Source organism: Aquarana catesbeiana, linkage group LG11, assembly GCF_042186555.1.
Source record: "Aquarana catesbeiana isolate 2022-GZ linkage group LG11, ASM4218655v1, whole genome shotgun sequence".
Lineage (NCBI taxonomy): Eukaryota > Metazoa > Chordata > Amphibia > Anura > Ranidae > Aquarana > Aquarana catesbeiana.
The window spans coordinates 132,027,824-132,099,912 of NC_133334.1; positions in this window are offsets into that span (position 1 = coordinate 132,027,824).

The window sequence follows — 72,089 nt, forward strand, 5'->3', positions numbered from 1 at the left end:
CAGCGCACTCTCTTCTTCTTTATAATGTGACAAGAATTAAGTAGTTTTGCTGCTCATATTCACACACACTTCTCACAAAGTTTAATTTTTGTTTTTTTATTGGTATTCCCTGAATATATTGTTATTAGTTGTCACATCTGACATAATTTATTTATTTTTTTGGGGGGGATTTTAAGCCTTTTTTTTTTTAATTTAATGTTTGTATTTTTTCAAAGGCTGATCTTTGTTCAATGTTATTTTTATATTTACTCCAGAATATTTGTGTGTGTGTTTTGTGTGTCAAGTTACCCCAACACCATTGATATCTTTTATTATTTAATCTCAAGGAGATTGTTTGTTGTTGGTGTCCCTTGTTCATTTCACATTGCATATTTGAAATGTACCTGAATCCTCACAAAAAAACTGTCATTTCTGAAGTAAAACACATAGGAGAGTATAATTCAAAACAAAAATCCTTTATTAAGGGATCATAACCAAACAAAGAGGAAGGCAACACTGGATCAACATGAGAAATTAGAGAAGGCTGGGACCCCCACGGCAGACATCAATTCTTGAACATCAAAATTGGTGGCCTGAGGAGTCCATATGTAAAGGAGGGCAGTCTGGTCCAGAATTCGCAGAGATCCGGATAGCAGCAGATGACATCTGTGTCCCCAGGCTGTGGTACCACAAGAGGCTGCATTTTTTGGCCGACTAGACTGGATCCAGGGTCCTCACTTTCTGGTCTTCCTTCCACGTTTCCTTCCCGGCTGTGGCTGTGCTGTTGGAGATGTGGCAGGAGGAGGAGTAGGACCTGGAGGAGGACTGGGAGGACCTGGAGGAGAAGGAGGAGGAGGAGGAGGACCTGCAGGAGGAGGAGGAGGACCATCGCAAAGGTGTGTCTGAGCTGTAATTTGGGCCCTCATACCTTTGTTAAGAGCCTCCAATATGAGGGACTCACACATGACTTGTTGGCCCTCCTCTATCCTCTGCATTTTATATGCAATGACGGCAGCAATGTCATCCTCCACAGTCTGTCGTGCTCCCAGGACCTCTGTAGCCCTCCAAAAGAGTCCTCTGGTAGCCTCCTCTAGGGCACTCCTCCTACTGCCACTTTCTCTTTTCAGGGGGGGTGGAGGGACCTGCAGATCAGCCAGCCGGCTCGGCCCGGCCACCTCCTGGCTGCGACTTCCCTGTGTATGAAAAAGGGACATGGTTTTAGTTTTTGCTTCATCAATCACAATCCTAAATTAGTACTCATAACTAACATCTAGTTAACATCATTGATTGGACAACCAGCAATATTTAGAGGAATGTTATACCTGGCTCAATCTGGGCTCCTCCACATGTGGCTTGGAAGGCCCAGGTTGGGCGTCAGAAGCCTCAGCCGGGGGGAAGGAAGCGTGGAAAGAAGACTGGAGAGGGATGACCTGGGTTCAGTCTGGACTGCCAGAAAATGCAGCCTGTCGTAGTACAACATCCTGGGGACATAGATGTCATCTGCTGCTCCGGATGTCTGCGAATCCAGGACTTTCTTGCGCTCCCTTAGATAAGTGCTCCTCAGGCCACCAATTAAGATCTTCAAATATGTGATGTCTGTCATGGGGATCACCTGCTTCACAATTTCACACAATTGCCCCAGTGCTGCCTTCCTCTTTGCTTGGTTCTTGTAATGGGGGTGGTTAATCTCCCACAGACAGGGCAGCTCCCTTAACATATCTACAAATACTGACATGAAGTCATTGTCTTTCAGTAGCATATCCATGTTCACTGCAAGACACAACACAAGACAAAGCCTAATGTCAGACAAAACTCTCCTAATCTTGTTACAATATAGGCCTCAATGTAGAAGCAGTATAGGCACAAGTTTGTCTCTTACCTTCATTCTTACGATCGGCGCGTCCAATGCTCCTTCCTCCGCTCACAGATCGTACGTAATACGCACGCGTGTTATGCTTTATACACACTGCGCATGCGTGTAACTCCGCCCGCCCCTGATGTTCTTTCTAGTCTATTCCCCGCCCCTTTTCGTTTGGCGCAGTGGGGGAAGAGCACATGGCGGAGTCACAGCAGGTGCATCATAATTGCAGGAACGAGGAGGAGGAGGAGGAAAGCCCGGATCCGGACACGTCCCGATCCAGAAGGAGACGATTTAAGGCCACAAATATGTCCTTTGGGGAGATGTTGGAGATGGTCGACATCATGAAGAAGTCCGACTATGACGGAAAGTATGGGCCTTACCCCAACCCCAACATCAGAAAGGCAAAGATCATGGCGAAAGTGGTCAAAAGTCTTCACAAGAATTTCGGGGTACGACGATCAAAAGATCAGCTCAGGAAGCGGTGGTCGGACCTGAAGTTAAGAGAGCCAGAGCAGTACCGAAAGATCTGGAGAGTGCTGCAAAAAAGTAAGTAGTTGTGCTGTGTTCCTATTCTTTCTGTCTTTATTCCGTTCGTGCTGCTCCATATGCTTTTCTTAATTGTAACGTTTAAAAGGGCAACTTTAATGTTCATGGGCCCATTATTCGTTCGTATCAAACATTTTTCTTTCGGCCTCTAAAACACCATTGTTTAGGCCATATGCATTTTCCCACATTTTTTTTGGGCCCACTTGGATGCCAAATATTTGTTTGTGTAGATGGGTTTGTTACTAGAATGAAATGCAAACTAGATTGTGTGTAAGGAGAGGACACTCAGCAGCTGTTTTCACATCTGGACTCTGGAGCACTAGTGTGGGACCCCAGAACACCATTTTTATTAGGGGGGCCACACAGGTGCTCCAGTGTATACTATAGGGGGGTCTCCATCTGTGAAGCTTGTACTAAACAGGTAAAGTATTGCAGCTTGACAAAGGGCAATAAAAAAAAGACATCTTGGAACTCGGCTAAAATTGACAATTGTACCCCACTTCCAAGCAATGTTTCCTATTTATAGTTCTGCCATCAAATATCTGTGTGCTAATTATACCATTTTTGTTTTACATAGGGGAGAAAAGACTCGGAGGACACCCCTCATCCGAGGAGACCACAGACCTCCCACCTATGGAAGAATGTGAAATACCCCCAACCCAAGAAGAGCAGGAGGAAGAAGAAGATGTGGTGGAAACTGACGCTACAACAGGTGAGTGTCTGCGACCACAGACTCAGGTAAGAGATGGATGCCGGCAGATTTTTGATACCTGTTTTTGTTTTGTTTCTCTCTTTTTAGGTGATCGTGATCCAGATCCTTTCACATCAGAAAGTGCCCAGATCCTGATCGGGGAGATCATGGGGTGTAATGTAGAACTGCAAAACATACAGCAAAAAATCAATGATGTGATTAAAAAAAATAATAACATCATTGATGTTTTGGGGCGAATTTAAAACCCCACAAAATCACTTTTTGGATTGTGGTCCAATCTTTTAAATATTTTTGCAATGTTTTGAAAAGCCAAATTTGGAGGATGCACACAGTGTGCCAACATGTGCTATCTGCCATCACGGGAGATCAATGGACGCGTTTTGGGGGTGCAACCCCTTCCTCAATTATAAAGTAGCGGTGAGGAAGGGCTTGCTCCCCCAAAACACGTCCCTTGATCCCCCCTGATGGCAGCTAGCACATGTTGACATTCGTAAATTGGTGTGCATCTTCCAAATTTGGCTTTTCCAGGGGTGATTTCCCCCCATCTGAACGCTATATCAAACCCAGTTTCTAAATACTGATGTCTGATATAGCCTTCAGGTTTTACCTAATGTGAACTTTGTAAGTTCAAGTTTTTTGTCTTTCTTGTTGGTTTTACACAGGCCTGTTTTATCTTAAATAGACATTTCGATTTTTGATAATGCTACTCCAAAAATTGTTATACAACAAACATGTTGGTTTGTTTTAAAAACCTTTGGTAAATGCACATGTGATTGTGCAGGTATAAAAAAGTTGGTTACTCAAGAATGTGTGGATTTTGGGGTGATGTAATTGCTGTTTTCTGCAAAAATGGGCTTTATTTCCTAAAGGCAAATCCTCTTTGCACTACAAGTGCAGTTTCAGTGCAGTTGCAAGTGCACTTGAAATGTGTTTTTGCATTTAGTAAATAACAGCCAACAGTGCTTTGTATAATAAGGTTACACAATCACGACATTTTCTGGACTCAACACATTTCTGTCAGGGTCAGCTAAAACAAACACAAGCAGTAAATGTCCACAAAGAATTTCTTTTTTTTTTTTTTATTATAAAAAGGCTTCACAGATTGTCTGGCATATTGATAGCCCCCCTACCCGCAAAGAACTCCAGGTAGCGTAACCGGACATCACGGGCACTCAGGGAGGGCAAGCCAGGACGGCCACTTTCAAGCGCCGTCAGTGTGGTTTGATGTATCATTCCGGCCTCAGGCCCAACTGAGCCAGCATAGTTGGCTGAATGTTTCCTTAAAAAGTTATGGAGAACACAGCACGCAAGTATAATATGGTTCAGTTTATACTCCGCCATATGGATGGGTGTCATAAATAGGCGGAACCGGCTGGCCAGGATTCCAAATGTGTTCTCCACCACTCTTCGGGCTCTGGCCAGCTGGTAATTAAAAACCCTCTGTTCCGGGGTGAGGGTCCTCATTGGGAATGGCCGCATCAGGTGGTCCCCAGTGCAAACGCTTCATCAGCAATGAACACAAATGGGAGTCCTTCCACATTGTCCTCTAGAGCTGGCAAGTCCAAGCTGCCATTCTGGAGACGCCTGTAGAACTCCGTCTGGGCGAAGACTCCACCATCGGACATCCGGCCATTCTTCCCCACGTCCACATACAAGAAGTCGTAATTAGCCGACACCACCGCCAACATCACTATACTATTGAACCCCTTGTAATTATAATAGTACAACCCCGAGCTGGGTGGTGGGACGATGTGGACGTGTTTCCCATCAATTGCCCCTCCGCAGTTAGGAAAGTCCCACCGCTCGGCAAAGTGGGAGGCCACAGTCTGCCATTCCTGTGGCGTGGAAGGAAACTGTTGAGGAAAAAACAATAAACATTACTATTTTTACTCTGAAACATGGCAAGCAGATTAGGCACAAACATTATGGGGCAACCTCCAGATAGCATTTATTAAGGGGAATTTAACAACGCCAAAGTATAAGGTACACCTATCATATTCCCCCTCCCCCCCCTCTCATGGGCCATTTCTAACATTATAGGGGGTGTGTGGAAATCTTGGACAGGTAACCCTCTTCACTTCATTGAGAGATGAATGCCTAAATAATGGGTATTACTTGGAACAGCCCCTCCTTAGTTACACTATTGGCAGCCCACTGGACAGGTAAGAAGTGTCAGAATACAAAGATAGAAATACACACTGTACACATTTGAGGACATTTGGACATTCTGCTATTACCTATCAAGATAATAATAGGATCCCAAAACTTTAAACAGTACCATTTGAAAGTATACAGGCAGGCCCTTGCACTACATGCTTTGGGAAATTCATCCATAAATCAGAGCACAAAAGAGATGGGTATAGTGTGTATGGGTTTGGCAAAGTCAGCAGATAGATGATTGAGGATAGAGAATTGGGATCAGCTGACTTAGCAGTTGGGGGAGGGAGGGTTACTAAAAATTATTTGGGGACACCACAAAAAAAAGCCTCTGACACTCTGCCTGAATTTAAAGCAAAAATAACATTTCCAAACATTTTAGGGGGTGTTTGGGGTAAAGCACTACTATGGAGCTGATAAAATACATTGTTAAGTGACTACATGAGGTGAATATAGGGCCAGGAGACACCATGCTGGGGAGGTTATTGAAGGGCAAATATGTATGAAGGACCTAAAATAATAATTACATAAAAATCCAGCATGCATGAGAACAAAGGGGACATTCACAGCATATTACAATCATGGTAATTAGGGAATGAGGAAAGAAATACAATATATTAGCAAACATTCATTACAATAAAATGTGATATTAAAGGATAAAAATCTTACCTTCATATACTCCTTCTGCAGGACCTGGATGATGGCAGAACAGGTCTCTGGGATAATGATCCCCAGAGCCTGGGGGGGGGTTCCTGTTGAGAACTTCAAGTCCTGCAGACTTCTCCCTGTCGCCAAATACCGCAGGGTAGCGACGAGCCTCTGCTCCGGAGTGATGGCTTGCCTCATGCAGGTATCCTGTCTGCTGATATAGGGGGTCAGCGAAGCCAACAAACGGTGAAACACGGGGTCCGTCATCCTGAGAAAGTTCCTGAAATCATCAGGATTATTCTCACGGATCTCACGGAGCAAAGGCATATGAGAGAACTGGTCACGCTGAAGCAACCAATTCTTGGTCCATGAGCTCCTCCCCACCCTGTTCATGGACTGGACTTGTGTCAAGGTCAGGACCCCAACACCAAGCCCCCGCACAGCACGAACTCTACGAGGAGTATGCATACGCAACATGGCTAGAAAACGGTCGGCTGCTCAGAATGAAGTAACAGAATGCACTGAAGAACAGCAAGGCCTGTGAAGAGCGACCTGAAAAACAGTAACGAACGAACAAGAATACAATGACTAATTAAAGTCACGCGGAACTTGCTGCACGCTCTGAAGAGCAGATACAAACCCACAAGCACAAACTGAACGGCAGAAAACGATCTGAAAGCCACGAGTCTGAAAAAGCGCAAATCGTCCCTCACCAAACTTTTACTAACACGAGATTAGCAAAAGGAGCCCAAAGGGTGCCGCGCTTGGTTCTGAACTGGCCTTTTCTAGTCTTGTTGTACGTGATGTATGTGACCGCGTGGTTGGCGATCGGAAATTCCGACAACTTTGTGCGACCGTGTGTAGACAAAACAAGTTTGAGCCAACATCCGTGGGAAAAAATCCTAGGATTTTGTTGTCGGAATGTCCAAACAAAGTCCGACCGTGTGTACGCCCTATTAGCCTGACTCTGAGAATAGCCCTTTGAATGCTTAGGGGGTACCTGAAGTTCATAGGACAATTTTGCAGAGAAGGGCATGGAGGTGGCAGAGGAGGAGGAGGAGGTAGAGCTCACAGGTCTGGAATCATCACCACCAGCTGTATGGAGACATGGGGGCACAACAAGCTGCAGCACCAAGCCCTGTCCTGCATCCTTTCGAGTTGCAAGCAGCATTACACAGTGTGCTGTGAACGAAATATATCATCCCTGCCTACGTTTGCTGGGCCACGTGTCAGCAGTAAGGTTGATTTTATGGCTGACTGCCTTGCCCAACAATACCAGAAGATTCCCTTTCACGTGATATTAGAGAGATGGAACGGCCTTACGTGAAATGTTGTAGTGACTGGGAACCTGCCATTGTGGTACAGCACATTGTGCCAATTCACAGAAGGGGCAGAATCCACCAGGCTGAAAGACAAAAGTTGGAGAGCCAACAGCTTTGAGAAGCTTGCATTTAGATGCTGGGCATGCCATCACACACTGTTCTATGCCATCATCCCTGTCAGTCGAGGCTGCTGAGAGGTAATGATTCGGTATAGCAGGGGCAGACTGAAGTAGGTAAGGAGGAGGAGGGACAGATTTGTGCCCCTTTTGTTTGGCTTTTAGGTGCTCTTGCCAACGGGCTGAGTGGTTGGATGTTAAATGCCTTGTTAAGCATGTGGTACCCAAATGGTTGGTGTTTTTGCCACATTTGATGTACCTGAGACACAGTTTGCAGATAGCAACAGTGCAATCTGCTGCAGATGTGCTGAAAAAGGCCCAGACAGCTGAGCTTTTGGAAGTGGGTGGGGAGATAACAGCTGCAGAATGTGATGAAATAGGGTGGACACCTCACCTTCAGTTTCCTTTTCTGCTCTATCTGAACTATATGGCGTAAAACTGAAGTAACGGACACAGAACTATATAGCGTTAAACTGGCAGTAACGCACACAGAAGTAAATGGCATTAAACTAGCAGTAACACACACAAAATGATATGGCAATAAACTGGCAGTAAACTGGCAGTAACGCACACAAAACTATATGGCGTTAAACTGGCATTAACGCACACAGAAGTACATGGCGTTTAACTGGCAGTAATGCACACAAAACGATATGGCATTAAACTGGCAGTAACACACACAGAACTATATGGTGTTACATTGGCAGTAACGCACACAAAACGATATGACGATAAATTGGCAGTAACGCACACAAAACTTTATGGCGTTAAACTGGCAGTAATACAGAATGCACACAGAAGTAAATAGCGTTAAACTGGCAGTTACGCACACAAAAATATATGGCATTAAACTGGCAGTAACACAGAATGCACATAGAAGTAAATGGCGTTAAACTGGCAGTAACGCACACAAAAGGATGTATCATTAAACTAGCAGTATCACACACACAGAACTATATGACATTTAACTGGCAGTGATGCACACAGAACTATATGGCGTTAAACTGGCAGTAACGCACGAAAAACTATATGGTGTTAAAATGGCAGTAACGCACGTAAAACTATATGGCGTTAAACTGGCAGTAACGCACACAAAACGATATGGCATTAAACTAGCGGTAAAGCATACAGAACTATGTGGCGTTAAACTGCAGTAACACACACAGAACTATATGGCGTTAAACTGGCAGTAACACACACAGAAGTAAATGGCATTAAGTTGGCAGTAACACACACAAAACAATATGGCATTAAAATGGCATGAACGCATGCAGAACTATTTGGCATTAAACCGGCAGTAACTATATGGAGTTAAACTGGTATTAACGCACACAGAAGTACATGTCATTAAACTGGCAGTATCGCACACAGAAGTAAATGGCGTTAAACTGGCAGTAACACACACAAGACTATATGGCGTTAAACTGTCAGTAACTAACAGAATTATATGGCATTAAACTGGCAGTAACACACGCAAAACGATATGGCATTAAACTGGCAGTAACGCACACAGAACTATATGGCGTTAAACTGGCAGTAATGCACACAAAACGATATGGCGTTAAACTGGCATTAACGCACGCAGAACTATATGGCGTTAAACTGGCAGTAACGCACACATAACTATATGGCGTTAAACTGGCAGTAACGCACACAGAAGTAATTGACGTTAAACTGGCAGCAACGCACACAAAATGATATGACGTTAAACTGGCAGTAATTCACACAAAACGATATGGCATTAAACTGGCAGTAACGTATGCAGAACTATATGGCATTAAACTGGCAGTAACATACACAGAACTATATGGTGTTAAACTAGCACTAGGGATGAGCTTCGAGTTCGACTGAACTCATGTTCGACTCGAACATCGGCTGTTCGCAAGTTCGCCGAACAGCGAACAATTTGGGGTGTTTGCGGCAAATTCGAATGCAGCGGAACACCCTTTAAAAGTCTATGGGAGAAATCAAAAGTGCTAATTTTAAAGGCTTATATGCATGGTATTGTCATAAAAAGTGTTTGGGGACCTGGGTCCTGCCCCAGGGGACATGGATCAATGCAAAAAAAAGTTTTAAAAACGGACGTTTTTTCGGGAGCAGTGATTTTAATAATGCTTAAAGTGAAACAATAAAAGTATAATATCCCTTTTAAATTTCGTAGCTGGGGGGTGTCTATAGTATGCCTGTAAAGGGGCGCATGTTTCCTGTGTTTAGAACAGTCTGACAGCAAAATGACATTTCAAAGGAAAAAAGTCATTTAAAACTACTCGCGGCTATTAATGCATTGCCGGTCCGACAATACACATAGAAGTTCATTGATAAAAACGGCATGGGAATTCCCCACAGGGGAACCCTGAACCAAGATTAAAAAAATAAAATGACGTGGGGGGTCCCCCTAAATTCCATACCAGGCCCTTCAGGTCTGGTATGGATATTAAGGGGAACCCCAGCCAAAATTTTTAAAAAATGACGTGGCGGTTCCCCTAAATTCCATACCAGGCCCTTCAGGTCTGGTATGGATATTAAGGGGAACCCTGGCCAAAATTTTAAAAAAATGACGTGGGGGGTCCCCCTAAATTCCATACCAGACCCTTCAGGTCTGGTATGGATATTAAGGGGAACCCCACGCCAAAATTTAAAAAAAAACGGCGTGGGGTTCCCCCAAAAATCCATACCAGGCCCTTATCTGAGCACGCAACCTGGCAGGCCGCAGGAAAAGAGGGGGGGATGAGAGAGTGCCCCCCCTGAACCGTACCAGGCCATATGCCCTCAACATTGGGAGGGTGCTTTGGTGTAGCCCCCCAAAACACCTTGTCCCCATGTTGATGAGGACAAGGGCCTCATCCCCACAAACCTGGCCGGTGGCTGTGGGGGTCTGCGGGCGGGGGGCCTTATCAGAATCTGGAAGCCCCCTTTAACAAGGGGACCCCCAGATCCTGGCCCTCCCCCCTGTGTGAAATGGTAAGGGGGTACAAAAGTACCCCTACCATTTCACTAAAAAACTGTCAAAAATGTTAAAAATGACAAGAGACAGTTTTTGACAATTCCTTTATTTAAATGCTTCTTCTTTCTTCTTTCTTCTATCTTCCTTCATCTTCTTCTTCTTCTGGTTCTTCTGGTTCTTCTGGTTCTTCCTCCGGGGGTTCTCCTCCAGCATCTCCTCCGCGGCGTCTTCTTCATCTTCTTCTCTGGGCCGCTCCGTGTCCATGGCATAGAGGAAGGCTCTTGCTGTGTGACACTTCTCCTCTTCTGACGGTTCTTAAATAACGGGGGGCGGGGCAGGGCATTCCCCGTAACGTCACAGGGAAGTTCCATCAAGTCACCATGCGTCAGAGGTGACCCCGACCCCCTCTGACGTACGGTGACTTGACGGGACTTCCCTGTGGCATTCCCCGTGACGTCACGTCAAGTCACCATGCGTCAGAGGGGGGCGGGGTCAGTGGGTGGCCCCACCCTCCGTTATTTAAGAACTGTCAGGAGAGGAGAAGCGTCACACAGCAGGAGCCTCCCTCCATGCCATGGATGCGGAGCGGCCCAGAGAAGAAGATGAAGAAGAGAAGAAGATGAAGAGAAGAGCGGGAGCCTCCCTCCATGCCATGGATGCAGAGCAGCCTGAGGAGAAGAAGGGAAGAAGACGCCACGGAGGAGATGCTGGACGAGAACACCAGAGGAAGAACCAGAAGAGCCAGAAGAAGAAGAAGAAGATGAAGGAATATAGAAGAAAGAAGAAAGAAGAAGCACTTATATAAAGGAATTGTCAAAAACTGTCTCTTGCAATTTTTAACATCTTTGACAGTTTTTTAGTGAAATGGTAGAGGTACTTTTGTACCCCCTTACCATTTCACACAGGGGGGCCGGGATCTTGAGTTCCCCTTGTTAAAGGGGGCTTCCAGATTCCGATAAGCCCCCCACCTGCAGACCCCCACAACCACCAACATGGGGACAAGGTGTTTTGGGGGGCTACCCCAAAGCACCCTCCCAATGTTGAGGGCATGTGGCCTGGTACGGTTCAGGAGGGGGGGCGCTCTCTCGTCCCCCCTCTTTTCCTGTGGCTTGCCAGGTTGCATGCTCGGATAAGGGTCTGGTATGGATTTTTGGGGGACCCCACGCCGTTTTTTTTTTTTTATTTTGGTGCGGAGTTCCCCTTAATATCCATACCAGACCTGAAGGGTCTGGTATGGAATTTAGGGGGACCCCCATGTCATTTTTTTTTAATTTTGGCCAGGGTTCCCCTTAATATCCATATCAGACCTGAAGGGCCTGGTACGGAATTTAGGGGGACCCCCACGTAATTTTTTTTTTTAACTTTGGCTCAGAGTTCCCCTGTGGGGAATTCCCGTGCCGTTTTTATCAATGAACTTCTATGTGTATTGTCGGACCGGCAATGCATTAATAGCCGTGAGTATTTTTAAATGACTTTTTTTCCTGTGAAATGTCATTTTGCTGTCAGACTGTTCTAAACACGGGAAACATGCACCCCTTTACAGGCATACTATAGACACCCCCTAGGTATGAAATTTAAAGGGATATTACACTTTTATTGTTTCACTTTAAGCATTATTAAAATCACTGCTCCCGAAAAAACGGCCATTTTTACAACTTTTTTTTGCATTGATCCATGTCCCCGGGGCAGGACCCAGGTCTCCAAACACTTTTTATGACAATAACTTGCATATAATCCTTTAAAATTAGCACTTTTGCTTATTCATGTTCGTGTCCCATAGACTTTAACGGTGTTCGCGTGTTCGAACAAACTTTTTTCCTGTTCGCATGTTCTGGTGCGAACCGAACAGGGGGGTGTCGGGCTCATGCCAAACTAGCACGAATGCACACAGAACTATATGGCGTTAAACTGGCAGTAACGCACACAAAACTATATGGCGTTAAGTTGGCAGCAAGGCACAAAAAACTATATGGCATTAAACTGGCAGTAATACAGAATGCACACAGAAGTAAATGGTGTTAAACTGGCAGTAACACACACAAAACTATATGGCATTAAATTGACAGTAATGCACACAAAATGATATGGCGTTAAACTGGAAGTAACGCACACTAAAGGGCGTGTCATTAAAGTGGCAGTATCGCACACAGAACTATATGGTGTTTAACTGGCAGTGATGCACACAGAACTATATGGCGTTAAACTGGCAGTAACGCACGTAAAACTATATGGCATTAAAATGGCAGTAATGCACACAGAAGTAAATGGAATTAAACTGGCAGTAACGCACACAAAATGATATGGCATTAAAATGGCAGTAAGGCACGCAGAACTATATGGCGTTAAACTAGGAGTAACGCACACAGAACTACATGGCATTAAAATGGCAGTAACACACACAGAAGTACATGGCGTTAAACTGGCAGTAATGCACACAAAATGACATGGCACTAAACTGGCAGTATCACGCACAGAACTACATGGCGTTAAACTAGCAATAACGCACACAGAACTATATGGTGTTAAACTGACAGTAACACACGCAAAACTATATGGCGTTAAACTGGCAGTAACGCACACAAAACTATATGGCATTAAACTGGCAGTAACAAACACAGAACTATATGGCATTTAACTGGCAGTGACGCACACAGAACTATATGGCGTTAAACTGGCAGTAACGCACACAAAACTATATGGTGTTAAAATGGCAGTAACGCACATAAAACTATATGGCGTTAAACTGGCAGTAATGCACACAAAACAATATGGTGTTAAACTGGCAGTAAAGCACATAGAACTATATAGCGTTAAACTGGCAGTAATGCACACAGAAGTAATTGATGTTAAACTGGCAGTAACGCACACAAAATGATATGACATTAAACTGGCAGTAACTCACACAAAACGATATGTCGTTAAACTGGCAGTAACGCACACAGAACTATATGTCATTAAACTAGCAGTAACACACACAGAACTATATGGCGTTAAGCTGGCAGTAATGCACACTAAATGGTGTGTCATTAAAGTGGCAGTATTGCACACAGAACTATATAGTGAGGATCAGTGAGGGAACGTGATGACCTAACGGGCGTCACGGAGGGAGGGACACAGGTGTGAAGGTCGGGAGGAGGAGCGGGTAGCCTGTCGGCTCCAGCCGTGGCAGTCTCAGATGAAGGGTAGGAGATTAGGAGAAGGAACCGCTCCGAACCCGCTGTAGTCACCTAAGCTGGATGATGCAGAGCCTACCTGCCTATCGCAGCAGCGCCATATGAAGGAGTATGAGAAAGTGGCTAAGGTGGTAGGTGAGCGAGGCGGCGTGCGCGAACATTAAGTGGCGAGCCCACCCCCTCCTCCTCTCCTTCCTCCACCTGGAACCCCCCTGATTCTCTCCCCACAGGAGTCTGAGCCCCAGGCACTCTAGAAACAGCAGATCTCCTGGAGGTGGTCTGTGAAGTGAGGAGCTAGAAGAAGGAGGTATGGGAGTCTTGTGAAACAACACGGTCTGTGGATACAAAGCCTGGATGAGCAGAAGAAGGAGGTACCCCATTGGGGATTTTGCATGTTAAGTGAGAGTCTCTGCCATCCGGTAAATACAGAGTTTGTGAATGTACATCTATGATTTACCCGGTCAAGAGGTAAATAAGAGATTGTATATAAAAGTATCCCACCTTAATTGACACTGATGCAGGCATAACATTGTAGTTTAATGCTGGTAACCTGTGCTCGTCGGACATGTGCAATTTAAATAACAGTCAAAGATTCCTACACCCCTAGAAAGCGTATATTGTACTAGGAGAAAATTCTACACGGTGTGCGGGGACAGTGAGCGCCGAGCGCGCCCCCCTGCCCCCTCTCCTCCGTCCACCTGGCGCTCCCCCTGATTCTCTCCCCACAGGAGTTTGAGCCCCTGGCACTATAGAGACAGCAGATCAACCGGAGGTGGTCTGTGAAGTGTGGAGCCGGAAGAAGGAGGTATGGGAGTCTAGCGAAATAACACGATCTGTGGATACAAAGCCTGGAGGAGCAGAAAAAGGAGGTACCCCCACTGAGGATTTTGCATGTTAAGTGAGAGTCTCTGACATTTGGTAAATATAGAGTTTGTGAATGTACATCTATGAAGTATCCGGTTTAGAGATAAATAAGTGACTGTATTTAAAAGTATACCCCCTTAATTGACATTGATGTAGACATAACGTTGTAGTTTAATGCTGGTAACCCGTGCCTGTCAGACATAAGCAAGCCAAATAACTGTCAAAGAATCCTACACCCCTAGAAAGCGTATATTGTACTGAGAGAATATTTTATAAAGACACAAAAAGCAGCGGAGAGAGTAACATCTATTACATGAGTAAATTGTTGCATCTTAAATTTGAAGCAGCCGAGCATTTATAAAATAAGGATTGACCCAGATGGGGTAAAACGTGTGTGTAATCCCACAGCTAATACCACGAAACTAAGACAAGGTGGCTGATAAAAATACAAACTGGATGTTATGCAAGAGGGGTCTGGACTTGTAAACAGAGGGACTAATCCAAGCAGTGGCGGGATTGCGAAGGAGGGTGGGAGAGAGAGAGGGAAAGGGGAAGTATATCATAGTATATTTTATTCCTGCACCTGGAGAGGGAACACTTGCCCCCCCCTTCCCCCTTCCCCCTTTCCTCCTTTTTTCTCTTCTCCCCCTTCTTTTGCTCCCGTTCCGAGCTCCAATCGGAGTGGGAGGGGGGAATTCGAGAGAACTAAGACTGGGGAGGCAAATTAGAGGGACAAAAAGGAGATGAAATATGAGTAAGGCCGCAACCAAATCAACAAAAGGGGACCCCCTAAAACCCCAAAAGACAAGATTGCAGGGACTACGATCAAACAATATATGTCTCAGGGGGCCAGCCCAAGGAATATAGATCAGGAGGGACAGGGGCCCACTAAGACGGTGAGGAAGGGGGGAGCAGAAGGAAGATAGGAGAAATGCTGGACCACTCGAGGGGCGATTTAACAATTGAAAGTGAGCCGGACATGAGTGGAATGGCCGAAAGGAGAGACAATGCGCAAAGCCCCACAAAAGGAGAAATAATGGAAATGTTCCAGAGACTGGAAAATTTAATAAAATCAGAAAACATCATGTTAAGAGGAGACTTGGGTAATCTGCTGGAGAGAGTAGAAATGACAGAAAAGAAAATGGACGAACAAGAACAGGAGATATGTAACCTTAAAAAGCAAATGAAAATAACACAACAAAATCATAGAAAAATTCTATACAGACTAGAAGACCAAGAGAATAGAAGCAGAAGGCAAAATCTCAGAATTCGATCGGTTCCAGAAACAAAAGGTGAAGATTTAAGGAGTATCATATCTACAATATTCGAGAGCAGGGCTGGGGAGGGTACCCGGTCTACAACCGGCCTACCTCCTCCACTTTTTCCATCAAGTGGAGTAGGGTTGAGTGACACACTTGTAGTCTCACCTTAAGATAAAGAGAGTCAGAGAGGTCTAGGGTTTGCATGGCCCTCAATGACTCATGGGCCAGAACGGGGCCGGAGGGATGGGGGGAGGGAGGAGGAAGGGGGGGTCTAATACCCTGTGTGTTCCATATAAAACATAAAAAACTGTTGCAGATTAGCAGAGCAAGATTAGGATTTAGGATACAGATGATAGAACTAAACTTTATGACATACAATGTAAGGGGACTAAACACACCCACCAAAAGACACAAGATATTAAAAGAACTTAAGGGGTATGGAGCCGAGGTAGTGTTCCTACAAGAGACCTACCTATCTTATACATCAAATATTAAATTGTGGTCTAATAATTTTCCAACCTGGTACTACGGGGATACAATTAAATGGGGTACTATGGGGATACAAAGGCTACTTGACCCTGAGGGAAGATTTCTCTTTTTGAAAGGTATACTGGGGGATATGGAATGTACATTAGCAAATATATATGCCCCTAATAAGAATCCAACAAAATATCTGAACGGGATCCTGGAGAAGGTAATGGACTTTAGAAGTGGGGGACTGATTTTGATGGGCGACCTGAATTTTTGTATGGAACCGAGGGTAGATAGTACGTCCCGGGCACCGGGGACAAACAACGCACAACTAAAAAAGATAAGACAGAAATTACATGCATGTCAACTGGTAGACACTTGGAGGGTAATGAACTCTAGAATTCAAGACTATACATTCTACTCCCCTGTGCACGGGACATACTCAAGATTAAATTTAGTATTGGTGGACCACAGATCTCTAGACAGGATAGTTGAGTCTAAAATAGAGATAACTACCCTGTTGGACCATGCTCCAGTAAGAATGAGGATGCAAGTATCTAAGAATCAAAGACAACCATTTTCTTGGAGATTAAACAAAGAATTTCTTTATGATGAGACAGGAGTAAAGAATATAGAAAGGGAATTGGAATTTTACTTCTCAAAAAACGAAACAGCTGGGATCTCGGGGTCCTCCTTATGGGAGGCCCATAGGGCCTACATCAGGGGGATTCTCATAAAAATGGGAGCAAATGAAAAATCTTACGGAAGAAATCTTTAAACTAGAGCAAGATCATAAAAAACAAAAAGGGCAAAATAAGGAGATATATCAAAAATCAGTTATTAAAAGAGACGAGCTTAAAAACCTCATAGAACTAGAAGCAAAAAAAACACTCTATAGGATAGCTAAAGAAAAGCATCAATGGGGGAACAAAACCAGTAAACATTTAGCTAGAATACTTAGAAAAAAGAAATCTAGAAATTATATTGATAAAATTCAAACAAAAGAAGGGGAATTGGTATATACAACAAAAGAAATTGGGGAAACCTTTAAAAATTATTATAAAGAATTGTACTTGGTAGACCAGAAGGGTGAGCAGATAAGGGAGAAAAGGAAAAATACATGTTTTTAAAAAATGCAAGACTGCCAAAGATCTCCAAAAGTATCAAAGAGACACTAGAGAGTCCTATAACGGAGGAGGAGATAAATAGAGCCCTAGGAGACACAGCCCAGGGGAAGAGTCCTGGACCTGACGGGTTCACAACATCCTATTATAAAAAATTAAAAGACATATTGTTGCCAAAGTTATGTCAATATATGAATGGCCTGGGAAGCGATTTTGAGATGAGTAGAGAGGCCTTGTCAGCCTCAATTACAGTGATACCGAAAGAGGGGAAGGATCATTTGCTGTGTTCCAGCTATAGGCCAATTTCATTGCTAAATGTGAATACTAAGTTATTTGCCAAAGTGTTGGCTAGGCGAATGAAGGAGCAAGAGAGAGGGGAGGGATAACGGGGTTAGAACCCTACTCCTACTTCAAAGAATAAAAGAAAAGGGACCCCCAGGTCTACCCCTGTCGATAGATGCCGAAAAAGCATTTGACAGGGTAGACTGGGGGTTCATGATGCAGACATCAGACACCATGGGACTGGGTCCGAGAATGTTTAGGTGGATCAAAACGCTCTACAACCACCCCATGGCATCTGTAAAAATCAATAGATGTCCGTCTGTCCCCTTTGAAATGAAAAACAGGACCAGGCAGGGCTGCCCCCTATCCCCTTTGCTTTTCATTTTATCATTAGAACCACTGCTTGCAACAATCCGGAGTAATCCGGACATTAGCGGATTTAAGGTAGGGGAAGAGGAACACAAGCTATTGTACTATTTTACATATCAAAGCCTAGGACCACAATGCCCAACCTATTAAAACTTTTGAAACAATACAGGGAGATATCGAACTTTAAAATAAATTTAGCGAAATCGGAAATCTTAAACATAAACCTTAGCAAAATGGAAGTGGGGAAGTTGAAAGAGGAATTCCAATTTGCGTGGAAGAAAGAGATAAAGTACCTGGGAATAAAGTTAGCAAATTCTTTGGAGAAGATCTATAAGATAAATTATATTCCCCTACTAGACGTAATTAAAACTGAGAGTATAAGACTAGTAAATAAACCAGTATCCTGGATCGGCTGCATTAATGCCATAAAGATGGTTCTCCTCCCAAAAATTACATACAAGTTTCATATGTTGCCAGTTGCGCTCCCACAGTTCTATATTAGAAAGCTGAAATCGATACTGATGAACACCATATGGAAGATTAGGAAGCCCAGAATTTCCTTTGTAATATTAAAACAGGGAATAAAAAGAGGGGGGTTGGCAGTCCCAGACATTCAAAACTACTATAAGGCGATAATATTGTCAAGAGTGATAGAATGGGTAAGAGATAATGAGGAGAAAAGATGGGTAAATATTGAAAAAGAGTTTAGTAAAGTACAACTGGGAACAATGATATGGAATCCCCCTAAATATAGAATGCTAGATGAAAACACACATATACTAACACCGGTGGTACTTAGAATTTGGGATACAACATACAAACAGATTACTAAGACATCTAATTCACCTTTAATAGCACTAAAAGAAAATGATTACTTTGCACTGGGAAAAAAGAGCGTTGGGGAAATTGGATTAAAAATGACAGGGCACAATTAAGGGATATTATTAAAAAGGGGAAGATATCGTCATACTCAGAATTAAAACAAAATAAAGAAGCATGGGTGATGGATGAATGGAGATACCTCCAGTTGGGACACTTTGTCAGTAGCATACCCCAGCCAACAAGATCAGGAGAAGATCTAACAGTGCTGGAGAGGTTGTGTTTAGTAGACGACACAAAAAGAAGTATATCAAAGGTATATAAAATGCTGCTGGAGGTGGACGAAGTGGAGGTCCCTCCATATATCAAAAAATGGGAGTGGGAATTGGGCTTACACAAAGATAAAAACACGATAGGGAAAATCTTGGGATTAACCCATAGTTCGGCAGTAGATGTCAATGAAGTTGAAATGAACTATAAATGTTTAACTGGATGGTATGCAACCCCGGACAAAATTAGTAAATTCCAAAGGGGAAAATCAGCGGAATGTTGGCGAGGTTGCAAGGAGGTTGGAACAATGGCTCATCTCTGGTGGGACTGTCCCATAATTACAAGCTACTGGACAAAGATTTTGTTTTATGTAAAGGAAATTACTAAATTAGAAGTGGTGAAAGATCCTTGGGTAGTACTATTTCATGGAACAGATGGTGAAGTTAAACAATATAAAGAAACCTTAGTGCCACATCTGTTAAATGCAGCAAAAAGACTCATCCCCAGGAAATGGCAAGCTGTAGAAAGTCCTTCAATATGGGAATGGATAAACGCAGTGGAAGTAACATACCATATGGAAAGTGGGAGATATAGTAGAGTCGAATTTAGGGGGGAGACAAAAGATAAGTGGGAGTGTTAGAGGGAATTTAAAAAAACATGGAGCTATGCAGAAGAACTGAGAATATAGACTTGCAATAGGGTAAGGTGTTTGAACACACAAGAAGGGAGTGTAGAAGGATGGGTTCTAGTAAATAGTGGGGTGAATAAGTGTCAAGAAAAAAAAAAGAACTATATGGCGTTTAACTGGCAGTGACGCACACAGAACTATATGGTGTTAAAATGGCAGTAATGCACACAAAACAATATGGCGTTAAACTGGCAGTAAAGCACACAAAACTATATAGCGTTAAACTGGCAGTAATGCACACAGAAGTAATTGACGTTAAACTGGCAGTAACGCACACAAAATGATATGACGTTAAACTGGCAGTAACTCACACAAAACAATATGTCATTAAACTGTCAGTAATGCACACAGAACTATGTGGCATTAAACTGGCAGTAATGCACACAGAACTATATGGCGTTAAACTAGCAGTAACACACACAGAACTATATGGCGTTAAGCTGGCAGTAACGCACACAAAACTATATGGCATTAAACTGGCAGTAACATAGAACGCACACAGAAGTAAATGGCGTTAAACTGGTAGTAACACACACAAAACGATATGGCATTAACGCACACAGAAGTAAATGGCGTTAAACTGGCAGTTATACAGAACACACACAGAAGTAAATGGCGTTAAACTGGCAGTAACGCACACAAAAGGATGTGTCATTAAAGTGCCAGTATTGCACACAGAACTATATGGCATTTAACTGGCAGTGACGCTCACGCTACTATATGGCATTAAAATGGTAGTAACGCATGCAAAACTATATGGCGTTAAACTGGCAGTAACGCACACAGAAGTAAATGGAATTAAACTGGCAGTAACGCACACAGAAGTAAATGGAATTAAACTGGCAGTAACGCACACAAAAGGATATGGCATTAAAATTGCAGTAACGCACGCAGAACTATATGGCATTAAACTGACAGTAACGCACACAGAACTATATGGCATTAAACTAGAAGTAATGCACACAGAACTACATGGCATTAAAATGGCAGAAGTGCACACAGAAGTACATGGCGTTAAACTGGCAGTAACGCACACAAAATGATATGGCATTAAACTGGCAGTATCACACACAGAAGTAAATGGCGTTAAACTGCCAGTAACGCACACAAAACTATATGGCGTTAAACTGGCAGTAACGGGGGGCGTGGCCAAGACAGGCACGTGAGAGGAAGCATTTCCCATAGCTCACGGCGTTAATCCGGTACTGATCCTCCCCCAGCCGCCCGATCAAGTATACACCGACTTATGCTGCAAACCGGTACCCCAGAGAGGCGCGTGGAACCGCCACTGGCCCTCTGCACCAGAGGCATGTCCCGCAAAGGACAGGCAGAGATCACCAGTCCAGAGATCCAAGATGGCGTCGCCGAACACTCTGTGAAGGGAACACCACAAGGTCAGGATAAACAAAGTAAGTAAGCTGCCAAAATCCCTTAACAAGGAACCCCTAAGGACATGGTTTACTATACCCAGAAGTTATCTGTGGCCCTGGGGTCGGAGCAGCCATCCCGCTCGGGGGATCCACAGCACAAATAGCCCAACATGCAGGCAGCTCCTGTTCTTGATCACTGGGGAGGGGAAGAGGGGGAGCAAGCAGACACCATGCTGATGGAATCCCAGGCCCCAGACGCACAGGACACAGTACAGCCCACACTGGCAGATATCCTCAAAGCTGTGAATAACTGCACAGCTTCAGTCAACACCTTAAAAGAGCACTTTGGGGGCCTCAGGGAGGATGTGTCACTATTAAGGCAAGACCTGCAGAAAATTTGTGAGCATACCACTGCTGTGGAGAGCAGAGTTAGTGAAATGGAGGACCATCTGCAGCCCATAGCCCAAGACACCTGAGCCACGCTACAGATGGCGCGGGATGCAAACGATTGTGCTGAAGATATGGAAAATCATTTGCGATGAAACAATGTACGCATTGTGGGACTGCCAGAGAAGGAGGAGGGCAGGGATCCTACTGCATATATGGAGAACTGGCTGATCGAAATCTTTGGTAAAAATGCATTTTTGCCCTTCTTCGGGGTGGAGCATGTGCACAGGGTGTAAGAGGCCTACACTCCCCCTTGAAACGTACTATTGTTTTTATGTGCCTGAAGAGGTTCCTCCCCGGGGTAATATGTTTTCAGGAAACGCACTTGACAACAGAGACAGCATGCTTTTTGAGGTACTCTTGGGTGGGGAAGGCTTATCATTCTACACATACCATCTTTTCCAGGGGAGTAAGTGTATTGATTCATGGAGCCCTGGATTACCAGGAATTTGACAGTGTCATAGATACTGAAGGGATATTTGTCTTGTCTCAATGTATTAAGTCTTTGTATTCACTGTAGACTTAATACATTGACATGTGTGTTGGCTTGCATATACATTCCTCCGCCGTTCACGTCGGCGGTACTACGGCTCCCCCTAGCATTTTTGGATGGTAGGCTGGATGTGCCGCTGCTCGTGATTGGGGACTTCAATTGCTGTCTGGATAAGATGGCAGATAGACACCCTAGCCCTAGTCCCTCTGCCCTCTCCCAGAGTACTCTCCTGGCGCGGTTGTTGCAAGAGGTGGGCTGGGTGGATATCTGGCGACATTGCAATCAGGGCTCCAGACAGTTTACATGTTTTTCTAAGACACATGGTTGTCTGTCCAGAATTCACCTGGGTGTTGGAAACTTGAGTATGCTCCCATTTGTAGCAGACATAATACATAGACCCCGTAGTGTATCAGATCACTCTCCCTTGGTGCTCCAAGTCCTGGTGGCACCGCCATCCACATTGCCCAAGGCCCCCTGGAAATTCAATGCCTATTGGCTGAAATTATTCCGCTCACATGAGGTGATAGTGAGGAGCATGCGGGAGTTTTACAACGCCCAGGACCAGGAAGCCTCAAGGGTAAAACAATGGGTTGCCTTTAAAACTTACTTACGGGGAATATTGATAGGTGAAATGAACAAGGTAAAACATGCATCATCCACCCTTAAGGTGGAGGTGGAAGCACAGGTTCAGGCAATGGAACAAGAATACATTGCCAGCCCTTCGGATTCGACCAAGGAGGCATGGCAGGTGGCACTATCTGCCTATCAGCACCTGCTCTCCTCTTCGGCCGAGAAGAAGAGGTGTTTTACAAAGCAGGCATTCTTTGAGGAGGGTGAGAAAACTGGTCGCCTTTTGGCGTGGATTGCGAACTCCCACCAACGGTCGCCTGCAATAGGAGCTATTAGATCTCAAGTGGGGAATTTGGTGTGTCAGCCTGAACTGATCATGCAGGAGCTAACTGGCTTCTATGAGACATTATACAGTCCTGGCATGGCATACACCCAAGAATACTTGGCTCTAAACCTGAGCCATATTGACTTTCCCGTACTGTCTGACTGTCAATGAGCCCAGATGGAGGCCTTACTCACAGTAGAAGAGTTGCAGGTGGCGGTTGGAGTCTTCCCCAACTGTAAGGCCCCGGGGAGGACCGGATACCCATAGAGGTTTATAAACATTACTCTGAGGAGCTGCTGCCACAGCTGTTAAAGGTTTTCAATGAAGCTAGAGAAAGAGCTACCCTCCCCCCTCCATGTCCAAAGCAAACATAATCTTAGTACTCAAACCGGGCAACGACCCAATAGACCCCGGGGCATACCGTCCAATCTCGTTGCTTCAAAGCGACATTAAGATATTAGCAAAAGTACTGGCAATACAGATGAACGGAGTGATAACATCTATTGTGCATGATGACCAAGCTGGCTTCATGCCCAATAAATCTACCACAGTCAACCTAGGAGACTGTTCCTCAATATCCAATCATGGGCAGATAACATGGGCAGTAGAGCATTGCTGTCATTAGACGCCACAAAGGAGTTTGACAACATAGACTGGAACTACCTTTGGTCAATTTTGCTGAGATTTGGGTTCGGTCTAAACTATATCTTCTGGGTAAAGCTCCTATACAGCCAACCGCAGGCAGCCATTAGGAGCTTTGGCTCCTTGTCGTGGAACTTCACGTTGAGGAGGGGAATGAGGCAGGGTTGTCCCCTGTCCCCCCTCCTCTTCGCGCTGGCAATTGAGCCATTGGCAATTGATATCAGGGCAAATCAACACATTACAGGTTTCTGCTATGGCAGCATGCAAGAAAAGGTCATGCTATATGCAGATGACACTCTGCTGCTGCTGGGAGACACGGATACCTCCCTAAGGGAAGCCATGTCGACCATATCCAGATTTGGAGAATTTTCTGGTCTACTTAATAAATGGTCAAAATCTGCTTTACTCCTGCTGGATGGGGACGACACACAGATAATTAATTCCGCCTGCCTCATACCCTTAGCTACGTCCTTTAAATACCTGGGGATTCAAATTACAGCTAAACCAAGGGACTTTCTGCATCTGAATGTCTCCCCCCTGCTACTAAGGTTTAGAGACGAGGTTAAAACTTGGAAATCACTCTCCCTATCAGTTAGGGTGAATCTAATTAAGATGATACTTATGCCCCAACTATTATATTTTCTCCATAACACCCCCATGGTTATCCCACTGAAGACGTTTCGTAATGTTAATGCCATCTTTCGAAACCTCATATGGAAAGATAAAAACCCTAGGATTAAAATGAAACATTTGCAGAGGCCCAAAGACAGTGGGGGCTTGGCACTACCAAACCCATGGTTGTATTACCTGGCAGCTCAGCTACAGCACCTCATTGGCATGTTTCCACTAACAGGGGGGGCAGAGATTAGGTTGCAAAGTTCTTCACAAAAATTACTATAACATACTGTGCATAGGGGACCAGTTGCTATGGCATTGGAGGCATTAGCATTTGGAAAACCTCATAAAAAATACCCAACCTTCAGTTTAATACAGAAGGTATGGAATAAATCTAAATATATTCAGAATGCAGAGGGTTATACAGAGTACAGTCCCATATGGTTGAATGATACATATACTGAACTGGCCAAGCTGCAGTCTGGAGCAAGGTGGAAGCAGTATGGAGTTACACATCTCAAACACATATTCCGCAATGGGGCTCTACGCCCCTTTGTGGATTTGAAGGAAGGCTATGATCTTCCATCTTCAATGTTTTTTCAATATATACAGCTTGGCCATGTGGTGGCATCGCAGAGCCGTTCTTCAGATTGGCACTTATCCCCAACCCCTGTGTTTAGCCTACTGGAGGATGCTGCCTCATCCAAAGGATTTATCTCCCATTGCTATGCTATACTGCTGCAATCCGTGATGAGAAGACATCCTCTGAAGGCGAGGGAAAAGTGGGAAACAGATGCCGGACAATTAGATGGGGAGCAGTGGGAGGAAATTTTTCAGGCAGTGGGTAAGTGCTCACTGAATGTATCCCAAAGACTAACCCAACTATATATTCTGTTGCGAATGTATTATACACCCCATAGGCTCCACTTGATGAACCCATAGCTAGACCCCACATGCACTAGGTGTAAAAGAGAACACGGGAGTCTTATTCATATGCTGTGGCGTTGCCCCAAACTACAAACCTATTGGGCAAGTGTGGTGACCACAATCAACTTGGTATTTAAAATCTCCCTTCCACAGGACCCGAGAGCTTGCCTCTTGGGTGCTCTGGAGGAATATGAGTGGGAAAAACATTGCATAGAGGCCATGCACAGAGTTTTATTCCAGGCAAGAAAACTAATTATGCTACATTGGAGGTGTGAGGCTCCTCCCACTACAAAGGAATGGATTGAGAATATAGGTGTAGTATTAAGAATGGAAAAACTGGTATATCAACATAGGTAGTACACACAAGTTTGAGAAACTGTGGGCGTTGTGGTTAGATGTACCGGGACTGGCCCCGGTGGACCTGGTGGATAGATTTCTGGGAATAAGTTTTGGGTGAGGATTGAGATGTGCAAACTAAAAAGGGGAATGTGTAACATTAGTACTGTAGCTTTACAAGTAGTTGTTTTTTGGTTGGATAAACTACACTGATTCCATTACTGCATTAAAGATTATATTTGTAATGTAATTCAACACAAAAGGCAATGAGAAACATGCATGTAATGTACCTTTGCAAACCAAATAAAATTTTGTTGGATATAAAAAAAAACTGGCAGTAACACACACAGAACTATATGGCGTTAAACTGGCAGTAACACATGCAAAACTATATGGCGTTAAACTGGCAGTAACGCACGTAAAACTATATGGCGTTAAACTGGCAGTAATGCACACAGAACTACATGGCGTTAAACTGGCAGTAACGCACACAGAACTACATGCCGGTAAACTGGCAGTAACGCACACAAAATTATATGGCGTTAAACTGGCAGTAACACATGCAAAACTATATGGCGTTAAACTGGCAGTAACGCACGTAAAACTATATGGCGTTAAACTGGCAGTAATGCACACAGAACTACATGGCGTTAAACTGGCAGTAACGCACACAGAACTACATGCCGGTAAACTGGCAGTAACGCACACAAAATTATATGGCATTAAAGTGGTAGTAACTCACACAAAATTATATGGCGTTAAACTGGCAGTAACACACACAAAACTATATGGCGTTAAACTGGCAGTAATGCACACAGAACTATATGGCGTTAAACTGGCAGTAACGCACACAAAACTATGTGGCGTTAAGTTGGCAGTTACGCACACAAAACTATATGGCATTAAACTGGCAGTAATATAGAACGCACACAGAAGTAAATGGCGTTAAACTGGCAGTAATGCGCAGAAAACTATATGATGTTAAATTGGCAGTAACACACACAAAACGATACAGCATTAAACTGGCAGTAATACAGAATGCACACAGAAGTAAATGGCGTTAAACTGGCAGTAATGCACACAAAAGGATGTGTCATTAAAGTGGCAGTATTGCACACAGAACAATATGGTGTTTAACTGGCAGTGATGCACACAGAACTATATGGCGTTAAATTGGCAGTAGCACATACAAAACGATATGGCATTAAACTGGCAGTAATACAGAATGCACACAGAAGTAAATGGCGTAAAACTGGCAGTAATGCACACAAAAGGATGTGTCATTAAAGTGGCAGTATTGCACACAGAACAATATGGTGTTTAACTGGCAATGATGCACACAGAACTATATGGCATTAAACTGGCAGTAACACACGCAAAACTATATGGCATTAAAATAGCAGTAACGCACGTAAAACTATATGGCGTTAAACTGGAAGTAACGCATACAAAACGATAGGGCATTAAAATGGCAGTAACGCATGCAGAACTATATTGCATTAAACTGGCAGTAACACACACAGAACTATATGGCATTAAACTAGGAGTAACCCACACAGAACTACATGGCGTTAAAATGGCAGTAACGCACACAGAAGTACATAGCATTAAACTGGCAGTAACGCACACAGAAGTAAATGGCATTAAACTGGCAGTAACGCACACAAAACTATATGGCGTTAAACTGGCAGTAGCTCACACAGAACTATATGGCGTTAAATTGGCAGTTACGCACACAAAACTATATAGCATTAAACTGGCAGTAATACAGAACGCACACAGAAGTAAATGGCGTTAAACTGGCAGTAACGCACACAAAAGGATATGTCATTAAACTGGCAGTATTGCACACAGAAGTAAATAGTGTTAAACTGGCAGTAACGCACACAAAACTATATAGAGTTAAACTGGCATTAACACAAACAAAACGATATGGCATTAAACTGGCAGTAAGAGAGAATGCACACTGAAGTAAATAGCATTAAACTGGCAGTAATGCACACAAAAGGATGTGTCATTAAAGTGGCAGTATCCCACACAGAACAATATGGCATTTAACTAGCAGTGACGCACACAGAACTATATGGCGTTAAATTGGCAGTAACGCACACAAAATGATATGGCATTAAAATGGCAGTAAGACACACAGAACTAGATGGCGTTAAAATGGCAGTAACGCACACAGAACTACATAGCGTTAAACTGGCAGTAACGCACACAGAACTACATAGCGTTAAACTGGCAGTAACGCACACAGAAGTAAATGGCGTTAAACTGGCAGTAATGCACACAGAAGTACATGGCATTAAACTGTCAGTAACGTACACAAAATGATATGGCATTAAACTGGCAGTATCGCACACAGAAGTAAATGGCGTTAAACTGGCAGTAATGCACACAAAACTATATGGTGTTAAACTGGCAGTAATGCACACAAAACAATATGGCGGTAAACTGGCAGTAACACACACAGAACTATATGATGTTAAACTGCAGTAATGCACACAGAAATATATGGTGTTAAACTGGCAGTAACAAATACAGAAGTAAATGGCATTAAACTGGCAGTAACGCACACAAAAAGATTTGGCATTAAAATGGCAGTAACGCACACAGAACTATATGGCATTAAACTGGCAGTAATGCACACAGAACTATATGGCGTTAAACTGGCAGTAACGCACACAATATGATATGGCATTAAACTGGCAGTATCGCACACAAAAGTAAATGGCGTTAAACTGGCAGTAACACACACAAAACTATATAGAGTTAAACTGGCATTAACACAAACAAAACGATATGGCATTTAACTGGCAGTAAGAGAGAATGCACACTGAAGTAAATAGCATTAAACTGGCAGTAATGCACACAAAAGGATGTGTCATTAAAGTGGCAGTATCCCACACAGAACAATATGGCATTTAACTAGCAGTGACGCACACAGAACTATATGGCGTTAAATTGGCAGTAACGCACACAAAATGATATGGCATTAAAATGGCAGTAAGACACACAGAACTAGATGGCGTTAAAATGGCAGTAACGCACACAGAACTACATAGCGTTAAACTGGCAGTAACGCACACAGAACTACATAGCGTTAAACTGGCAGTAACGCACACAGAAGTAAATGGCGTTAAACTGGCAGTAATGCACACAGAAGTACATGGCATTAAACTGTCAGTAACGTACACAAAATGATATGGCATTAAACTGGCAGTATCGCACACAGAAGTAAATGGCGTTAAACTGGCAGTAATGCACACAAAACTATATGGTGTTAAACTGGCAGTAATGCACACAAAACAATATGGCGGTAAACTGGCAGTAACACACACAGAACTATATGATGTTAAACTGCAGTAATGCACACAGAAATATATGGTGTTAAACTGGCAGTAACAAATACAGAAGTAAATGGCATTAAACTGGCAGTAACGCACACAAAAAGATTTGGCATTAAAATGGCAGTAACGCACACAGAACTATATGGCATTAAACTGGCAGTAATGCACACAGAACTATATGGCGTTAAACTGGCAGTAACGCACACAATATGATATGGCATTAAACTGGCAGTATCGCACACAAAAGTAAATGGCGTTAAACTGGCAGTAACACACACAAAACTATATGGCGTTAAACTGCAGTAACATACACAAAACTATATGGCGTTAAACTGGTAGTAACGCACACAGAACTATATAGCGTTAAATTGGCAGTAACACACAATACTATATGGCGTTAAACTAGCAGTAATGCACACAAAATGATATGGCATTAAACTGGCAGTAACGTGCACAGAAGTAAATGGCGTTAAACTGCAGTAACGCATGCAAAACTATATGGCGTTAAACTCACAGTAACACACGTAAAACTATATGGCGTTAACCGGGCAGTAACGCACACAGAACAATATGATGTTAAGCTGGCAGTAACGCGCACAGAACTATATGGCATTAAACTGGCAGTAATACATATAAAACTATGTGGTGTTAAACTGGCAGTAAGGCACACAGAAGTAAATGGCGTTAAACTGACAGTAATGCACACAAAATGATATGGCGTTAAACTGGCAGTAACACACACAAAATGATGTGGCGTTAAGCTGGCAGTAACACACACAGAACTATATGGCGTCAAACTGGCAGTAACGCGCAGAACTATATGGCATTAAACTGTCAGTAATGCACACAGAACTATATGACAATAAACTGACAGTAACACACAAAAAAGTACATGACATTAAACTAGCAGTAACGCATACAAAATGATATGGCATTAAGCTGGCAGTATCGCACACAGAAGTAAATGGTATTAAACTGGCAGTAACGCATACAAAACTATATGGTGTTAAACTGGCAGTAACGCACACAGAATATATGGCATTAAATTGACAGTAACACACACAGAACTATATGGCGTTAAACTGGCAGTAACGCACGCAAAACTATATTGCGTTAAACTGGCAGTAACGCACGTAAAACTATATGGTGTTAAACTGGCAGTAACGCACACAAAACAATATGGCGTTAAACTGGCAGTAACACACACAAAATGATATGGCGTTAAACTGGCAGTAATGCACGCAGAACTATATGGCATTAAACTGGCAGTAATGCACATAGAACTATATGGCCTTATACTGGCAGTAACACACACAGAACTATATGATGATAAACTGGCAGTAACGCACACAGAAGTACATGGCTTTAAACTGGCAGTAACACACAAAAGCCTATATGGCCTTATACTGGCAGTAACGCACACAAAATTATATGACGATAAACTGGCAGTAACGCACAAAGAAGTACATGGCATTAATCTGGCAGTAATGCACACAAAGTGATATGGCATTAAGCTGGCAGTATCGCACACAGAAGTAAATGGCATTAAACTGGCAGTAACGCACACAAAACTATATGGTTTTAAACTGGCAGTAACGCACACAGAATATATGGAGTTAAATTGGCAGTAACACACACAGAACTATATGGTGTTAAACTGGCAGTAACACACGCAAAACTATATGGCGTTAAACTGGCAGTAACACACGTAAAACTATATGGCGTTAAACTGGCAGTAAGGCACACAAAGCAATATGGCGTTAAACTGGCAGTAACGCACACAGAACGATATGGCATTAAACTGGCAATAATGCACGCAGAACTATATGGCATTAAACTGTCAGGAATGCACACAGAACTATATGGCCTTATACTGGCAGTAACGCACACAGAACTATATGATGATAAACTGTCAGTAACGCACACAGACGTACATGGATTTAAACTGGCAGTAACACACACAACCTATATGGCATTAAACTGGCAGTAACATACACAAAACGATATGGCGTTAAACTGGCAGTAACGTACACAAAACGATATGGCGTTAAACTGGCAGTAATGCACACAGAACTATATGGCAGTAAACTGGCAGTAACACACACAAAACTATATGGAGTTAAACTGGCAGTAACGCACATAGAAGTAAATGGCGTTAAACTGGCAGTAACGCACACAAAACAATATGCCATTAAACTGGCAGTAACACACACAAAACGATATGGCGTTAAACTGCAGAAACGTACGCAGAAGTAAATGGCGTTAAACTGACAGTAATGCACAGAGAACTATATGGCGTTAAACTGGCAGTAACGCATGCAAAACTATATGGTAGTAAACTAGCAGTAGCGCACGCAAAACTATATGGCATTAAACTGGCAGTAACGCACACAGAAGTAAATGGCTTTAAACTGGCAGTAATGCTTGCAGAAATAAATGGCGTTAAACTGGAAGTAACACACAAAACTATATGGCGTTGAACTGGAAGTAACGCACACTTATGTAAATGGCGTAAACTGGCAGTAACGCAATCTAATAGATGGTGTTTAACTGTCACTACACTACCGCTATCTGAACTGTCCCTACTCTAGCTATACACTAATGTAAAGATTACTGACACTGTCTCACTACACTACACTGAAACCGTATGAGTTGTCCCTACTCTACACTGAATGACATGGTCTCACTACACTACAGTGAAACTATCTGAGCTGTTCATACTCTTGCTGCACACTATGCAAAGCTGAATAATGGTCCTCCTCACTACACTCACACTATCCCTAGACTGACGCTAAAATAATATTCTACACTGACAATTGAAGCAAAATAGCACACCATAGCATACTAACTAACTAATAGCACTGAACAGAGCCTTGTTCTATCTCTCTCCATGCCGAAATCACACTGAAAATGGCTACCATTGAAAGAATACTTTTATACTGTGGGGCGGGAATGAGCCATGATTGGATAAAGTCATGATGACAGTCTCCAATCATAACTCTGACTCTGGCTTCAGCCAATCAGGCTGAATGCTCGGGCCAAACCGTTCACCCATCCCTAGTGGTGGATGCTCATCAATCATGAGCAAGCAAAGACGATTCAAAAATTACAACTGAAAGTAGTGGATCTAGAAGGTAGATCCCACTGCGATAACATCAAATTTAGAAGCATCCCTGAGTCTGTCAAAGCAAAAGACTTGCTACCTTATCTGAAATAACTATTTTTCATGCTACTTCTTGCCCTCAGCCCAAGGAACCTCCTCACTGACCGAGGTCACAGAATTCCAAAGCCAACACATCTGAAAGACACAATCCCTAGGGACAATCTGGCACGCGTTCATTTTTATCATCTCAAAGATGAGTTTCCAAGAGCTGCCAGAAATGCTCACATGCTACCTCCTCCATAGGCAGGTGTAGCTCGCTACTAGGTTCTCTAAGAGGCAACCAGGCAGAGAAGGAAGGAATTTGCACTGATTACTAAGGTTCTGCAAGTCCTTAATTTACCTTATAATGGGGGATTACCGACCAAACTCTTGGTCACATATGAAAACCAGCAAGTTAATCAGCTATTACCTCTCTGAACGAAGAGTTTAAACAGCTTTACAACTGGGGCCTTGTGTCTTTACCTACATCAACTTTTCCTTGTCACAAACCACCACATAAAATTTCAATGCCATCTGATGCCCCAGGACACGGATAACCAGGGGCATCTCCCCCCTAGCTTTGAGGTCCAGCTTTACAGTGGGACATGCTAAGATGTTAATCCACCTCCTTTACTCTCACCCTGGAGACTTGGCTTCTCACTTCTCACACCCCAGTTACAAAGTTTGCTAAGGTCAGGTTTATTACTTAACATTGTTTATCTAACTTTCATTCTTATTTTCCAATTCTGTGACATTATGGTTATCCAGGTATTTTTATATCTGTTATTTATAGTAAACTTTCTCGGTTAGCACAGCGCGATCTCACTGGTCTTTCTCCGACCCTTGCTGGTACTGTCACCTCCTATTCACAATGGCATTCAATAATACTATTAACAATGTGAAAGGTCTTAATAGCCTCTTTAAATGCTCCAGGCTGTGGAGAGAAGCAATTACTCAAAAAACTAACATTCCCTGCATACAAGAAAGACACTTTGCACATACTAAAGCCCCTTCCTGTCAGCATAGGCTATTACTCAAAAATTCATCGCTAATGCACCTTAAAAGGCAAAGTGTGTCATGATTGTTATGTGTAGTTCTGTTGCCTTTCAGCTTCATCAAACAAAAGCTGACCCACTTGGCAGATACCTCATATTGTCTGCATAATTCAAAAATATTCCTCTAGTGATTGCTAACATTTATGCGCCTAATACCCGCCAAAGCCATTTCTATAAAACCGTACTAGTCAAAATGCAATCATTCCCATGAGAACACATTATCTTATGAGGAGATTTTAATGATGTAGCCGATTTATCCCTAGACTATTCCAGCTCTCTTAGAAAACTAACAACAGCTTTATCCTCTCTCATTCAATCAGAAGATTTCTATGATCCATGGTGGTGCCTGCACGGCTTGTAGAAGGACTTTACTTTCTACTCGGCTGCACAAATGTCCTACTCTAGGATTGACCTCTTCCTGTAACACAAATCTGTCCTCCAAATGATCCCACAAGTGACCATATGGCTCATTACTTGGTAGGACCATGCACCTGTCACTATCACACTCTCCTACAACCCTAAAGCTAAACAACAATCACTATGGCAAATGAACACAGCTTTTTTAACATATTCTAAGGATCAGGAGCAGGTCAAGACAGAGATAGAGATTTATTTTGCCCCAATGGTTCAGTTCTCTGGAAAGCACATACATTTTACATTAGAGGCTTTCTCCTTAAGCAGGGTGCCCAAGAGAAATGGAGACGGGTTCAGTGAACATATTCTCTTCTAGAGCAAATTTGAAAATTAGAACAATCCAGAAAACATCATCCCAATGAATCAGACACAACCTTGTTATGTAAACTAAGGGAGGGACTTCATGCTTTTTTACATTCTTCTTTTGAGCACCACATTAAAAAACCCTGCCTTACTTGGAATACACAGTGTAACAAACCTGGCGCATTATTGGCAAAACGGGTCAAATGCAAGGTAGCTTTATCCAGAATCCCCTTTATGCATACCAAGCAAAGTCGTAGGTGAAAGGGTCAGTGGTCAACTGGTCAACTGGTCAAGTGCGCCCCCAAACCTTTTCCTTGCTCGAGCTGAACTCAGACACCAGGAAGGTCATTCAATCGATTGGGTAAACAAGACACCACACAGCGCGTTGGATATCGAGAATACAAATGTATTATATCTTTTCACATGTTATATAGGGCAACAATCCATTATACATCAATTAGGGGCAAACCAAGGGGCGGTCCCTTAGTATCCAATCACAAGAGTACAAGTATCACAAGTTACATGATATATGACATACGTATTTGCATAATATTCTGACGTGCTTAAAAAAGTACCTAACGAAAAGTACCCAAAATGTTCTTTATCTAAATATATTTTCTTAGCTTAAATTCCGAGAAAAATGAATAATATAGAAATAACCTTTTAAGATACTTTCAATAAGGTGCCTTTGGCTTTAGGCCCAGGTGGGATGTTCTAACTTGTTCCCGTACTTATATTCAAGTATTCTCACCGCAGGTACTTTCCTGTTTTTGCAGATAGCTAGCTTAGTAAATTTCCACTTAACATTATAAAAAGCCTTGCGTTAGCATTTCATGTATCTTGTATTAAAAAGTTCAGGCCCCTTATCTAAAGTATATAGTGAACCAAAGTGCAGCCATTTTCCTTACAGTAGGGTCAACAACACTTGGGACATCACCAAATACTTTACTAAATTTTATTCAAAACTTTATAACCTTAGCCAATCCACCACAGAACCCTTACCCAATCTAATTCCAATAAAACAATTTCTAGACCCCATCCGGCTGCCGACTCTTACCCCTGCCCAACAGTCAGAGCTCAACAAACCGTTCTCAGCAGAGGAGGTCCTGGATGCGATTCGCACACTCCCTCTCCATAAAGCTCCCAGACCGGGCGGCTTTTGCAATGAATATTATAAAAATTTCTCCCCACTTCTTAGCCCCCAGCTTTGCAAATTGTTTACCCACTTTGTGGTCACAGGGAAAATTCCTAATGCCCTGTACACACGGTCGGATTTTCCGACGGAAAATGTGTGATAGGACCTTGTTGTCGGAAATTCCGACCATGTGTGGGCTCCATCACACATTTTCCATCGGAATTTCTGACACACAAAGTTTGAAAGCTTGCTATAAAATTTTCCGACAACAAAATTTGTTGTCGGAAATTCCGATCGTGTGTACACAAATCCGACGCACAAAGTGACACGCATACTCAGAATAAATTAAGAGACGAAAGCTATTGGCTACTGCCCCATTTATAATCCTGATGTCCGTGTTTTACATCACTGCATTTAGAACGATCGGATTTTCCGACAACTTTGTGTGACCGTGTGTATGCAAGACAAGTTTGAGCCAACATCCGTCGGAAAAAATCCATGGATTTTGTTGTCGGAATGTCTAATCAATGTCCGACCGTGTACAGTGCATAAGGAATCTTTTGAGGCCGTGGTTGTTACCATCCCAAGCTTGGCAAATCGGGCAAACTGCCAGCAGACCCTGCCAATTATCATTGCTCAACATAGACCTCAAGATTTATGTGAAAATACTTGGCTCCCATCTTTCCCAAAATATCCCCCACTTAGTCCACCCCGATCATGTTGGCTTTGTTCCTAAGAGACAGGCCTTGGATGGCAGCAGGTTTATTGACCTCATTCAATGGGCAAAACAACATTGCACAACTTCTTTGCTCCTTTCTCTGGACACAGAGAAGGCATTCGATAGAGTACACTGACTGTATCTCAAAGAAGTACTGCAGAAATTTGGTTTACAGGGAACCTTTGCTAGGGCTATCTTAGAGCTATACTCCTCCCCTTCAGTCAGGGTACAGACCTCTGGCATAACCTCAACACCCTTTAACATTACTAACGGCACAAGACAAAGGTGCCCACTCTCACCACTAATTTTTTCCCTTGTGATGGAGCTGCTAGCAGAAGCAATTAGGGCACATCCCCTTATATCAGGCATACAGGTAGGAAGTACTGCCCACAAGATAAGACTTTATGCTGATGATGTTACAGTGGCTCAAACACTAATCCAATGCAATCCCTACCAGCCCTCACTAAACACCTTAATATATTTGTACAAGTATCCCTGTACAAAATTAATTGTTCTAAGTCCTGTATGTTGGGCATATACCTTAACTCCTAAATGAAACAGAACATAACTGGCTTGCCTCCTTTTCCTTGCTTTCCAGCCTCTTCATATACATATCTTGGTGTTCAGCTAGTGGGTCCTTCTACTAAATTAGTACACTTGAATTTTGAAAATCTGATTAAGAAACTGCAAGATCTATGCCTCAGTCTCTGCACGATAAAGGTGTCATGTTCCTCATGCCACACATCCTGTACATATAGTATTTTGTACCATCCCCATCACATTCCTGCAAAACCAGCTTGCCATGCTTCAGCAGATCCTCATTGTGTTCATTAGGAACAGCAAACACCCCAGAGTCCAACACTCCATCCTGTATGCTCCCACTACTACAGCTAGTCTGGGAGCCCCAGAGGTCAAACAATACTATACAGCTCTTTTACTGGATTAAATTAAAAGGTGGTGGTCCCCATCACCTCACCACTCATGGTCACAAATCGAAGAAGTAACAATTAGCTGTCCCAACAAACAATTTCTAGCAGCACTATGGCTCCATCTAAGGCTGCCACATACTTATCTAAGTACAGTAAATGCAACCATCAAAGTCTGGAGGTCTATGCTGCAAATGTACAGAGGTCTCTGTAAATCTCTCATATCTCCTCTACCTCTATCTGCCTTGAACTTTTGTGCCAATATTTGTCGATAGAGTTATGGGACTCCACACTATAGGGGACTTATTAAAAAATGATCAGCTCTCCTCTTTCCAAACATTACAAGCCAAAGTGAGCATTAGTCACCAAGGCTTCTATACATACCTATGCATCCATCATACTTTGCAGGCTACCCAGTGGTCGACCTTAAGGTGATACTAAAGTCTCATTTTTTTTGCTTAAAAATAACAAACATGTTATACCTACCTGCCTCATGCAGTGGATTTGCACAGACCAGCCCTGATCCTCCTCTTCACGGGTCCCTCCTCAGTGCTCCAGGCCCCTCCCTCCTGTTGAGTGCCCCCACAGCAAGCAGCTGGCTATGAGGGCACCTGAGCTGAGCTGCAGCTCCCTGTGTCCACTCAGACACAGAGCTGTGGCCCGGCTCCAACCCCTTTCTCTCCTCATTGGCTGACTGACTTTGATTGACACCAGCAGGAGCCAATGGCACCACACTGCTATCTCAGCCAATGAGGAGGGGAGTCCAGGGCATCTGAGACACTTCTACAATATCACTGGATAGAGATGAGGCTCAGGTAAGGGGGCTGCGGGAGGCTGCTGCACACAAAAGGCTTTTTATCTGCATGCATTGAATGCATGCAGATAAAAAAAACCTTCTGCCTTTACAATCACTTTAAGCTTCCTACAAGAACTCATCCATATATATTAACATCCCTACCATTCCCGCAAAAGGATTTCGAGAATTCACAGGATGCTAACCACCAGGTCAATTACATAGACGATACCTATATGATATGGGAACATACCCTGCATTTCTCGGCCGATATACATATGTGGCATTAGGCGATCAAAAACCAGCTCAAATATTCTAAATGCCTAACACATTGGGAATTGGTCCCAAAGATCCTTCATCACTGGTATTACATGCCAGTAAAGCTATCTCAACTATACTCAACTCATTCTACTCTTTGCTGGATAAACTGTGGCTTTGCTGGCACAGCAGCTCATGGCTTCTTTCCTGCTATAGCATGCTTTCTTCCAGGACTGGGAGGGTATAGGCATCACTGGAACTCACCTGCTGGTTTATATAGCACTTATAGTATCAAGGATGTATGAAACAACCCTGTTAAAGTGCCCCAAATTTCCTCCTCTTCACTTCTAGCACCACCAGTCCTCTTCCTCACTACCCACACTCCTACCCTGCTCCTACTCAACACCAGTACCCCAAAACTCTTCATCACTGCCAACACCTCAACCCTCCTCATCCTCTTTACATTGACATGCATACCCTTCTTCTCCTTGTATTTATTTTATTCCTTCTGCTGCTTCATGGAATTCCAGATGTTGATGGAGGGTAGGGATGGTATTCTGTGCACAGCAAAAGCAGCTAGCATATGGCCTTCTGGGCAATATAATGGTAGCTGAGTATAAGGCACTGTGGTGTTGCACAGGCCACAAAAAATACATAAATGGGATATTCTTCAAAGCTGGCATGAAGACGGTGAGCAATAGGGTAATTTGGGAAAATGGTATTCTTTCACTTATGCGACCAGCCTTGGGAATGACAGCCACAGCAAATTCTGCCTACTCCTTACAGACAGTTAGCGGGAGTATTGTGGGATAATGGTAGAGGAGAGAATTGTGCAGGAGCAACACTAGAGAGCCAAGTGGCTGTTCAATATCCTTGTGGAGCAACAAGAAAAGAGCACATTAGCATGCCCACAATAAATGGGTGCTATGCACCCTTGAGGAGAGGGATGTAAAGGGAAAATTTGCAGGCTTGGAAGAAATGGCTGTTATGCTTTATTAGAGAGGTGGAGAAATTTGTGACAAATGCGGGTCAGACCATTGCCCTTTTCACTAACTAGTGACAAATGACTGGTCAACCTCACACCACACTTTCACTGATACGTAAAATTACACTCTCAGTCCCACCCTGCACATAGTCTTTTCAGCTTGCAGGACCACAATTTATGTGTCAATAGACTAAAAGTGATTGTTACTGGCTGTTGTTAACTAAGAAATTAACCCTTTAAACTGCCACCAACTACTTTTATCAAAGAATAGTGAATGTTCACAATATTAGCTATAGCAATTATAATTTTAAATAAATGTCTGTGCACATATTGTCACCACAGACAGGTGTATCCAGAGATTTACTGGGTAGTAGTGTTCTTCAAGAGACAGGGATTCTTTAAGATTTGCATTAGTGTCAATTTAATGTCAAGTCAGGATAGTCAGTTTTCCATAAGAGAAAATGCTAAACATGGTCCCTAGAGGGTGTAAGACTGCAGGATTTAGTCAAGATCCCATTTGCGTGTAAAAAGACAAGTTTGAGTAATGCATACTTTTTTTCTAATGTTAAATATATATGTAAAAATTATAGTTATATCTCTAGTATATGACAAATAATGTTTCATGTATACGTCAAATGTTTTTAGAATATCTACTTATACTTATATATCCTAATTCTTGAATCATGGTACTACCATATATTCAACTTAAATCTATGGCATCACAGTGACTTAGTCGTTAGCACTTCTGCCTAGTAGCACTATGGTCATTAGTTCAAATCCCAACCATGACATCAGAGTCCCACATGTCTTCCAAGTATGCACATGGTGCAAATAGCTGTGTGCCTTCTCACTCACTTCACAGAAGACTCTGACAAACACAGCCATCAGCAGTGTCACCTCCTCTTCAGCTATGATTGCAAAGAGTGAGGCAGAAGTGGTCGTGGGTGTGAATAAATATGCGTGTGCTCATTTAGGCACGCATGTGTGCCAATTAAGCTATACATTGTAGGCATATGGAAATTATTAATTCTCTGTGTTTGGAGCTAGCCAGCATTCCCAGCTATTACTTCCTGTCTTACAAGTTCCTGTTTAGCATTTTGGTAAGGCAAGTTTATGGTGTTGTTACCTAACAGATGTCTCTCAACATTATATGAAACCAAACTCTAGCTTTAACCACATCTCTCTTACCCTAACCTAAATTTCCCCTTCCCCACTTAATTTGCCCAGCCTGTCTCTTTTAATTGTGTATTTTAGCTTGCTCATTTTCAGCTGCCTGCAGATGCTTTAGTGTGCCTTAGCCCAAGCAAATGACCTATGTTCTTATGCGCCAGCATATGACTGGAGTGGCGGGGACTAGGGGCACTGACTGGGGACAATATGTTAAAAATAGAAAAAAAAATGTGTGTACTAAAAAACTTAAAGATTTTTTATTGAAATATATTTTTAATATATGTAACATACTTTCATCCGAGTAGTTTAGTGTCACCATAATAACACTATACTACTCTTGGTGGGGGAGTCCATTTTTTTATGTTGTTAACATTTTGATTTGTGATACAATGAAAATCTTTGTACCAGCAATATTTTGAACTGTCATGCATGAGTTTCATTCATGACAGTAGTGATTACTACTGATCTGTGATTGGCTAAAGCTAATCACATGATACAGGATACTGTGATAGGTACCATGTGATAGCTGTGGGCCAATCACAGCTCAGTAGTATAGAAAGCAAAGCTGTTATAAATGAGATTAATTCATAACAGATTTGTAGACATTGTGATCATGTGATCGCATAGCGATCACTTAAGACCAGGTCCACTCAAAATGGAACAGTACCGTGAGCCACAATCCACTGTGTGGACAGAGCAGTTGCAAGGGGCATGCTTCTCACCCCAGCAACATGCAGCGACCCCTTAGCCCCAGTAGGCACCATGACATGTATGAAAATGTATGCTACATTAATATTGAAGTGCTGACTGTACTGATTTCTAAACCTTCCATCTGTTGCAAATGTATGGAGCTCTTCTCTGAACATTCCCATAAGAGGATGCTATGGAAACACACCAAGAAGAGCTCAATACAGGTGGCTCTATCCCCTGAAGATGCTGTTTGCAGGGAAACATGTTGGTGAGGCCGATAACGCACTGTCAGAAATCCGCCGGTGCTTATCATTTGTTACATGCCTACGATTGTCTTCTTATTGTAAGTACATTATCTTATTAAAAGTCTATGATTTTACAAATACTACACTATGATTGTCCTTTCTTTCTTTTAATACCTCAGTGCTTAGCACATTTACAAATAATCATACCTAGATGGAGTGTTGTATCTGACCATTTGGTGCTGTGGGACAGCAAGGCGCCTAATGATCTCTAAGTGGGATCAGTGTGGGTGGTGTGATTCCTTGGCACTGATTATTCCTGCTGTGCTGAATGCTCTTCGTCTCACACTTTGAATTGAATCTTCTTATCCTTTGAGATTTTCCATCTTGATTTTGGACTGTTCACCAGGATATGTATCCATCTGTACAGACATTATATACACATGTTTTTTTTTTCTTTATGTAAATATATATGCAAATACATATATCTATCTATCTATCTATCTATCTATCTATCTATCTATCTATCTATCTATCTATCTATCTATCTATCTATCTATCTATCTATATATATATGTATATATATATATATATATATATATATATATATATATATATATATATATATATATATATATATATGTGTATGTATATATATATATATATATATATATATATATATATATATATATATATATATATATATATATATATATATATATATATATATATATATATTTTAGGTTGAGGGTGAATTATCATATTATAATATTATAATACATATGCTTTAGGGCTTGAGTGTCTTGGCACTTCCAAAATAGCACTATTGCATCTTTATTGAATATTTTTTTATTTTTCATTTTTTATTTACTTTTCATGTACTGTAGATTGTATGCACTAAATTTACACTATTGGTATCTTCTCATGGTATAATAATAGTGTATGATATAACTGTATCGTATGCACAGTAGCACAATTTCTAAAGGGTTAAAATAGGTGATGGCATGTGGGTGATTTATTCACAATAACGCATGGTATGAAAAATAAAAGAACAGAGCACTTGGTTTTATTCTTAGCATAAGACACTTTGGACTATTTTTTTAAGCACTTTATGTTTTTTTAAGCACTTTATGTTTATGAGAAGAACTTTATGTCATTGATGCACTTTAAAGAATATGTATGTTTATTGATAGTGAAATTTTCATAAATGTATGCATTTTTGATCTAAGCATGCACAGCGCTGTCATTTATGATAGATTTATAGAGTACTCAATTTAGTGTTGAACACAGCAGCTTTACACTTTATATTAGTTGCGGCGCTGTTTTTTTATATATCTAGACTAAAAGATGGCTAGGGCAGAAATTGGTCTAAACGGCATTTGACTTCTGCAAGATTTCCAGTTAAAACAAAACATCTCCTAAAAGTTTTCTGGAATATGGCGAATGTCCTACAGTATCCCATCTCTGTTATGGTCTGATTACAAACTGTAATATGGTAGAGATATAGTTGGAAAATGAAGTTTACAAAAATATGCTTTCATGTTTATGATCTCTAAGTTAACATGCTAACTGCTGACTTCTTCAATAAATATAACATAAATATTTATGACATATAGTTTGTATATTTGAATCAGTGTCCTAAAACCTAGCACTGTACATATTGGTTAGAACATACAACTGAAAAATCCATGATATAAACATTGCTAAATATTTTTCAGACACATAAATAATTGATTACATATATTAAAAGCAAACACATAAAAAATATATTTTTTAACATGCAGAGAACTTGCAAGACCTTTTTACGTTAACAAAGTATTGATGTTGCTGAGTTTATTATTTACTTTAATGCCCTGTACACATGGTCGGACATTGATTGGACATTCCGACAACAAAAGTCATGGATTTTTTCCGACGGATGTTGGCTCAAACTTGTCTTGTATATACACGGTCACACAAAGTTGTCGGAAAATCTGATCATTCTGAACGCGGTGACGTAAAACACGTACCTCAGGACTATAAACGGGGCAATAGCCAATAGCTTTCGTTTCTTAATTTATACTGAGCATGCGTGGCACTTTGTGCGTCGGATTTGTGTACACACGATCAGAATTTCCGACAACGGATTTTGTTGTCGGAAAATTTTATAGCAAGCTCTCAAACTTTGTGTGTCGGAAATTCCTATGGAAAATGTGTGATGGAGCCTACACACGGTCGGAATTTCCGACAAGGTCCTATCACACATTCTCCATTGGAAAATCCTATTGTGTGTACAGGGCATAAGTATTAAAGTATCACGAAAGCCCAGGACCCTAAATTCACTATATCTGGTCTCCCACAGTACACAGAACATGAAAATGCAATTATTTTAGTAAATACAAACTGCTAAATACCTTTTCATCAGCAGTATATAGCAGTTTTGTGACGTTTATCAGTGTCCTGCCAAGCACTGGTTAAAGCTTGTAGGAGGAGTTTTCATTGACTTCTGACTGTCCTATGAGGTTGCATGACCCCTGACTTTCTATCTGGATAGTGTTAATTGGCCCTGTGCTGATCACATGCACCCCCCCCCCCAAAAAAAAAAAAAAACTCTCTTGCAATCTCTTGCAATACGCACCAGACTGAGTATGTGCAGAGTGACTCCAGGGCTGTTCTTTAAACAGATGGATTGGAGACAGTAAAAGAAGAGGAGGAAGATAGGCTCAAACAATCTTTTTACACAATGTGGAGTATTAACCCCTTAGTTTCCAGTAGGTAGGTTTAGGTTCCAGTAGGTTTAGTAGCACTTTAACTGCCATAATTGGTTAAACCATGAAAGAACAACACTCATAACTGAATTATTATAAATATTTGGGAACCCACCATTATACAACATGTTTCACACACTAAGATGTTCTTCTAATTAGTGTTGCCTGCATTGCCATTAGAAATAGATTTCAAACCTAATTTGACTTCCCTTCCGGAGTTTTTCCAAACCATGTCTGGTTTGGGATTTAACCTAGCTAAATTCTCTGCCTTGCCAATTAATATACCCAATAATCTTATGACTACTTTGCAACATCACTTTCCTTTCACATGGTGCACTCAATCTTTTTGCTACCTGGGGATACAACTTACTCCCACTTTTCAAGCCCTATTTTACACTAATTACTACCCCATAGTCTTCCACATTAGATCTCTTTTAAAAATCTGGGCCACTTATCATATTTCCTTTTTGGGCAGAGTTACCACTATAAAAATGTCGATTTTGCCCAAAATACTTTTTTTCTTTAGAGCCCTCCCCATATATGTATTGAAAACTTACATTTGATTCTCTTCAGAGAGATGTCAATAGGTTTATTTGGCACTCAAAAAAAACCAAGATTTCACAGAACTTTATAAACCCCAATCTCTTGGTGGTCTTGGCCTTCCTGATTTATGGCATTACTATCTGGCAGCGAGATTTACCAAAACTACCAAATGGGATGCTCCTATATTAGACATCCCTTGGCTAGCATTTGAAACATATTTGATATATCCGTACCATATCTCTGGCCTATTATGGTCCAGATCCATATGGCCTAGTCATATAGTTCCACTTAATAGCATAATTTATCAGACTCTCTACCTTTGGTCTTTATACAGCAGTAATTTTAAATTGGTTTCCCTGCACACACCTCTATACTCATTTATAGACCACCCAGACTTTCCTCCAGCCTTTACTGAAAGAGACAGCTTCCTTTTATGGAGCTCCATTGGTTTAACTACATTTAAATCCTTTAAACCAGGTTCCCAATTCAAAAACCTTCCCCAACTTCAATTAGAACATAATTTACCTCTCTCTGAGCAATTTAGATATACATTGTCATTTTTTCCATAGTAGTGGCACACTAGTATCCCAATTACATAGCACTCAATTTGAACACATATGTGAGTGTTCATCCAGGGAAAAGAGTATAATCTCAAGGATCTATAAAATATCTTAATGAACTGTTTCTCACAGAGAAAACTAAGCCAATGATCAAATGGGAGACAGATACAGGTTTCACTTTCACACCTCCTGATTGGGAAGAGATGTTGGAGAGCATGTTCAAAAATACAAGATCACTCTGTATTTGTGAGATCGCAATTAAGCTTCACACCAGATGGTATTTGACACCTACAAAGCTTCACTCCATTTACCCTACAGTGTCTCCCCTTTGTTTTCGTGGCTGCCCAGACTTAGGTTCTTTTATCAGTAATTTTTTGGAGTTGTAAGCACCTTAAGCCTATTTGGCAACAAGCAACCACAAAATCTTCTTCCATATCCGGTCACATATAACTTTAACATTGAAAATGTGTCTCTTTTTTTACCTCCATCCCAGATGTTCCCATCCCATGTGCAAGATTGATTCATACACTTTTTGTAGACATTCACTGGGTGACTGCACTAAATTGGCACTCCTCCTCTATTTCCTGGTCACAAGTGTTGGCCAGGATGGAGAGGATCAAATTATCGGAGCAAATTCACCATATTTTGTACGACATCATGCATTGGTTTGACAGGAAGTGGGAACACTAGGATACCCCTTTTTTGTAACCCTTCTTATGATTTCTATGTATTAGGTAATGGATTAGTACTGGGTCTGATGATCTATTTCTCTACAAGCTTTTATTACGATCATGTCCATTATTTATCTCACTTTACACAAGATCACTCTCTATTCATGAGATGGCAATTAAGCTTCACACCAGATGGTATTTGACACCTACAAAGCTCCAGTCCATTTACCCTACAGTGTCTCCCCATTGTTTTTCATGGCTGACCAGACTTTTGGCTCTTTTATCAGTAAAATGTTCTCCCATTCCATTGTTCACTATATTTTTGTAAAGACTACTGTTTTCCCTGCATCCAGTTCAGTATTTTGTAGAACATGTCTGTTTGACCTTTTTTATTTTATTTAATGTCGATAAATCTGTCCAACATAATCTGCATACAACTTGATCTTCCAATAAAAACTTTGTAATAAAAAAATACATGGATTTCGAACACACTTACTATAGCAGGTGTTTTTTTATAATAAGGTTAGATAAAGGTAGATAAAACTTTATATATGAAGTGACTTAAAGTATAATTCCAATCAAAACTATTGTTTATGTTTTAATAATTTATTGCTAGTGTTATAGCTAAAAAAAATCCTTAGGCGTCTATATTTATTGTTCAACTGGATATGACAAGTAGGGAAAAACAAAGCCAACGTTTTTAGGGGCCATACAATCCCCTTTATCGGGGCTGGGTAAAATGGTAAATGGACTTAAAAGTAGTCTTTCGGGCAGAGGATGTCAGAAACAGCAGTGAGTGCTGGTGTGTTTGTTTCTGGAGTTCCCAAGAGATATGAGAAATTAACATGAGACTGTTTTTCCTTTGCTTTGTCTTTCCTCTGCAGGATAGTTACACTAAAGTTTGGTGGTCCCCCATCTAAGTACTCACCAGGCCCAAATCTGCTTAGCTTCTGAAATCAGACAAGTGCAATAATTACTCAGTTAGCAAGCAAGGTAAGTATACAAACCCCAAAATAAAATGTGAAACCAAAAGTGTAGCACCTAAGTGATAAAGAATGAATATAACAATCTTACAATAAAAAAAAAAACAGAGTGTAAATATACATATGACAAAAATGACCAACAACAAAGTTACTTTAAAATGTGCATAGAAAGTCCCAGGAGGAGCTACGTTCTGACGCCATGTCACTGATTCAATTTTTGGGACCGGTGGCCATCTCAGTAAGTGAATGTCCACACATGGTAGATTTACACTCTGCTGGTGAGTGTGCAAAGGTGGTGGTTTGGAGCAACACATGGTGATATATTTGGACTGTTAGATACTACACACGGAAAACTGTTGGAGTTGTTAATTACCACTAAGAAGAGTTACATGTTTATGGGGTTAGTTTACTAAAACTAGATCAAAAGCAAAATCTGGTGCAGCTGTGCATGGTAGCCAATTAGTTTCTAACTTCAGGTTGTTCAGTTTTTGCCCTTCAGCTGGATTTTTGCTGAACTAAGCACTAATTAGTTGTGCCATTCACTGAAACTCCCAAATAACAGACATATTGCCATACACTTTGTATACAGTGGAGAAGTCTTCCTCATATTATTTCCTCTTCTGATTGAATATTTTCAGCCTATAGTGGCAGGCTATTTTCTCTATAGGTTGAATGTTCTGGAACTCATCGCCCAAATGATCTATCTTCTCCAAGGACTGAATGTTAAGAAATGTTACTTTCACCTTGTGGAAAGCAACAAATATAAAAGTGACATTTCACACATTTTTCAAACATTATGGGCATCATTTGTGACATTTGCATGAATTCTGAGACATTCACAAAGCAAATAGTTTGTTTTTTTGCTCATATTGGTTTGTTTGGTTGGTTTATTTTTTTCATATTTACTATAAAATTAGTTATGAAAAAACTCACTACTGAATACTTCAGTGTTTATTCAGGAAAGTGAATAATAAGTAAGTATAAGAGACATAATTACCGATCCTCCACTTGACATCCTTGAGGAAGTCACATGGACTGTGATAAAAAGCATCAAGATAGGGCCAATGACTTCAACACATAAACCGGAAGTGACACAGTACACGGCATTAGAGAGGTGATACCGCTGTCTCCATAAGGGGGCAATGTATTGATTTTAAATAAGCATTTTTACCGGAGTTCCAGAACTTTTGCCCTTTCACACGAGTGTGATTTTATGTATTTTAATAAAGTTCATGGTTCTTAAAGAGGTATGCATGATGATTGTCTTGATTTTTTTTTTGAGCTACTATTGGAGAGCGAAGTTTTGTCCTTAATCTAGAAACCCTGATGCAAGCTAAAAGTAAAGCAAATACCTATTGGTGTGAATTTAAATCCAGAACTAGAGTTAATGTCCCTGAATAGCAGAAGGTGCATTGTAACCTATTGTGTGTATAATGTGACTCAGATGTAACGTCAGCATTATGAAGTAGGAAAGGGTTAGTGGGAAAAGGGGAACAAACCTTTAGGGAGGAAAAAAAGGGAAAGCAATAAGCAATTTGACAACTAATGTTGGGTACGTCTATAGAAGGATCCTGTAGTAATGACCCATGTCTTAGGTAAGGTATAGCGATGGCAGTTAGATCGTTGGGGTCTCCGAGGAATAATACATCCAGCCTGACAAAGTATCTCAGAATATTTCCTGCTGGTCTCTGACCATAGGCATTCACTGTCCTTCCTCCATAATAGCATCCACCTCCCTCTTCCAATCAAGCAATGTGGGACACATTGATTGTCTCCAGAATCTGGGAATCAGGGCTGTGTTTAATAAGTGAGGAGTGACACTCTTCTTATATACAGTATTTTAGTTGATGAGGGGGTCCGTGGAAAAGAAAATGCATGAGGGAGAACTCTATATATAGGACTGAGGGTTGTTTTCTGGATCCATGGGGTAATAGCCTCCCAAAAGGCCCTAATTATGGGACAGGCCAACATAGGTGAAGAAATGTACCCCACTGTTTGCACCCCCTCCAGAAGCGGGCATCTGCCGACGGGAACATCTGGGTCAGGCAGATTGGGGTCCTATACCATCTAGCAAGAAATTTATATGAGGTTTCTTGGACATGAGAGCTAATGGAGGTGGAGTGTGTTAATCTGATTATCCTTTGTATCTGTGGTGGACTGAAATCCTGCCCTAGCTCTCTCTCCCAGTCCCAAAAGAAATAGGGGACAGATGTAGTTTGTGTACCCAGCACCGGCGTGTTCATTTGTGACAGTAGGTGTTTGGATTTGGAGAGGTAAATACATAAGGATTCAAAGGTGGTAAGTATGGATAAGCTGAACACCCCCGGTTTGGTTTGCACCAGAACATACTAACAGGCAAAAAATTTGTACGAACAAGTGAACACTGTTAAAGTCTATGGGACACGAACATGAAAAATCAAAAGAGCTCATTTTAAAGGCTGTATGCAAGTTATTGCCATAAAAAGTGTTTGGGGACCAGGGTCCTGCCCCAGGGGACATGTATCAATGCAAAAAAAAGTTTTTAAAAAACGGACGTTTTTTCAGGAGCAGTGATTTTAATAATACTTAAAGTGAGACAATAAAAAACAAAATATTCCTTTAAATATCGTGCCTGGGGGGTGTCCTTAGTATGCCTGTAAAGTAACGCATTTTCCCGTGTCTTCGATGACAGCGCCCAGCAGAACGAAAAAAGAAAAAAACGCAGCAACTCCGCCTCCATGGAAGGCTCCCACTGACTGGCGCTTCTTCCCGATGACAGCTGTTATATAGATGAGGGTGGGGCCACCCGCTGATGTAAACGGGTGATCCCTCTACATCTTACATTTTACTGCAGCCTGCGTGCTCGGATAAGGGTCTGGATGGATTTTGATGGGGACCCCTACGCCATTTTTATTTTAATTTGGCACAGGGTTCCCCTTAAATACCAGACCTGAAGGACCTGGTATGCATTTTGGGGGGCACCCACAGGCCTGGTAATGGACTGGGGGGGGGAACCCATGCCATTTTTTTTCAATGATTTTTATTTATATTGCCTGGATCCGACAATACATTACAGCCGCGATCAGTTTTAAATGACTTTTTTTCCTTTAGAAATGTCATTTTGCTGTGGTGCTGTTCTAAACATGGGAAAAATATGCTACTTTACAGGCATACTAAGGTAAACTCCCAGGTACGATATTTAAAGGAATATTTAATTTTTATTGTTTCACTTTCACTGCTCCTGAAAAAACATCAGTTTTTAAAACTTTTTTTTGCATTGATACATGTCCCCTGGGGCAGGACCAGGTCCCCATACACTTTTTATGACAATTGCATATAAGTTTTTAAAATTAGCACTTTTGGTTTTTCGTGTTAATGTCCCATAAGTGTATTGAAGGGTCACAGTCAGGGTTGTAATTTACTGAGAAAGTCTGCTATTTGGCGATGTGTCCAGGAAGTGAAGGGAATAGTTCTGTATGATGTTCGTAGCACAGAAAGGGGAGATAGAGTGCCTTTTGAAGCATATTTGGTGCATGCAACTTTCCCATCAGAGCCCCAGGAATTGAAGAATCTCAGCTCTTCTGAGGTGCCATTGGGGATGTTTGTGGAGCATATTGGCCCGATGCACTCAATCAATCCCATACAGACAAGGAGGCTCACATCAGTGGGGATGTCTGGGTCGAAAGTCCTCTAGAGGTGGGTGGAATCCACAGGGCACCTGCAAGGTTCTTCCCCATTGGTGTTTTTTTCAGCAGAACCCATAATTTACTCAATGAGTCATGACACCAATTTAATATGCGAACTAGGGCCATATCCTTGTAATATAGAGCTATGTCAGGGAACCCAACACCACCGTCCAGTTTGTGTCTATGAAGCAGGTTATGGGCTAATCTAGGATGTCTGTCCTTCCACTCAAAGGTCAAGAATGCTCTGCGTAGTCGCTTAAAGGAGAAAAAGGAAAGGATATTGGTACCGTAAGTAGGATATAAAACATTCTAGGCAGGATTGTCATCTTAAGTACATTTATCCTCCCAAACCATGTTAAGGGATGGCCCCTCCAGACTTGTAGGTCTCTCAATATTCCTGTTAACAGGGTGCCATAGTTGAGATCGTATAGAAGTCTCTGGTCATGGGTGATATGTGTTCCAAGTAAGGCAGGGAGTCTGTTCGCCAAACAAAAAGAAAGAAAGATTGTAAAGATGTCGCCAGTGTGGGGGGAACATGAATAGGAAATAATTCAGATTTCCCAAAATGTATTTTAACATTGGATAGGAGGCAGAGATGGGGCGTGACCGGATGTGGGAGTGAGAGGGTGTGTGTGTGATCTCCTCTCCCCCAGCTCTAACTAGCAAGCATACAGCTGAGGAAATGCTAGCCGACCCGACAGCAGGAGAAAGCAGCTGACTTCAGCCCTAGAGACAGACACCTTCACCAGCACAAGTACATACCTAGTCCCGGTGAGAGCGGAGTCCCAGAGGACAGCGGAGAGCGTGACGGGGGGGAGGCGTGAGAGGTCTCCCAGACCTGCCGGCGCTCGGCGAGAAAACCGGCTTTAAGAGCGACAACAGCACCGGTGTGAGGGACGGAGCGACCACTTGGTGAGAGGAACCAGAGGGGTAGCGTGAAAGGCTCCCATTTGAGACATCAGCAGCTGAGTAACGAATTGGCCTCAGTAACTGGGGCTGTGGGGAGTGAAGCGGTGAGCGGTTGTTAAGAACATAAGGTAATGCTGAAAACCAACAGACATGTGTGAAGACGTCTGATGCAGGTGAAAGTTTTTCCTATTTGTCTCGAATCGCATATCTGCCACATATGCTTATTTAAGCTTAGCCCATAGCAGAAGAAACATAAATATAAATTTATTGCACTCTCACTTGGAACCTTCTCTGAGCTGATCTACTGCTTAGCGGTTGTTATTAAAGACTCTATACATATAAAATTCATAAGGTAATGTTGGAGATTGACTATCATGTGTGAAGACGTCTGATGCAGGTGAAAGCTATTCCTACTGTTTTCAACCTACATATCTGCCATATATGTTTGTTTACCCTGAATGTATAGCTGAAACTAATAGAAACTTTCAGCTGGAACTGGGGCTGAGCTGAATCCATTGCTGCCTTTCTTTACTTAACCCTTGCCGTCAAAGACATTATACCTGCGATTCAGAAAGATGCAATTCTAGTCCCGGGTGTGAGACAGAAGGGGAGCAGGCTGGGGAGGCCAACTAAACCAAACAGCAATAGTACAAATCAATATAAATAGAGGAATGGTGTTTAAAAGCTGGCTATTATGACTAAAGTGGCAATTTAAAGTGCAGTATTTCACCGCCTACTATTTAATCTCAGGCTCAGTTGAGCGAGATGACATTGTAAACTCTGGACATATGTAAAGGGACAGTGTTTCCCCCCTTTTTTGGTTTGTTTTGTTGTTCTTTTTGAGTCCAACAGGAATTAACAGGGTGAAATAACAAGTGATGATGCAACACTGGGCAATGTTTTGAAACAATGTGTAAACTGGTTAATCCTTAAAGAAGAAGGAGAAAGGAGAAAAACAACATGGTGGGGAAACGAGCTGCTGAGGAGAAAGTAAACCAGCCACAACAGCCACAACAAGAAGGATCCCAAGTCACACGCTCTACAAAAAATCAGACAAATCAAGCAAAAGCTGCAGCAGCAACTGCAGTTGCAGCAGCAACTAAGCTAGAGCGATTTGCTAGGACATCTCTTTCACCAGCTAAATCTACACAACTAACTCACACAGTTCCATCAGGGAATAGGAAAAGTTCAAGCTCAAGCAGTGCCGGTGGTGCCAAGCCCGACGACTGCCTTGCACATAAAGGAACAAGAAGCAAGGAAAGTGGATACCTCAAGCGGTGACAGAGCAACTAGAAAGCTCTCTAACATAACAGAGGCAGATATGGAGGGAGAACAAAGGTGAAGAGCAGAAGAATCCACAATGAGGGACCTCCTATATGCGATAATCGCATGCAAGGAATTAATCGCAGGGGTGGATGCCCAATTGAAAGGCATAAAGGAGGAAATCGCAGTGATAGGCGGCAAGCTGAAGGAGATGGAGGAAAGAACAACGGCTTTAGAAGAAAGATTAAGTGCAGTAGAAGACACGTTATCTCCACTCAAACAGGATGTCATTGAGATGAAAAAACGCATAAAAGAACAAGCAGCCAAAATGGACGAATTAGAAAATAGAAATCGAAGAAACAACGTAAGAATAATTGGCATGCCTGAGCGGAGTGAGGGGTCTAACCCCATAGAGTTCTTGGAGGAATGGGCCAAAGAAATATTTGGGGCTGCGACTTTTTCTCCTTTTTTTGGCATTGAGCGTGCACACCGAATAACCTCTAGACCTCGTCAGGGAAAAGAATATCCAAGGCCCATAATCATAAAATTGTTCAACATTAGAGATAAAATATCGTTGCTCCGGAAGGCAAGAGAAATGAGAGAGATTTTATACAAGGGGGCCAAAATTTTATTATTTCAGGACTTTTCTCCAGAGCTACAAATGCGCCGAGCGGCATACATACCAATCAAACGTACGCTACAGCAAATCAAGATGGACTATGCACTGCTTTACCCAGCCCGATTGAGAGTGACTAATATAAATGGTATACACTTTTTTGATTCCCCACGGAGTGTTGAAGAGTGGTTGAAGGACAACGGGAAAACAGCACGGAATACAGAAGATGAGAGATCAGAGACTATTTAGTCTTTTTTTTTTTTCCCTCCCCCCCCCCCCCCCCCCCCTTTTTTTTTTTTTTTTTTTTTTTATAGGGGTAGTGGGAAGAAAAGGGGAAGAAAAGGGATCACAGATAATAATTAATTAAAAAATAAAAATTAAATAAATGTTTAGTGTTGGCAAGTAAAACACGGATTAGGAAGGGGATTAGAATGTAATAAAATAGTGGAAGATTGATATATTAGATTAAAATGGGGCTGATATGAGTATTTACCTTCACAAACACAAAAGTCATCGCACAGGAGTGGCACTAAAAAAGGTTGGAGAGGGGGGGAGGGGGGAGGTAAGTCCCCGTAGAACAGGGGGATACAGAGATGTATGGTATAGAAAAGATGGGAGGGAGTATGTTGGGGAGTGAATATAGGCCCAGTTGGGCGGGAGGGGAGGGGAGGGAGGGAGAAGAAGGGTGGGAAGGTTTGGGAGGGAGAGAAAGGGAAGTTATCACAAGTATAAATTTTGCCACAAATATTTTTTGTATCACACAACTGACAAATGGGGGGAAAAAATAAAGTTATGTAGAAATGTATTGTATGCTGGCAGGGAGGGAGAAGAAGGGTGGGAAGGTTTGGGAGGGAGTGGGGTGGAGAGGATGGAGGGGAGGGGGGGGTAGGGTAGACACGAGAAGGGGCGGATTTATGCAATTAAGAAAGGGAAGTTATCACAAGTATAAGTTTTGCCACAAATATTTTTTGTATCACACAACTGACAAATGGGGGAGGGAGAAGAAGGGTGGGAAGGTTTGGGAGGGAGTGGGGTGGAGAGGAGGGAGGGGAGGGGGGGTAGGGTAGACACGAGAAGGGGCGGATTTATGCAATTAAGAAAGGGAAGTTATCACAAGTATAAGTTTTGCCACAAATATTTTTTGTATCACACAACTGACAAATGGGGGGAAAAAATAAAGTTATGTAGAAATGTATTGTATGCTGGCAGGGTCCCTGGAATGGTTAAAACCCAGAAGGCCAACGGTGTTATGACTTACTATTTATGTAGCTGTTTTCGATTCTATGAGTGCAGAAAATAGAGAGCTATCATGTATGAGTAAAGGGGGGAAAAAAAGGGTATTTTATTAATGACATGGAATGTAAGGGGGCTGGGGGATAGGGATAAGAGAAGTGCAATGTTTAAATATTTTGATAAAATGAAACCCCAGATAATTTGTTTGCAAGAAACACATATGCGGCCTGACTCTGTACATTTATTCAAGGAGATACCCGATACAGTTTCATTCTATGCATACCTCATATTCAAGGGGGGTTAGTATTGTGATCTCCTCGGATATCTCCTTTGAGTGCTTGCAACAGAGAGTGGATAAGGAGGGAAAGTTTGTTTTCTACTATGTCAACTTAATGGACTAACGTGTATAATAGCTTCCATATACATTCCCCCACCTTTTTCAGCAGTTCCCCTTGGGTGCCTATCGCAGTTCATGGCTCTGCATCCGGGGGTCCCGGTGTTAGCAGTAGGAGACTACAATAATATCTTGGATAATTCCCTGGACAGAATGTCTTTGACATCTAAAAATATGAGACTGAGACATACCTCTGGAAGGACGGCTTTTGCTGCCCTCCTCGAGGAATTGGGACTTAGGGATGTATGGAGGGAGAGACATGACAAGGATAGATGTTACTCCTGTTACTCTGCAACACATGATGGTTTCTCACGTATTGATTTGGGCCTGGGGAATGAGTCACTTTTTCAGTGGGTAGAGGACTCTGCATATGAGCCGCGCCTTCTGTCTGACCACTCCCCATTTTAGGTACGGCTGGGCATTATTGGTACCTCGAGACAACCACTGTGGAAAATGAACCCATATTGGTTGGCTCTGCTCCCACAGGCAGATAGAACGGGAGAGGTTTTACAGGAATTTTTACAATTAAATGGGGGCTCAGCCAGTAAAGCGGTAGTCTGGGATACACTCAAAGCATTCTTGAGGGGTTGCCTCATTAAAGAAATTGCGGGAGTTAAATCCCGATCCAGAGAGTGGGAAACCAGGGTACGGGAAGAACTGAAAGAAAGGGAGCAGGCCTTAATAATTGACCCATCACATTCCAATCAAGAGCTATGGAGAGAGGCGCAGGCAGTACACAATGCGGTGTAGCTATCTGCAGCAGAGAAGAGAAGATATTTTCAGCAACAAAGTTATTTCGAAGAGGGGGAAAATACTGTCCGCCTATTAGCTCTAATAGCTAGAGAGCTACAAATATCCTAGCTATAGGGACTGAAACTGGAGAAAAGTTAACTCTCAGCTCAGATATAGTAAATAGTTTTCAGCAGTTCTACAGGGATTTGTACTCTAGTAAAACCAGGTATAAACCATCGGACTTGGAACAGTTCCTACAAACCTGTCCTTTTCCGCGGTTAACGGAGGAGGAGAGGGAAACTCTGAATTCCCCAATTTCACTGGCTGAATTAACGGAAGCATTAGAGGGGGCAATGCGTCATAAATCCCCAGGCCCAGATGGAATACCGGTAGAGGTATACTCCCATTATAGGGAGGTCCTCTTACCGTCATTGTTGCAGACAATAGAGGAGGCTGGGGAAGTGGGAAGGTTACCAGATAGTATGCAAGAAGCAATAATTACAGTTCTTTTGAAACCAGGAAAAGATAGACTTCTAATGGATTCATACCGTCCAGTTTCGTTATTGAATGCAGACGTTAAGTTGCTGGCCAGTGTTTTGGCTAAGAGGCTTTCTCAGGTAATTGGCAAACTGGTTCATTGTGACCAGTCTGGCTTTATACCAACGCGCTCTACGTCTGATAATATAAGGAGGTTATACATGAATTTGCAGATGCTAGTGGACAATCCGGGGGGTAGGGCCATTCTGTCACTTGACGCGACTAAGGCGTTTGATAGTGTGGAGTGGCCCTACCTCATGGAAATACTGGAAAGATTCGGAGTGGGAAGTAAATTCATATCCTGGGTAAGAGTACTGTATTCCAAACCTAGAGCCAGGTTGCGCATCAATGGGATTCCCTCCCCCCCATTTGGATTATATAGGGGGACTAGACAGGGCTGCCCGCTGTCTCCATTACTGTTCGCCTTGGCGATTGAACCCCTGGCTATACTGATCCGGAACTCACCTGAGGTAGTGGGGTTCCGCAGATTTCAGAGAGAGGAAAAAATATCTTTATATGCAGATGATGCACTTATATATCTAGGGGATATGTCCTCTTCTTTGCGGGCAGTGATGGAGATAGTGGGAAACTTTGGCAGCTTTTCGGGCTTTGCAATTAATTGGTCGAAATCAACTATAATGCCATTAGATCAGACGAGGGAGGGACTCCCAGAGGGGGATTGCTATTGTTACAGTACCTGACCGCGAGATTGTGTTTCCAGCACGATACCATCGCGCTAGTTCTCGGCGACAGGGTACTGTGAATGTCGCGCTGGCTCGCTCATCGGGAAAGGAAAACTTTGTTTTCCTTCCGCGATGAGTGACAGGCAGTGCTGACAGCTGTCTGGTATGAATCCTGAGGCGGGAACACCGCGCCAAATTTTAAATGAAAAAACCGGCGTGGGTTCCCCCCTCGGAGGCATACCAGGCCCTTAGGTCTGGCATGGATTGTAAGGGGAACCCCCTATGCCGAAAAATCGGCGTGGGGGTCCCCCCCAAATCCATACCAGACCCTTATCCGAGCATGCAGCCCGGCCGGCCAGGAAAGGGGGTGGGGACGAGCGAGCGCCCCCCCCCCCCTGAGCCGTACCAGGCCACATGCCCTCAACATGGGGGGGTGGGTGCCTTGGGGGAGGGGGGCGCCCTGCGGCCCCCCCACCCCAAAGCGCCTTGTCCCCTTGTTGATGAGGACAAGGGCCTCTTCCCGACAACCCTGGCCGTTGGTTGTCGGGGTCTGCGGGCGGGGGGCTTATCGGAATTCGGGAGCCCCCCTTAATAAGGGGGCCCCCAGATCCCGGCCCCCCACCCTGTGTGAATGAGTTTGGGGTACATGGTACCCCTACCCATTCACCTAGGGAAAAGTGTCAATATAAAAAACACACAGTACACAGGTTTTAAGAATAATTTATTAGTCAGCTCTGGGGGTCTTCTTCCGACTTCGGGGGGTCCCCTTCCGACTTCTCCCGGTGTTCGGCCTCTTCTCCCGGTGTTCGGCCTCTTCTCCCGGGCCCCACCGCTATCTTTTTCCAGCTCTATTGCCAGCGAGGGGCCCGGTCTGCTGCCGCTGTCTCGCCGCCGCTGTCTCGCCGCCGCTGTCTCGCCGCCGCTGTCTCGCCGCCGCTGTCTCGCCGCTTCTTCTCTTCTTTTCTTCTTCCCCGATGTTGACACGACGCTCTCTCCGACTCGAATGCTGTGTGCGAGCTGCGGAGCCATTTATATAGGCGGTAACCCCGCCCCCTTACGACGTCATGGTCCCAGCATGCGCAGGGACTCTGGCGTCATAAGGGGGCGTGACCCCAGAGTCCCTGCGCATGCTGGGACCATGACGTCGTAAGGGGGCGGGGTTACCGCCTATATAAATGGCTCCGCAGCTCGCACACAGCATTCGAGTCGGAGAGAGCGTCGTGTCAACATCGGGGAAGAAGAAAAGAAGAGAAGAAGCGGCGAGACAGCGGCGGCGAGACAGCGGCGGCGAGACAGCGGCGACAAGACAGCGGCAGCAGGCCGGGCCCCTCGCTGGCAATAGAGCTGGAAGAAGATAGCGGTGGGGCCCGGGAGAAGAGGCCGAACACCGGGAGAAGTCGGAAGGGGACCCCCCCGAAGTCGGAAGAAGACCCCCGGAGCTGACTAATAAATTACTCTTAAAACCTGTGTACTGTGTGTTTTTTATATTAACACTTTTCCCTAGGTGAATGGGTAGGGGTACCATGTACCCCAAACTCATTCACACAGGGTGGGGGGCCGGGATCTGGGGGCCCCCTTATTAAGGGGGGCTCCCGGATTCCGATAAGCCCCCGCCCGCAGACCCCGACAACCAACGGCCAGGGTTGTCGGGAAGAGGCCCTTGTCCTCATCAACATGGGGACAAGGTGCTTTGGGGTGGGGGGGCCGCAGGGCGCCCCCCTCCCCCAAGGCACCCACCCCCCCATGTTGAGGGCATGCGGCCTGGTACGGCTCAGGAGGGGGGGGCCGCTCGTCCCCACCCCCTTTCCTGGCCGGCCGGGCTGCGTGCTCGGATAAGGGTCTGGTATGGATTTGGGGGGGACCCCCACGCCGATTTTTCGGCATAGGGGGTTCCCCTTACAATCCATGCCAGACCTAAGGGCCTGGTATGCCTCCGAGGGGGGAACCCACGCCGGTTTTTTCATTTAAAATTTGGCGCGGTGTTCCCGCCTCAGGATTCATACCAGACAGCTGTCAGCACTGCCTGTCACTCATCGCGGAAGGAAAACAAAGTTTTCCTTCCGCGATGAGTGAGCCATCTCGGCGCTGGCCCCTGCGACGGGGCTCGTAGGTGTCAAATCTCGCCGAGAAGTGCGGCGAGATTGACACAATATCGCGGTCACCTACTGTAACTGCTTTAAATATTTGGGAGTGATGGTGTCCCCAGAGCCAGCCGAGTATCTTCGACTGAATTTGGGGCCATTGCTCACCAGACAGAAAGAAAAATGTAACAGTTGGTGTAGGCTCCTAATGTCAGTCGTAGGGCGGGCAAATCTAGTAAAGATGATCTGGGCCCCACAGCAATTGTATATCCTCCACAATTCACCAATATGGATTTCAAAGAAGTGGTTCAGACTAATAGACACATTAACGAGAGAATTGATATGGAAAAAAAAGGTGCCTAGAATTAGCTTGGAAACACTGCAATATGAAAAAGATTAAGGAGGGCTGTCAATACCCCACCCCAGGTTATATTTCTTGGCATCACAGTTGCAACAAATGGCAGGATGGGGTAGAGTGAGAAATGAGGACCCTATATGTAGATTGGTGACCATCTCGGAACCCACATTGGCGGCGGCCTCCCATTTAGAAATGGATCTACCAAGTATGAAGGGATTAGAACCTATGAGTTCTCTTTTTAAAAGGGTTTGGGGGGAAACTCAGAAAATATTGAAAATAACGGGCGTGCTCCCATTCACACCAATATGGCATAATAAAAGATATACTGAGGTTCAGGAGTTGCGAGGTTTCTCACACTGGAAGGAAAGGGGGATTTGGTTCTTCTCACAAATCTATGAGGGGGACGTATTAAAGTCATATGAACAACTATGTAGGGAATTCCATTTGCACCCTAGGGGCTTCTACCAATATCTTCAAATCCGCCATGCGCTACAGGCACAACAAACAACCCACTCCTTAGGAGTAAAAACAGTCCCAATACTGAATGAAGTTTTGAAAGCAGACACAAGGAAAGGACTAATAACAAAAATATACAGGGAATTATTGATTAGGACCCAAGATCATACATCATTAAAGTGTTGGAAAAAATGGGTAGAGGATGTAGACGAGATAAACGATAATCAGTGGGAAGCGGCACTCAAAGCTATCCCAGTGGTCTCGTTATCTGCATCACAAAGGTTATCACAATTATTTATTTTACACAGGGCCTACAGGACACCAGTGCAACTCCACAGGTGGGGAGGTAGGGATTCTTCTGCGTGCCCCAAGTACGGAGTGCACAGGGGGGACTTTATTCACCTAATGTGGAGGTGCCCAAAGCTGCATAGGTACTGGGAAGAGGTATCCAGACGCATTTCTGGGTTGGCGCAAATCCATATCCCCTTGAATCCGACGGTTTATTTGCTTGGCGCCATTGAGGCAGAAATGTTCCCTGGAGGAAAGTATCTTATGATAACTAGATTGATGTATTTAGCTAGAAAACTTATCGCAAGATACTGGATGGCTCCTACGGTGCCCACTGGGAAGCAATGGATCTCATATGTAAACTCCCTCCTTCCAAGAGAAAGACTGGCCTACAACCGTAGAAATGACAAGGGGAAATTTGACAAAATATGGCAACCCTGGTTGAGGGAGGCGGAAGTGGCCCCCCATCAACTGGTAGTGGAAAAGCTCCGGATGTAGAGCAGAGGGAATGGCGTAGAAAGGAAAGAACAGGCAAAAAAATAGTCGGAAAAGGAAGAAGCAAAAGGAGGGGAAAGATAAGGGGAGAAGAAGGAGTAAGATAGCGAGTGGACCCAAGGGGTGATAACTACACAACAAAGAATAGGTTGGGGGGGGAAGCCAGCGGCAAATGAGGGAGTGGCAATTAAAATAAAATAAAGCAACCCTAAAGTGACGATTGACAGGTAGATGTGAGGGTGGGAGGGGGGAAGGCTTGGGGCGGGTAAGAGATAAGATATGATATTGAGAATATAATAGAGAATTTGTAAAATTTTATAGAAATTATTATATATTATGTATAACTGCTTTGTGAAGTGTATGTATTAAATTAAAATAAAAAAAAAAATTTCTGATAAAAAAAAATGTTGGATAGGAGGCAAAACGTATGCACTTCTGACATTCTATAACAGAATGGAATTCAATGTAAGGCTTACTAAGCTATTCAGCTGGGGGCATTTCGGGTCTAGGTGAGGCTTATATCAGTGGCAGTGAAAGTGTTATGAATGCTGACGCTGACTTTTTTCACTGAATTACATACTTTGGATTAAACCAGGACCAATCTGACCATGGATCAGGGCTGGCATTTAGGGTGAGCCAACTGGGCAATTGCCTAAGGCCTCCACATTCCTATGTGCCCCCAGGAGCTGACAACCTATGTCCCAAAGCCTCTTCCTTTACTTGAACAACTGCCATTTGCAATTCTCACATACAATCTAGAGTTTTAGTTTTGGAAGAATAGCAGGACACAGAACAGAACCTGGCTCTGCTCACATCCCTCTTTGTGTAGGAAGAATGTTATGCATGTAATGAGCCAAACACACCATAATAGTGTGAATAGGCCCTAAAGTATTTATATATTTACGTCATAAAAAACTAGAATATACCATTTTGACTGCAAAACTTTTTTGGAGGGGATAAAATAAGGAAAGGTTATAACCAGTCAGTTTTTTTTTTCTGTGTCCCATAGGGAAGACTCCCCTTTATTCTCAGTGCCTATCCAAAGCAGGAAGTGAGAGGCAATCCCTTCAAAGTGAGGAAATCCTGGGATGTCAACAGGATCACCAGAGCTAGTGTCCCCATTGGAAGATTTCCCCTCTATTACTGTTCTGATGTCAACCTAAAATGTGGGATTTTCTTTTATTTTCACTTTCAATGATAATGGTAAACATGACAAATAGAGGGGGCGAATCTCCCCAATGATGGCACAGACAGCAGTAAAAACTGATCCTTTCTAATCCCTTTGCACTTTATCTAAAACTAAAAAAAAAATTTTCGCTGTTAGTTATGCTTTAAATATTTAACACTAAATAATTTGATAATAAAAGGTTAGGATTTGTGCATAATAAAGTATGCACAGTAGAAAGGAGAGTACTGCAAAATTGGAACCATGAAAATCATTGTCAGTGTTTATTATAGTGAGGTTTTTTTTATAAATGAATCCTTTATTTTTGATTAAATGTATCTTATTTTATTTTAATACTGAACATATTTTTAATAAACAAATCCTTTATTTTTTCATTCCTGACATTTCAGTCAAAACATGGTTATTACCAATGTCCTTTTATCATTCGCTTTTAAATACAGCTTCCACTGCTCTACTTAGGTGTCCTCTCCTAGGTTACCACTACCAGATCAATGTTTTTGGAGGCATTGGCAAAAATCACTAATCATCATGCAAAAAAACTGTTGCAGTGGTGACCTGTAAGTGCTTTTCTCTATGTCAAGCTGTGTAACAAAACATTATTGCACTACATTCATGATTTAATATATAATAAGGTGCACTACTAGTAAAACCCTGTTCCTCCCAGCTTCTTGTACCTACTGTGAATCACACCATAAGCATAAACCATATCATAATGAGTGCAGTGCTTAATGTAACCCCTAAAGCAATGTATATATATATATATATATATATATATATCTATATATATATATATATATATATATATCTATATCTATAGATATATATATATATATATCATAAAAGTAAAGTGACAGTGATAAACATTATATAGATATATATAGATATATATATATCTATATATATCTATATATATATAGATATATATAGATATATATATATATAGTCAGGGGTTAGCTCAAAGGGGATCACTTTCCCTGGGAAGAAAGGTAGTCCAAATTGCAGGTTTCTTAAAATCACATGACCATGGGCTAAATCTAATACCAACCGGCGATAGGGTTTGGGAACCACTAGCTGCTCTACCTTCTCCTCCCCTTGTTTTACCACCTAATACAGCAAGTAATTTTTAAGAGCCATGTAGGGAAGAGAAACCCCTTCATTAGGTTCGACAGGTTCCCCATTCATCATTTTAATGTTTTCGCTGGCTCTATTGAGTGTGGCATCTCTTAGTTGCTCCGTACAAAAATCATCTTTCCTGACTTCTAAGTCAGGCACCACATTCTGTCCACTCTAACTATTAGAGTCAGAGATAATTTCTTGTTCATTATTCTCAAGCTGGGGGGATTCCAGCTCCTCTTGCTCCCCAGCCATTACAGAAAAAGGAAAAGGATCTACCCCTTCCTTAGACACACCAACAGTGTACCTTTTCAATTTGCAATCAAAAGGGTCTGAAGTGAGTTTCGATGTGTCCGAGGAAGCTCTATCCTCCTGACACTTTTTGTTTTCCCACAAACTCTAAAAGTGTGGAAAATCTCTCCCCACTAGGGCTTCATGAAGCAGTGAGGGTACCACCCCCACTGAATGTGTCACCATGCCCCAAGGGGTAACAACCTCAACCACAGCAGTCTGGTAGTTATGTGTGTCACCATAAATAACATCAACAGTGCTAGGGTGTCACTTTTCGTCCCTGGCATTCGTTCCATGAGACCGGAAGTGACGTCAGTCGTGCCGGAAATTGACGCAATTTCTGGCACGACTAACGTCACTTCCGGTCTCGTGGAACGAACGCCAGGGACGGCGTTGGTTGTACTTCCATTTTATGCCTGTTTTTAACTTACCTTTTGTAAGTACGCATTCAAATGCGCAATAAAACTTTTTATTTGCTGTACTTCACTACCAGTCCATATTTTTCATTTTGGGTACCTGTTTATGGCTGAGAATCATGTCTGGATACCATTATTAAGTCTGAAGTGACCCCTAGACTGAAAGCCGGGGGTCGTCTTGATCCGGTGAGTGGGGACACATGAGGGGGTGTCGCGGTACACCTGAAAATCTCTGAAGCATTTTGCACTTTCTTCACAGTGGATTTGAGCACTTTAGTCACTTTTTATGGACTTCATATTTGTTATTTTTTATTTTTTCTGTTTATATGATGTTTGTGAGCGATATATGATGTTTGTGAGCGCTGTATTTATCTATTTACAAGGTGGCTGGTAAAACCCGGACTGGATTCCACCTTAGTTCTCGGCAAATTAACGCATGCGAGGTGAAACATAACATTCGTCAATCACCTCGTCTTTCATAATGTCACAATATATATACATATGGTAATTGATACTACATCCAGTACATATATTGTTGGAATATATTTATACTGTGGTTAACACTGTCACTTTATTTATTTATATATATATATACTGTAAGGATGAGCTTCGTGTTCGAGTCGAACGTAAATTTGACTCAAACATCGGGTTTTTGCCCATTTGCCAAACAGCAAATTTTATGGGGTGTTTGCAGCAAATTCGAGCACCCCATAATGCACTGCAAGACTGCAGTGCATTGCTGTATGATGATTGACCAAAGCATACACCTGACCAGCATGCTTTGACCAATCACAGAACGCTCCTCAGCAAGAGCTCTAATTGGCCAAAGGCAGGGTGTTCTGCCACCACCAACACCTAAGACCCATAGTATATATACTATAGTTCAGAATATATAGTGCAGTCCGTATAGTATATATACTGCAGTTCAGAGTATATAGTGCACTCAGTGTAGTATATATAATACAGTGCAGGGTATATAGTGCAGTGTACAACACATAATATAGTGTATTGAAGTGGTTAAGGAGAGCCCTATGACAGAAAGAAAAAAAATGACATGGGTTCCCCCATCCATACCAGGCCCTTTGTGTCTGGTATGGATTTTGAGGAGGGACCCCATGCCATTTAAAAAAAAAATGTTGCCGTGAAGTTCACCTTAATATCCATACCAGACCCGAAGGGCCTGGTATGGACTGGGGAGGAAACCCACGCTGTTTTTTTTAAATGATTTTTTATGTATATTGCCGGGCTCTGGCAATACATTACAGCCGTGAGCAATTTTAAATGACATTTTTTCCTTTAGAAATGTCATTTTGCTGCGGTACTTTTCTAAACACTGGAAAAATACGCTACTTTACAGGCAGACTAAGGGGACCCACCAGGCATGATATTTAAAGGAATATTTCATTTTTATTGTTTCACTTTAAGCATTCTTAAAATCACTGCTCCTGAAAAAACGTCCATTTTAAAAACCTTTTTTTGCATTGATACATGTCCCCTGGGGCAGTATCCGGGTCCCCAAACATTTTTTATGGCAATAACTTGCATATAAGCCTTTAAAATGAGCACTTTGTGTCCCATAGACTTGAACAGTGTTTGCATGTTCGCACAAATTTTTTGTCTGTTCGCAAGTTCTGGTGCGAACCAAATCCGGGGGTGTTCGCTCATCCCTAATATACTGTTTTGGGGGTACACTAAGCACTGCACTGCATTCATGGCCCAATTATGTTTTTGTAGTATCTGTCATGACACCACATTTCCTGCACTCAACTTGTCATCTTACATTTAAAATCAAGCAAGCAATATCTAGCCTTTTCACTGACAATAGACCATTCCATATACCAACCTTAATTATTCAAATAATAGTCAAGAAGAAATATGATGGATCTGTTTGTAACCATTTACTTTGACATAAGTAGGCTTCTCTTTTGAATCACTGTCCGCAATTATGTTCTTAGTATAGAATAAAACAAAGAAATTAATTATGGCAGAAGCAATCCTCAGGGGGGTTAACTCAAAGCATATGGATTCAGTCAGGAGAATTATTTGCTATGGTTTATGCTCTTATGATATTTTATGAATGTATTTTCCAAAATAAAATCTACTTTATGGCTAAATTGAGACATTTTTTCTCAGTATTGCACACAATTAATGCTAAGCAAGGTTTTCTTTTATATTTCAGTGACTAACACTTCCCAGGCTTAAAGCTCAAGCTAGACATGTTTAAATACTGATTTATATTTCCTTCTGACTGTATACTTAGATGTGGTATATATACTTTTTAATTCCATTTCCACTTTGTAACCATTAGCATACATTTACTTACTAAATAAGGATAAAATAACAATGCAAACAGCTCAAAGATGTTTGAAAGAAAGGTCCTATAGCTTGATGCTTCTACTGTAGCAGCCCACTTTTTATTTCCATATCAAGTATATGACCAGCAGTAAAGCTATGCTTACTAAATATGGACAAAATAACCATGTAGTACCCTTAATTTATTTTGTATCCTTCAAAAGTACAAGACTTGACTAAATCAGTGATGATCAACTTACTTATTGTAGTGAGCCTCAGGTGTGGCCCCTGATATAACTAAAGGGACGCAGATAGTATTCAGTGAATGTATACTGATAACTATCAGAAACTGCAGAAATGGAGATAGCCAGAGGTTGCAGGTATGCTACAGGAGATAGTCAGACACTGTGAACATGGGTATAGTGAAATAGGAGTTGATGGAGACAGGGGACATGTTTTAACATAGGGGTTGACTTACTAAGGGCAAATAGGCTGCTTACTTTGCAAGCAAAGTTGCACTGGTGGAGAAGGATCTGGGTGTTCTGGTAGATCATTGACTTAATAATAGAATGTATTGCCAAGCCTCAGTTTCTAATGCTAGCAAAATCCTTTCTTGTATTAAATGACGTATAGACTCCAGAGAGAGAGAGACATTAGTAGGACCAAATCTGAAATATGCAGTTTTGGGCACCAGTTCAGAAAAAAGGATAACTGGTGAAGGTGCAGAGAAGGGGAACCAAAACTGATAAGAGGCATAGAGGAGCTCAGATCTGGAAAGATTAGCTTAACTGAATGTATTCTCCCATGAGAGGAGATTAAGGAGGATATGATCAACATACATAAATACATAAGTGGTCCATATAGTGAACTTGGTGTACAGTTTTTCACTTTCAGGTCGTTACAGAGGATAAGGACGGGCACCCTTTACATCTGGAGGAAAAAATAAATAACCTCTTTTCAGCCTGTCCCCTAAAATCTTTATCTGTAATGAAAAGTGTAGGGCAGGGCTTAAGAGAGTGACATCATCACGCAAGCTAGTCAGTGGCTGATCGGGACCAAATTGCTTGCCCATTCATAGATCAATACTGCTTTTACTGATTTTGTACATGTAAGACCGCACTTTAAATTTTGTTGATAAATCATTTTAAATGAAATTCCGCTGCTGCTTTGCGTCTCCTTTCTTGCTCGGAAGCTCTCTGGCAATGTGCTCTTGATGGTGAGATTGAACAGCACTGATTGACCATTTTTGAATATACTGGTCAGCATAATCCAGTAAGAGGCTGGAGTGTGTTCATGGGTGCACTATTATAGTTCTTTTTGCATGGGTGTTCACAGATTGAAGGTTGGAGCAACAGTGGTTTATGTTGACTTTTTATGGACACTATGTGGTGACAATAAAACGGAGTACACTTATGCCCTGTACACACGGTCGGACTTTGTTCGGACATTTCGACAACAAAATCCTAGGATTTTTTCCTACGAATGTTGGCTCAAACTTGTCTTGCATACACACGGTCACACAAAGTTGTCGGAAATCCGATTGTTCTAAACGCGGTGACGTAAAACACGTACGTTGGGACTATAAACGGGGCAGTGGCCAATAGCTTTCATCTCTTTATTTATTCTGAGCATGCGTGGCACTTTGTCCGTCGGATTTGTGTACACATGATCGGAATTTCCGACAACGGATTTTGTTGTCAAAAAATTTTATATCCTGCTCTCAAACTTTGTGTGTCGGAAAATCCGATGGAAAATGTGTGATGGAGCCTACACACGGTCGGAATTTCCGACAATAAGGTCCTATCACACATTTTCTGTCAGAAAATCTGACCGTGTGTACGGGGCATTAGAGTGATTTCTTTGTTTTTTTGGAGTGCTGTATACTATCATCATACCGGCTTCTTAAAGTTTTCCCCTTGTATCACTGGACTTTCCTGCTGGATAGGAGCTCCATACATTGTGACTGAGGATCGTTCAAACCATCTGGGAGGTTTGCAACATCCCTTGGGGATACATGCATTTTTGACCTTCTGTGGCAGGAAGGTCCATCCATTCTTGTAAGCGTATCTGGACTTATGTGGTGAAGGATACTGTCACTTTACATCAGAAGGACTTTTCCCCCCTTTTCCACATGAGGGATCCTGCCATTGCTTCTGTCCGGTGATTGGACTTTCCACTTTGATTGGACTATTTTCTGTTTCTTTAATTAGTTTTTTACGCTGCACTTATCTTTGCTTTTATTGTATATGTGGTGACACAATCAGTTATTGCTTGCTCTGTATATTGGCTATTTTCATGGAACATTGGAATTGCTTTCACAAATTATTTAATGTGTGTGTGACCTTTTCATGTAGAAATTGTTTAATCCATATTTGTTTGACAAGTTGGTGGGATTTGGGGATATTATATATAGGTCATCTTTATAGTTGTATTTATACAGTGATTTTTAGCGCTGAACTGTATAAATATTTGTTTTTATATTTGGTACCACAAATATTAGTGCTGGCAGGTTTTTGTTCATTTTTTCCACCTAAGTGCAGTGATTTTTGTATTTAATGACACACAAAAACATAAAGGCCATCTTGTCCTTCCAGATAGCTCTAAATAATAAGAATGCTGGCCTCATATCAGGCTTTTATGTGACCACTAGCATGATGCCTTCATTTACATTCACTTGCTGGTGAGCTTACAGTAGTCCTGGGAAAAAATAATGTGCACCCTATAGATTAGTGGGAGTAAATTATATATATATATATAAAAGATATAAATATCATGCACAATGGCACAGGCTGCTATGCCATATGTTACATGGAAAAGGAAAAGGGTAGGATAGAGTAATTTGGCTTGTTTTAGATAGGCAGGGTGAAATCAGTTGGATTGCAAAAGAGCCTGCTGGCTGTTTTACTTTTTTCCCATTTAAAAAAAAAAAAAATTTTTAAACAAACTGCACTCTGAAATTGCATTTTCAGATTTGTCTTCCTCTGGATCAATTGTGGGTACAGGATTGTGTACATGGGTTTTTTTTCTATTGATTGAACCAAATGGACTCGTAGTCCTGCCAAGTAAAAACAGAGGACAGAAGAGAATCTGCACTGTTCTCACAGAGCCAGGCTGCCATGAGGGCAGACATGTCAGATATATAGCATAGACGCTCTATAGACACCTTTCCTGCTGATCATCATCCTTTTTCAGAGAATACCATGAAAAACATGCTAGTATCGCATGTTGTTTAATGATTTCTCAGATATGCTAGCCACACTTTCTGATACAGTTCAAACCCATACTGACAAGATACAACATATTAAGCACAAAATGGAGGATTTGTATACAGTGCACAACAATATAGTAGATGCTTATACAGGCCAGGAGGCGGAGATGTGAAGATCTAAAATCTCTGACCTTGAAGACTGCTCCAGGCAGAACAACATAAAATTTAGAGGTATCACATAGGATCCTCAAACCCCCATTTCTACCAGATACTGTGCCTAGAGCAAGGGTGCCCAATCCTCTGATGTGGCCCGCAACCTCCTGTTCTGGGATGGCGGGTTGGCAAGCCCAGACTGTGGGTTGCCGACTTGCCATCCCAGAGCATCAATCTTGTGAATGAATCCAGTGGTAGAGGAAGCAAGCAGCTGAAGAGAAGAGCCACATAAGCCGGTGCTTCCTGTATAGTGTCAACTCCTGTCACAGGTGAAGTGATTCCAAATGCTTTCTGCCTGGTACAGCAACAATCGGTGATACCTGAATGAAAGACTGTTATTAAGAGTAAGTTTATTACTAAAATCACAGTGTATCACAGTATATATATATATGGTAAAAAGTAAAAAAAAAACAGAGGACGCACAAGCCTTGTGCATTACCTTTACACTTTAATGTATAATGGATAAAAATGATATACTCACAAATGAGTATTAAATCAAGCATATAATGTACAGTCCATCAATTGCGTCAGTCAGCAAGATCAGCTGGCCAGTTACAATGGTGGGATGTGTAGTCCAAAAGCATCTGACGCGTTTCAAAGGTGCCCCCTCTTCTTCAGAGCTAAATTTGAAATGCTGGTAGATAGTCTTTATAGGGTAACTGGGATTAGAAAATTGGCCCATGTGATTGAAAGCCCTCCCTCCTGTGGGAGGGCTGAAACAAAAACTTGCTTGTATACATGCATACACACATCATTCCTCATTAGGGACATATATTCTCAGTTACAGTGTAAATGTGTGGACACACTCAGCAAAATATCCCAGTATCCAATTCATATAAAAAATGAAATAAAATAAATAAAAATGAATTAAAATTAGACCAAAGTGGATCAATGCATATACATATACAGATATGTGTACTCACTCTCATGGGAAGGTGATGGAAAGGATGTTGTTAAAAGGATATATGGTTTCACCAGACTGGATGATGTAAATCATGGCCATATAAAAATCAGATGTCACAAAGAGGGGGTGGTTGTAACATGTGGACACCATGTCAGCCCTCACACTGACCATGGAACGCATGCCGGACTGATTTCCAGAAGAATCGCTGCATTGCGTGTGTTAGGAATCGGCCTGTGACCCGCAAGCATCATTTCTGGAGACGCGAGATAAGGTCATATCCGTGAACAATGTGGAGAGGCCAAAAACGTCACTTCCGGTGACGCAGATCCGGGAAGGAAGCCAGAGGCCTCTGAACACCACATCTGCACATGATGTTCCATGGGGACACCTGGGAGACCCCAGCCATCCGTGCACAGGACCCAGCACAACCTACTAGAGGGCGACTGGGGTGATCTCATATAGAGGCACAAGAGAGGAAATCTGAAGGGGCCATAGTGGGAGACGTGTAGCACTGGCCAGTAGTGCACACATCCTTATAGTGCCCCTTTGACATAGTAATTGGTATAATTAAAATATAAATTAAAATTAGAATGTGTGACAATATATTGTATGTGACATGGGAATAACAAAAAAACACATGAATAAATGTATACTTAACCAAATTATACAATTGCATGGTGCTTTTTAACAAAGTATATGTATAAGTATATGACCAAATACCTAAAAATGGTGTCATAAAAGGATATATGGAATGATGAATTGAAATGTATAGAACCATTTTCTATATATATACACATACACATACAAATCCTAAAAAAACTAAAAATTCTCATACATAAATATAATAGCATTAAGAACTAATTAATAATCCTTATTAGAAAACAAACTTGCATTCATTATGAGTGTCTTGTGTAAAGTAATAAATAGGAATGGGTTGTAAATGGAGAACAAGTGGAGATGAGAAATGGATAAGTGGAAGGAGGAAAAACCAAAAATAATCTTGATTGACACAGATTCTATCCAAATGCCTATATCTACCACCAAATACAGTGCCTATTATGGAGACCCATATATTATGGAGAAAAAAAAGGGAAAGCCACATATATTGCCGCTGCAACAACCCCCTCCATTAATCTGCCAAATGGAGGAGGGCTATTGACCTATATAGATATTACTGTACTAAATTGTGTATTTCCAAAACTTCATTTAACCCTTTAGGGATCAGGCTGTCAAGGGTAAAAACGGCTCAGAATAAAAAGGAACTCTCCTCTAGCCAGAATTTTGCAGAACAATAAGATCCCCTATAAGTGGGTATGCCCCACAAAAGTGCTTGTGACCTGGAATGTCAAAAAGGTGCATATCTATAGTGTGGATAAGGGTTAACTCTTCAAGCAATGCCAACCACTACCTATGGATGCTCAACTGTCACAACTACAACTTCCAGCACGATTGGATGCGGAATGGACCTGATGCCGCCAAGTTCCCTAGTCAGGAGATTGCAGTCTCCCCTACCCTTCCTGATCCAACACCGGCCTATGCTGCCCATGTCACCTGTTTAGATTTTTGCAGGCTTTTTTTACCTATTTTTTTCTCTTTGTTACCCTGTTTTTACAATTGAATCCATTAGACCAGTCAATATGCACCTACTTCATCATTTCACTGTTTCACTCCAGTCCCCAATTCCCAGTTGGGGACAATCTGAACCTCAGGAAGTGCTAAAAGCCAACAACAATTTTGTTGCTGAACTCCCCCAGTATGCATCAGATTTTACTAAAGCATTATATGCAACTATTACTTCTCTCACTAATCACCGCCCACCTACTACCAAAGCAGTTCCTGTTTATCTAATATGCTGTTGAAATTTGTCTCTGTCAACGACAAGGGCCTTAATAGCCCCTTTAAGCGAACCACCTTCATGAAAGAAGCCAAAGCCCTCAAAGGGGACATCCTCTTTGCCCAAGAGACACATTTTGTTTCCACCAAACACCCACGTCTACACTTCAAGAATTTCCCCCATTTGTACCTGGCCAACGTCCAAAGAAGGCATATGAAGTCCTTATCGCAGTTACAGAATCTGTCCCTTTTTGCCATATCAACGATATTGTTGACCCCCAAGGCTGCTTTATTATTCTCATCTGTGAACTAAATTATAGTTGTACACCTCTATGCTCCAAACACGAAACAAAGAAAGTTCTTGGCTACCCTACTATCCCAAGTGGAAAAGGTGAAGCAAGGATCGTTCATTATAGGAGGGGACTACAGCACAGTTGCTGACCCAACTTTAGGTTTGTCTTCTGCTTTCAGATGACCAATACAATCTATCCTTCCTATCTTTCACAAATATGATCTCTAAGACATATGGAGATGCCTTCATGGATCAGAAAACTTCACTTTCTGATCTGCCATTCACTCCTCATATTCCAGAATTGACCTCCTCCTTACAGACAAAAGATCAGTGCAGAATGTACTGAAATCTGACATTAGTATGATCTTCTGGTCAGACCATGCTGTGCTCATTATAGTTTTAGATGACAAACTTGGTAACTCCCCCCCCCCCTTTTTCAGAGGCTCAATTTCTCCTTTTGGAGGACCAGAAATTATACCAAAAAGATGCTCATCACTAGTTTTAAAATTCAATGATACCCCTGATATTGACTACTTTACTTTATGGAACTCATATAAAGCTTACATACGGCATCTTAATCAAATAGGCCTAAAAGGTCAAAAAACAGAGGATGC